The 72,089-nt window shown below is 43.4% G+C and overlaps 3 protein-coding genes and 1 non-coding gene across 7 annotated transcripts in view; 1 reads left to right on the plus strand and 3 right to left on the minus strand.

The window, feature by feature from the left end:
* Positions 1-5,140: 5,140 nt before the first annotated feature.
* LOC133351060 (anoctamin-7-like) lies at positions 5,141-40,855 on the minus strand. 4 transcript variants are annotated; one of them, XM_061565970.1, is made up of 25 exons: positions 40,792-40,855; positions 38,362-38,445; positions 38,088-38,208; positions 34,518-34,599; positions 33,327-33,505; positions 31,320-31,427; positions 30,531-30,667; positions 28,145-28,202; positions 26,519-26,629; positions 25,751-25,916; positions 24,314-24,404; positions 21,726-21,822; positions 21,208-21,348; positions 20,794-20,931; positions 19,510-19,608; positions 18,113-18,215; positions 17,099-17,210; positions 16,348-16,402; positions 15,528-15,625; positions 14,762-14,898; positions 12,257-12,462; positions 11,255-11,397; positions 9,835-9,925; positions 7,987-8,121; positions 5,141-5,953 (listed from the first exon to the last, which is right to left on the minus strand). In XM_061565970.1, the coding sequence occupies exons 3-25, from the start codon at positions 38,190-38,192 to the stop codon at positions 5,840-5,842; spliced, it is 2,706 nt and encodes a 901-aa protein (XP_061421954.1). In that variant the 5' UTR covers positions 38,193-38,208; positions 38,362-38,445; positions 40,792-40,855; the 3' UTR covers positions 5,141-5,839. The 4 variants fall into 4 exon arrangements, with proteins under 4 accessions (XP_061421954.1, XP_061421952.1, XP_061421953.1 ...); XM_061565968.1 differs by having other exon boundaries at positions 40,745-40,846; XM_061565969.1 differs by lacking the exon at positions 40,792-40,855 and adding an exon at positions 39,789-39,933.
* Positions 40,856-46,359: 5,504 nt separating this feature from the next.
* Positions 46,360-59,061, minus strand: PPP1R7 (protein phosphatase 1 regulatory subunit 7). Its single transcript, XM_061565924.1, has 10 exons — positions 59,015-59,061; positions 55,078-55,170; positions 53,112-53,167; positions 52,745-52,810; positions 52,314-52,444; positions 51,030-51,192; positions 48,799-48,915; positions 47,628-47,732; positions 47,343-47,429; positions 46,360-46,755 (listed from the first exon to the last, which is right to left on the minus strand). The coding sequence occupies exons 1-10, from the start codon at positions 59,034-59,036 to the stop codon at positions 46,579-46,581; spliced, it is 1,017 nt and encodes a 338-aa protein (XP_061421908.1). The 5' UTR covers positions 59,037-59,061; the 3' UTR covers positions 46,360-46,578.
* Positions 59,062-68,891: 9,830 nt separating this feature from the next.
* Positions 68,892-68,973, plus strand: TRNAS-GCU (transfer RNA serine (anticodon GCU)). Its single transcript has one exon. It is a non-coding gene; the product is annotated as a tRNA-Ser (tRNA).
* Positions 68,974-70,291: 1,318 nt separating this feature from the next.
* The window catches only part of LOC133351266 (olfactory receptor class A-like protein 4), a 3,604-nt gene continuing 1,806 nt past the window's right edge, over positions 70,292-72,089 (minus strand). The window contains exon 2 of the mRNA XM_061566368.1: positions 70,292-71,265. Coding sequence (XP_061422352.1) covers positions 70,292-71,227 — 936 coding nt within the window. The 5' untranslated portion in view covers positions 71,228-71,265. The remainder of the gene's footprint in view (positions 71,266-72,089) is intronic.

A 72,089-nucleotide genomic window follows, 5' to 3' on the forward strand; every position in this document is an offset into this window, starting at 1 on the left:
AGGAGGTCACGGGACGGACCCTGCAGGTGCCACGGGTTGACTGAGATGACTGGCCGATGCACCTCCTGTTGCCTCCACACTTTCGCATACATACAAGCATGCAAGTACTACTGCAAGTGTATTCGACGCAAAATAGTCAAGGTGCATTGCAGAATTTGGGCTTCCTGATGCCATGCGAGTCGTGGGGATTGACCATAACTTCACCACGCTGGTCTGTGCGCGTTGGTGAAGGTAGCGAGCAAAATAATAATTTTAAATTATAAAGTGCCCTTAAACAATCGTTCTCAGAGCGCTATGCATGAAAATGCGGAAATAGTTTAACATCAACCAAGAAAAGAAGGCGCGAGAAAGACGTTTGGAAATAACTGATGAGAAAAAGCCATGTTAAACACGTATGTGTTACTCTCCGCTTCTTTCAGTAAAGTCACGTAGAAAGAAAATAAATTTAATAGAATACGACGTTTCGATTGCAACACAAGCAACCATCATCAGCTACGAAGTTGCTTTCTCCGTGCTTGTTTGTAAGTCTATTGTCCAAGGTCATCCGCCCGCTATGGGTAGGAATTCCACACGACTCTATTTCATCATGGGACCTCCTTTGCTAGTACCAAAATAGACTAATAGGGTTTTTCCCCTTTTTTTCTGGCAACAAAAGGTGTCAGTTTTGTTGCCAGAAAAAAGGGGAAAACCCCTATTAGTAAACTCTCTCATTGTTCTCTATCCCCCCCTTCTATTTAGAAATCTTTGAAAGAACGTAATCAACCAATTGGGGTGTTGACCGTTGTGTTGGCCGATTCTCTGTGTTGTATTGCATTATATTTCTGAGTTTACTGTTTTTTTCTCATTAATTCGTACCTGATGATGGTTGCTTGTGTTGAAATCGATACGTCGTATTCTATTATTTTATTTCTCCGTGACTTTACCGAAAGAACCAAAGAGTAATTCCTGCAGTCACGAAAGCTTCGAATCTAGGGATGTGTTTTTAAATCGACATTTTAAGATTTGTGTCTTGGAAGTCCCGACATCGAAGGGCAATGAGTTTAAGGAGTTTTGCAAAGGCGCCGTCACCCCCAAATGTGTAGCCCAGACACCGCGGGACAGTGAGCAATGAACCATCTGACGATCCTAATGATCTTGATGGAATGTGGCTGGAGGTCACGAATTTAGGGAGGAGTAAGTCCATTTAAGGCCGAGACGCAGAAAGCATAGAAGTGCAGTACAACAATGGATTTTGTTGAACTGCCCTCAGCTGACCGGCCACATAGGACAGCCCCCGCATCCGTCGCCCATCCGAGCACTATCCAGGCTAAACCACTGCTTAGCTGCTAAGATCGGCACGTACGCCTGGTGATTTGGTGGTCATGCACAGTTTCTCCAAGTGTGTCAATGAATGCAACGTACTCACAAATTGTGTTCGCCACGTTTATTTCATTGCACACTTCATGACAAAGAAAAAGGCAACACAATCCGTAACCTCTCGTTGTTTTTGCAGCACGTTTGTTGCAGGCGACGATTGCTTTGTTCGGCGGGGGAGGGGGCGGTGGAGAGGATAAGTCAGTGAGGGTGCATCCATTGCGAGCAAAGCAATTCATCGGGTGGTCAAATTCACAAGACCAAAATCGCAACATTATGAGACAATACGTGACCATTACAGCAGTGGTTTGTCTTGGCATTTCTATGTAAGGCGACGCCACATGTTGCTTGGGTCTTGAATAAAAAAAAGTTTTTAATAACAAAACAACAGAATCAAGCAGGATCTATGTCTATGATAAGCCACTTCGTTGAGCTGTCATGCGTGGTCAGGACGCTTCTGGAAAACAATAGTTCAATGGCCTTTACCTGGTTAAATAGAAACGTTTGTCTCTTTATTTTTTCAGTGATTTGTCTACCTTTCCTATACTTTGCACTCCTGTCGAATTTTGGTATTGTCTGCTGATGTAACGTTCTGACATCTGTGAAAGAGCTTCAGAGCGCATCGGATCTCTCCAGGATAAATAAAGATTCTGATTCTGTGAAATGGCTCCGGAACCTTGAATAACAGTGGGAGAAAACGGTAACTTGGCGGTGCAGTGTAAAGCTGGCAGAAAAGCAAAGATGCAAGCCTCATTACTTTGCATTTCTAAACTTGCGATTTCACTTACTCCCATAAATGTTGCTTGTCTTTTAACAAGTGGCACATCGCTGTGATTTGGTGGAAATGATAAAGGTGATTGTAATGTAAACGTGCACATAAAGATAGAACAGGGCTGCTTTTGTTTCATAGTCCAGGTCTTTCGACCGAACAACTGTGGCATACCCACCTATACTGCTGGGTGGTCTGCACCGGCAGGCTTTGAGAAACCTAAACTCTTTGGTTCTTTCGGTAAAGTCACGTAGATGAAAAATAAAAATAATAATAAAATGAAAATAACTAAATTAAATTAATTACATTAATTTAGTTATTTTCATTTGATATTTTTTGATAATATATTTCATTTAGTTATTTTCATTTCATTTAAAAAAAATGAAAATAACTAAATTAATTTAATTTAGTTATTTTTATTTTATTATTTTTATTATGATTTTTATTTTTCACCTACGTGACTTTACCGAAAGAACCAAAGAGTATGGATCCTTGCAGTCACGAAAACTTCAAATCTAGAATTTGAGAAACCTGTCCATCGGTTCCAATACCACGATAGGAGATCGAAGCGGTGGCCTCTGGATTGCACGGCCAGTGTGCTAACTATTACACCGATGTGGCAGCATCTCTTGTACCCTAGTAGTAGTGACACGTGCTGGATGGGGTGGTATTGTGCCTGCAATCCAGCGCTCTGAACGTACGCTCGGTGAATCTGGCAGATTTCGTCCTGTTATGTGACACGGCCAAAAGGCTTCTTCTCACAGTGCTTATATTGAAATCATGAGCAGTGGCACAATATAGGCACGTTAAGGCATGTGCCCAGGGATGAGGACCACTCAGGATAAATCTATCACCAAATGAACAATGTTGTAAACAGCACGTAATCAGACTTGCCCCTCGCTATAACAAGTGTAATTTGGAAAGAGTTGGATATTGTCAACGAATGCGTACTTTTGCACATACAGCCCATTTTTGTCAACCCGCTGTTGGATGAGGGCCTCCGCACAGTGTGGGCATGGTCAATATTCACTCGCATGCTTTGTGCTGGGGTTGCAATGAAAGGCATCGCTGTAAGATACGCCAAGTAGAACATTATATTGTACTATGTGTGTATACAGTACTGTACATTAATGTGTGGACACATTGAGTCCAGTTCATGTGTATATGCCAATTCAATTAAAAAAAATCAACCATTTGGGTGAATTTCATCCCAAGCTGTCGCCTGCAATTGTTGAAGCGGTAGCGATTCATATTTACAGGCACTCCTGTGTATGTCATGTGCTGTACATACTCGCGGTGGATTGAACGGCACTTTTTTACTGCTCAGCTGAATGCTAAACACCGATTACAATACTTATCCAAGTACAATGTGAATCCCAATTGGAAGCCGAATTGTGTTGAAATGTAAATTTTTCTTAAATAAACTGGCAGATCTCCCTGTGTCTGTCACATCCAACTCCCTGTATCCCTCTCATCTCTTTTTCTCTTCCTGTCGTTTCCCTCTCTTCATTTACCCCCATCTCTATATTTCTGTCTCCCGCCACCTGTCGAGATCTCCGTCTTTCCGGATGCCCGTCTTTGTCTCTCAATCTCCCTCCGTGTCCTCTCTCTCACTATGTGCTTATCGTCTTGTCATTACTCCTATCCCGTGACCTCTACTCCCGTCCCATCCGACCCCAAATAAGACCACGGTCACATGACCATGGCAGCCCGTCATACATGAAACTCATTTTTGGTTTTGAATTTTTGTTCTCGACTCAATTCGGCTGGATAATAGTAATACTTCTAAAATCTGCCAGTATTTTGTCATATTCGAAGAAAATATTCGGCGAGCCTCCAGGATATATACATATACACCGTGAAATACATATACACCACAGGATCCATTATAATGACTATTTTTAAAAGCATTAGTGTCAATGCATTGATCACTACAATTACCAGGATGCAACTCTCATACTATTTGGCTTGTGTGATACACATTGTACTCATTATAAAGTCCTATGTTCATTCTCATTCACTTGCAATTGGCTAGGACATTCCGCTCATCTTGCTTAAACATAGTGCAAGTCGGACCTGTAACGGTGAATCAAAACGAACACAATTCAAGGGATTAACGGTGGGTTTGTTGGCCATCGCTACTGCATACTTTAACCAACGCCGGCAACGCATACTGGCACTGGTGCTGAAAACAAAACTGTTGACCCATAAATAAATATTTCGAAGAGGTAAAGAGGTTGCAAAAAATCCCAGCAAAGAAGGAATGAAAGTGACTATGGAGAACGCTCACTGCTAGGATTCCTTGTTGTGGCAGCAGGGAAGGAAAGAGATGGGAAGAGAGAGAAAAACCACAATCAGTAAATAATGAAACGAAACGTTTTTTTTTCTAACAATGACCACAGTTTTCAGGTTGTACCGTTTCGCTCCACGTGCTGGAAGATTCTTCAGGTACGGAATGAAGGGGAGGAGCTCCAATCACGTGGAACTGACAGCATTTTTTACATCCAGTGTTTTGCTATACGTGCTAACTGCTTCAACCTAAAATGCATCAATGAACTATATAACACAAGATTAGAAATCCATAAGAGAGGTTTTTGGGTTAGATCGCGTAAATATATAAATGTGTCGTTAAAACCCGCCACCACCCGACACAGCCAACTAGTAAGGGTTGTCACGTAAACAGAACGTGCCAATTCGTTACTAGTACAGCACACCGGTGTGTTGGAGAGCCAAGCCACAACATTTACAAACCGAGTACGTTTCGCCAGTAGTTGTAATTACTGGCGAAACGTCGTACTCGACGAATTGTCACGTTCTGTTTATGTGACAACCCTTACTAGATGGCTGTGTCGGGTGGTGGCGGGTTTTAACGACACATTTATATATTTACGCGATCTAACCCAAAAACCTCTATTATGAATGATATTGGTCGCGAAAGCCTACGTGTTAGACAACAGTAGAAAATCTATGTAATTCATGACACATTGACAGATATAATGATCTGAAACATGCATGTGATTTGAAGCAACTTAGAATTGCTGCTTGCAATTAAAAATGTTTATTTGTGCAAATGACTAGTTCAAGCATTTTTTGCACTTATTTAATAACATAAGCATAAAAGTATGAAAATTCTACAAATGCAAGTTCTTTGACTGCTACATATCATAAACGCAACGTCTCCTATTGAAGTGTCTTTCTACCATATTAAAATACACTTAAGAACAGGAATATATATATTTTAAATAACATGAAATAATTTAGGACACCAGTTTAGCTGCTTCTCTGCCTTGTTCTTTTCTACATGCTAATTAATATATTCATTTTGTAGTTTAAATACCACAAAAAATCCTAAACACTGCCCAATATTATACTGTACTGCCTATGTGAAAATGTACATTTGCGTGTACAGCCTTTTAATTAATCCACTGCTGGATGATGGCCTCCCCACACCGTACAGGTCACACTTGACCACGTTGATCAGCATGGGGTTGGTATATAGTGCACAAACATTGGATCATAGTACAGCACAACAACTGATTTTACTACACTGCCCTCTGCTGCCCACCACATCGCCCCAGATCCGATAACAATCTGTTACGCATGGTGGTCACCCATAAAAGCAGAAACCAGGTTCAAACCCCACTTAGCGTCCGAGTTCCTTCTGAGATCTGGTACATTTCGGGCCATTCAGTCAGGACAACAAGGCTTTTTTTTAATTCACTTGTTCATATTAAAGATTCCGCCCACACTACTCAGTTTCGCTTCGAATCTCCGCCTGCTCGTGTCCCTGGGCTCTCCGTGCCTCCTCTCTGGCTGCATGTCAACCATCAGCTGACCACGAACAAAAGCACACACAACTTCAGCACACACAACTTGAGCGCACGACATTCCACACACGCCACCTACGCTCGCGAGGGCCTAAAAACAATCAACGGCAATGGTGACCGCGATCCAACACATTGGGAGAGATAATTTTAAATGTTCTAATGCTTTAAGATGATGACAGTGCAGGCTTGCAATTGTCTGTTTTAGAGGTGTTTTGTGAAAAGCAAGGCACGCCCGATGCAGTGATGGACAGGTTCGGGCGGTGATATAAAAGGTTATGTGCGACAGCAACATACATACACCTTGATGTGGTTCTTTCGGTAAAGTCACGTAGTAAACCTACCGAAAGAACCAAAGAGTATGGATTCCTGCAGTCACGAAAGCTTTAAATCAAGATTATTATACTCATTGTGCACAGTGGTGAAGGATGCTGGCTTGCATATGTATAATCAACATATGTGAAGTATGTCTCTCCATATACATTACAATTTATATTTTGTTTATCGGCCTACGAGCCTTCTGAACCAATATATTCCAGCAGAATTGGTTTTGAGTGGGCAAACTCTGAACTAGTTTCGACCTTCGCAGTCTCATGGGCAGAGTTATAAATGTTAAATAACTGCAACTGTTAAATAGGATTGCACGTAGTAATCATCGGCCCCCTACTGGCAGATTAATGCCCAATTGCAGGCCAGGTGCCGAGTCACCCTTCAGGGGACAGCTGCCGCTGGGGGTGCCCTTCCAAATGTGTTGTTGAGATGAGATGCAATGCAAGTCGGTTGCCGTGTGTAAAACGCTCTGACATGACCTGGCCTAAATGATGGCGCAGTATCAAAAACAAATAATTCCTGTAATAATTATTATTTTTGTCTTAGAACATTTTTGGGGAATGCTCAACATGAAGAAACCTTTGCAGCAGATAAATAGGCCGAACTGGAGAAATAACATGTTGGGGAGACTGGTCATTATTTACGTAGTTTATTGTTATTCGGTGAATGCGATGCCAATTGGCACTTGACGGATTACGTTTTCGATGTTAAAACACGAGGCGTTGACATGAGTTTGGTTTTCAAGAACCGTGGTAGCATAACTGGCTGAACGAAGTGATTAAGTTGTGCAAAAATTCAGTTGTCTGACAAGACTGGGAATTCTGATTTAAAAATCACACACACACCTGACCACGTTACAAATGTAGCATGTCCTCAGCCTCTCTAGATATCATTTACGATACATTTTCTCTTTAGTTGTGACAAATGTCGTCATAGCCATTCCGCGTTTGGTGTTTTAACACTCATTTGTTGCTGTGCAAGCATACATAGGAATTTACTTTCGTGCAGCTTTTAAAATAGCTGACGTATGTAGAAGTGTACGGCACAAAACTGTCATCATTGTTACAATCGTGCAAAACTTCAAACGTCATGGCCTTGCATGGACGAAGAACACAGCAATCACGCGTGATGCAACATGTAAGCAAAGCATGACCACTACCACCCCATACATCGTAGTACAAACCTCACATACTGCTCAATGCTTTGAACATTTTGAAGACCGATTCACGCATGGGGAAATATTCTGTTTTCGTCCATTGATCAGTGACAATGAGACAACGTCACTATCGCCAACAACAATGGGGTACTAATTTTAACACATAGGTTTTTCTCAGCCAACGTTACGATTCTTAATTAATATTTTACTAACTGCTAGATTTGGTTGCGAGAATTGTCTTTCAGCTGAACAATAATAATCGGCGCGGTGTTCAATGCCTCACCAGCACAAATGTCTCACAAATGTCTCACCAACACAAATCCTGGTCAGATTGTAACTTGGCCTGACCCGAAACTATATTATGAACCAAGGTAGGGGGGAAGGGGGGGGGGATCGCTAAGGCAATATATTTCAGCCATTCTTGTCAAGATGAAAATACACAACAATTGACCTTTCCCTACAAAAAATGTCTACACCCAATGTAAGTTTGCACATGCGCGCACACACACACACAGGGACATCGGTGAGACACGCACACGGAGACTTCAACTGACCTTTTCCAGTGTTTTCTGGTCTTCGGACAGAGCTTGCTTTGCCAGGAACTCTTCCCGTTTAATTTTTACCTTTAGATCAGGAGCCACATCCATAATGAGCCAATCTATTGCTCGAGCCACAAGAAACACCAGGTGCTGCCGAGAGAAAACATAGCCACTGGGTGAGCTCACGGAGTAAACTTCGGAGTTCTCGCATGTTTCACTTTAAAGCAAGGTCATCCTCAGGCACACGGCTATTCACTCATCACTCTGAAGGAACGTGTTGGTAATTTGCCGTGAGGTTTACGGTGGGTTCTTTTCACGATGGCACACCTGGTATGCGGCATACGTCACAGTAATATTGGATATTACACTCTATAGAAAGGAACTGTCAGTGTGCACAGTTTAAATGATTTATATGTGTACTTATGATGTTAAACCGAGTGGGATATTCATTGTATAAATGCAGTACTGTATAGATTACAGATTTAAAATGTTCATAAACAAGTCATTACGTGTTTGCTATGTGTGTGTGTTAATTGATACCATAGACAAGGTTGCAATGGAGATGTTCCATCCCAAAGGATATTGCAGGTGAAATATTTGAATAAATATGACATCAATAAAATTAGACCACATGAACGTGCTTCGCTTAATTCACACAACGACGAGTTACAGAACCCACGTGACAATATTCATGATTGCGAATCCTTCTGTAAGAATGATGTATGACAGCATTCACGGCCAAGGCTGTCGATGATAGGCCGTCAATGCAATCCTTACTCTGTCCACCACACTGCAATGTTCGGTGATAAAGAGACGTGCGAAAGATTTACAACTGAAGAATGTCTACGTCTCCAGTGAGATACACGGATAGGTTTTTGTTTTGGTGGTGGGAGACTGTCAGGGCAGATGTTGGAGGGTCACGTGTCAGCTGGGGGATCTTGCAGAGGGTGGAACATGTTGGCGAGGTGTTTTTGCATGAACGGCTTTGGCCATAGAATTCAGAAGCATTATTAAGACTATATAACTCATTCGGGAATGGATTCACTTGAATTTACCCTCTATATTTGGCCTATACAATAGCTGGTTATATTATACTTCATATTGCAAAATTAATTACTTAAAACTAATTACCTACTATGATCACCCAGAAATGTCTGTCCGTCCTGCGCGTGACGTCATTGCACATGAGGCCCATCCCCCCACGTGACGTCACTCCACACGAGCCCCCCCCATTAATATTCACGAGTGGGTGGATTTTTACACTAACGCAGAGGAAGGTCGAGCCGAATGAGAGACTCACATTACCATTAGGCATTCATTACCAGCATAAATACTGCCTCCAAGCCAATCTGTGTAGTTGTTGACAGGAAACATTATCATTAATAACAAGAATACAAACTCGAACATCAACACTCTGGTTGTGTATGTTTGAAGCTGTCAAACACCCTGGGTTGGGGCCAGAACAGTCCCGGGCCATTTCAGAAAGCCTGCTGGGATTTTGACCCAGTTTAACAATTTTATGGCCCTCGCGCTCAATTTGTGAAAACAGGCCAATGGGTGAGGGCAACCTGAGCAGTGGGCGAGGTCGGCAGGGAAGTAATGGGTGGGGACAGTGTCAGAGAGTTGAGGGGGGCACTGCTGAGGGGGGCACTGCTGTGTCGGACTGGCGGAGGTCATCACCTGTCCCGGTTGAGCCTCCCCCGTTATTCGGTAGCTCTATAATAAGCTTGAAGGCTTTTGAGGATATTTTGCATCGGGAAAGACTAGTCCCTTACCATAGGAATACGTAATTTATGTAACACTTCATGAAGAGCAAGCACAAAGATAATTGGAAGTTAAGTGTGTGCTGACAAACTCCGGTACCTCAAAGATAATCACAAAGCTCAAACGCACAGCCAGGAGCTTCCAGTAAAAGAGCGTCAGGTTCCCATCTTGATCTCGGAAGTCTTTGTATCTGTAGATTTACAAGTGACAAATGTGCAGTCATTTGCAGTTTAGCCTAGACTGTTGCTACGGCTACAGTTAAAATGTGACATTTCAGGTTTTCGTTGCTTTAAAACCAATATAGACCCGCAGGTGCGTGGAGCTTTAAAAAAGTATGCTATGCGACCACGGTTGGAAACAGCCCTGGACCATGACCTTGCAGAAATGCTTTTAAAATCGCTTAAATAGGCATCTTTATACATGCCGTTTAATTGTCCTGCGTAGAGTGTGTTCATTGCAGAGGTGGGACAAAGTCATTGTTATGCAAGTCCAAGTCGAGTCTGAAGTCATCAAATTCATGACTCGAGTCTGACTCGAGTCCAAGTCACATGACTCGAGTCCACACCTCTGGTTCATTGCATGCCAACAATACATTTATAATTCCTAGAGCCAGAATAATTCAAAGATGCCATCTTTGTGCCATCGATGGTGACCTGGCCAAACCATCAGATTACGGGCGGCTAGAATCCAGTTTCAAAACCAGGATCTCGACCATGTCAGCTCAGTAATGTTCACTCGTATAGATAAGCAAGTGTAGTTTTTGCTGCCCCCATAGTCTGTAAATCACTTCGCCTTTCCACAGCCATCCATGCTGTCGAATTGCTTGCCCCTGTTCAAGTCCAGGGCCTCAAGACCTTTCTATTCTCATCTGCTTATGACGGACTGCCTCTCTACAAAATAAATGTCCGCTGTTTCTTTACAGCATCTTGACATGTGGTTGCTTTACGAAGTAGTAAGTAATTTACATTCCTTTCTTAATCAACTACTACACGCTGGTTTAGGCAGTGCAGATTGATAAAAGGTTGGCCCAGGACCAATATCGGATATCACTCGCCAATGATGTTAGCCGTGGCTGAGAATCAAAATCAAGTCACCGCTTTAAGCTTCTATTTAGATACTATATCAATTCCGATTGTATAATTATTGTATTGTTAATGTTGTAGCTTGGCTCTCCAACACACTGGGTGTGCTGTACTAGTAACGAATTGGCATGTTCTGTTTACGTGACAAACCTTACTAATGAGCTGTCGGGTGGTGGCGGGTTTAACGATACATTTCTATATTTACGCGATCCAACCCAAAAGAAAACCTGTATTATGGATGATATTGGTCGCGAAAGCCTATGTGTTAAACAAAATTCAAAGCAGGCATTCAAGTCAACCACAATACATGAGAGACATCCCCCAGTGTCTAACTACTGCAGCCTCTCTCTATTGTAATATGCCAAAAGAGAAATAAATTGTGCACGCTGCACGAGTGGTAACATTGCTGCTCACTGTGTGACAGCAGGAGGCAGTACCTGCACATGGTGTGATTGGCGGCCACGTATTCACGGGGAGCGTAGGCCAACGTGAAATCGACGTAACCGTCCAGTGACGACTTGTAGGTGTATCGGTAGAGTAGGCGGGGAAGGAAGTCAGAGGTGAACGCTATCAAAAAGGCCTGGAACGCAACACCGATTTAGCGCCGTTAAAACACAATTGGCTGGCACTCAAGCGCAACAAAAATTGCTGTCAATTGGTGACATAACTGTTTTCTAAGAGAAATGTGTATATCAATCAGATCTCACTTGTTTTAAAGCATATCAAAGAAAGCAATTCACACATGTCAATATATAACCTTCGTGACAAACAGCAGAAAAGCATGCTTTAATTATTGTAGTTTGAACATGTGCAGCCTATTTGTCAATTCACTGCTAGACAAGGGCCTCCACACGTCGTGCTAGTGTCAGGGGGTACTTTGACCGTAATTCACCACACTGGTCAAAGTGTGTTAGTGAAGACAGGGAGCATTGAAGTATAGTACATACAGCACAGCAGCCTCTCACAAATTGCTGTGCATTGTGGTCCCCCAGCGAAGCACTATCCACGCTAAATCCTGTTCAGCTTCCCAGATCCGCGGAGATCGGATGCATTGCCGGTGATTAGGTCATGGGCTTTATCAGGAAGCTTCCTCGGGAAACTTCCAGCACGTGCAGTGAAAAGTCGGACATTGTGCCAAAGAACATGTGGTACAACCAGACAACATATCAGAGAGCCAAACAGCACAACCACAAAAATACCTGGGCATAAGTCAAACTGCTCATCTGTATGTTCATTCAGTTCTGTTTAAACCAGGGGTGAACATTTTCCTTAACCGAGGGCCGAATCATCATCAGCCATGCTAGACGAAAGCCATCTTCGGGAAGCTTCCTCGGGAAGCACGTGGAGTGAAACGTCAGACATCGTGCCGAACAATTCGCGGTACGACCGGAAATCAAAGCACAGCGAACGATGTGCGACGGGAAAGGAACGACACTGACGTTGGAGATGATGGAGATGTGGGCGAGGCCAGAGAGGATGTCGAACCAGACGCCGATGCCCCTGACGCGCTCCACCACCGAGCGCCGGTACCGACACACAAACTTGCGCGCGTCCAGACGGATCTCCACCCAGTTGTTGATGAGCGCGAAGAGCGGAGCCAGCGGAAACGCCATGACGAAGATGGTGATGAACCCAAACTGCATCACTGTGGTCGAGAAGGTTGAGTTAGGAGCAGGGATCGGCAACTTGCGGCTCCGCAGCCGCGTGCGGCGTTTTAAAAACTGCTTTGTGACGTTATTTATTAACGACCTGAAAATACAAAGATCCCCCATATAGCCATAACAGACTGTTGGGGCAAGTGCAGTTAGCAATTATGAAGGCAGGCATGGTATAACACGAGGGGGTGGGTGGCCAGCACCACGCCTGACCACCTTTGTCTTCCCAGCAGTGATGTTTAAACACTACACCAGCTACTTATCTGAGGCTGAGTCGACGTAGGGGAGGCCCAGGACTGGTATAAATATTCGTTATTGGCATTGGTCATGAGCGGGAATCGAACTCGCGTCGCTGGGTTCATAGCACGGCATGCTAACCGCTACAACACTACCATTCCCCATTAAGGATCACCGTTTCGTATTCACATGCATTACAGCTGTTAAAATATTGGTTTCTGACCCCTGTGTAAGGGGGTTGGGGAAAACTGAACACTCGGAAATGTTTTGTGGTGTGAGGCATCCAAGGTACGTAAACACGTTCAGGATCTTTGCAAGCCATCTGGCTAGTATGAGAGGTTCGTTCATGAGGCTATTCACATATACAAACACAGACAATTTCAACCGAGAAGATGGATTCTGGCTTGGCAATCATTGGAAGGATTTGATAAACCATTTCGGGTCTTAATTGATTGTATTCACGCTTACGGTGACTTTCAGACCGCATTCCATTTTCTGCTCCCCCCTCCTCTTTTCCGAACATAGATGGACTCGTCCATCTGGCCAACTGCCAAATCGCTGTCTGTGGTGCTGACGTTAAGTAAAAACCGCCACTTTTTAAATCCTTTATATTAAGTTCGCATGCTTGCTTGCGTGTTTGCTTGCTTACGACCGTGCAAATCTTTCGGTCGTGTTTTAACCCACTTCCCGTGATCCAATCGAGCTGACATTTTCCACACAGAATCGTTGTGCCAGACAAAAAAAAATTCCCAAAATTTAACACTTTTTAGGCAAAAAAAAATTATTTTACATATATTCAAATAGAACTCATTCTTGGCTTTGGCTGAACGTCACAGTATAAGAGCCCAGAGCGTAACCCCTCCACAGGCCGTGGCGGAGTAGCGCAGTTGGTAGCGCCCTCGCTTCCCATGCCAAAGGTCGCGGGATCGATCCCCGCGTCCTCCACAGGCGAATATATTTTTAAATCCTTTATATTAAGTTCGCTGACACGCATATAAAGGATTTATAGTGAAAAACTTTGTTTTTACGGGTTATACTTGTTAAATCCTTTATATTAAGTTTGCTTGCTTGCTTAGGACCGTGCAAATCTTTCGGTCGTTTTTTAACCCACTTCCCGTGATCCAATCGAGCTGACATTTTCCACGCAGATTCGTTGTGCGTGACAATTAATGTTCGTGAAAATTTTTTTCCAAAATTTTACACTTTTTAGGACAAAAATATTATATTTAATTACCAATTGCTTAATGGTGCAATGCAATCATCTGACCCATAGGTGGCAGCCACCTCAAGCCAGAGGAGAGGACTCTAGCCGCCACGCATATAAAGGATTTATAGTGAAAAACTTTGTTTTTACTGGTTATACTTATTTCAAATTTTCTTGCTGTGGATTTCACACCTGAGGACGGCTGCTTGCGTTGTGGCCGAAACGTGAGAATTATTTTATTATGTTTTATTTTCATTATTTTATTATTTCCCTTCTACGTGACTTTACCGAAAGAACCAAGAAGATATTCCTTTATTACACGCTTTTATTTAACTCACTTCGTCTGTTGTATCTTCAAAAAAGATATATTGTAACTCAATTTTTACACACTTTCCAATGTCCTATCGACTGCAAACTTCGTATAGCTATGTCATACTGATGACAATACTATATTTTATCATAAAATATATATATTTTTTAAACAATCTTTTAAACGGCTCTAATTGTCCACGCCCAACTGATGTAGCCTGTAAATCACCACGGTCCCTTACGTCACAGCAAGCCTCGGGGAGCCACGCCCAGGGGCGGGGGATGTGGAAGGAGGGGAGGGGCGATGGAAGAAGTGGGCAGGGGCAGCTCGGACAGTACATTTCATTAAAACGTGTTTAAAAAAAAGTATTTTTAAATATTTTATTACTTGTGAATATGATTCCGGCTATGTCTCTCTCTACAAATGTAATATGTCCACTGTTTTTGCGGGATATCTTGGCATGTGATCGCATACAGATGCAATATAAAGTAACACTGGTAATTCTATTTGCAATGCAATAACCGTCCATCTGCCTCACCCATTTCCAGGTACTCGTCGAAAAGGCCAGTGTTATGCAGGAGCTCATAGTCGTCCTCCCAGATGTTGAGCTCCTGTACCAGACGCTTGCCTCGGATCTCATCCAGCTTCTTTCGCTGCCTCCACTGCTGGATTATCCTGCAGTGCATATCAGAGGGAAGCATGATCATCTTCTGACAACCACGTGTTGTTTCCGACTAAAAGCCAAAGCAGTAAGTGGTACCACTGTGAAAGGTGGATGTGAAATGGTAGGAAATTGGCAGTAAGAGTGAATGAATGTGAAAATAATAATTAAGGGTGTAGAGCCGTGCTTAGCATGCTGGCGAGTTCTATTCATGGATGCCATCTTTTGGATGATATTTAAACCAAAGGCACTGATCACCCAATGCACACTAAAATAATCCACGGATATTTGTTTTACATTCACAGAGCTCCCTCTAGTGGAGTTCCCTTCTGCTAGCAGTGGTGTGAGCAAGCGATTGCAGGGCTGCACACGTGGATAAAATCAGTGGCAAGTGATATCTGAACCAGTCCTGGGCCCCCTTCTCTACGGCTGCTAGACATTTCCACGTGATAAGCCACTTCGTTGAGCTATCATTTGTGGCCAGGTCACTTCAGAAAAATACCTTTATAGTTCAGAGGGACTTACCTGGTAAAATAAAAAAATAGTTTAGTTTAGTTTTCACCAACCGGCATTGACCAGCGTGGCATATTGACTGATTAACATTTCGTTTTGAGTGTTGGTTAAAGTGCACATTGGAACTCACGGGACGATAAGCTCCTGCAGGTTGTTAAGGATCTGCTTCCCCACCATGATGATGAACAGCTGTTGAGCCAGCTCGATCAGGCAGCCACCTTGGGGACACTGAACACAGCATCGCCTCACTATGACTCTTCAAAACATTTATGAGTTTCGATATATTATCGTGGCTAAATGATTTACCTTGACGTTGATCAGTGGCAATGTTTACTATATATACCAAACATTTCACCATGATGTTCACGGGTCTGAACATTTATTACAGGCGCTAAAATGCCTCACCATGAAGTTAATGTGATGTAATTTTTTAAATCACAGTCATTATTCAGAGTTAACGTTCTGCTGGGTTGTACAGAAGTAGAGTTTCTAATTAACGGTTGCAGAAGTGGCTCAGAGGTCAGAGTGCAGAGCTGGCACCGCTCAGATCCTGGATTCAGTGGGTTGATGGTATCAGCCCAGTCACTAATGGCAGCACAACATAATTATCATGGCACATTTGGTTTTGCCTGAATTTTGCTGAATTTCAGATCCCAGAATTAAATGTCAGTTTAACTGTCATGTGATGAACATTACTGTCAGTGGCAGAGAAGGTGGAAAAGTGCTGCTCCCCACTATATGGAAGAAAGGTCACTTGAAGGAAACTCAGAGGCAGATCTGTAATATATGCTTCCGTGAGCTGTTCTCGAATACAATGGGCTACACTGCTCTGCAAGAGATCTAAACTGTTTCGCGACATGTCTGTTCATATATGTTATCAATCGATGAATCAAGGTCACTTAATTAACAAGGTGATAGTGCAGAGAGTGGGGGACCAATGTCTGACTTGCGTTTTCATTTCGAGTTCCAAAAAGGGATCCGTAGTTTCCTGGATACCCATTGAACCTGGAAAACAAAACGCGCACCACGACAACAACTAGATGAATCAGTATCCATCACAAATGCAATGCGAATCTTAACTTTGGAGCTTTCGTGACTGCAGGAATTATTCTTTGGTTCTTTCGGTAAAGTCACGTATAAAGAAAAAAAAAATGTGAATGCCAGAATCGTTAAACGTTGGAACTATGCTCATGGATGCCATCTTTTGGATGATATTTAAACCAAGGACCCTGATCACCCAATGCACACTAAAATAATCCACGGATATTTGTTTTACATTCACATAACTCCCTCGAGTGGAGTTCCCTTCTGCTAGCAGTGGTGTGAGCAAGCGAATGCAGGGCTGCACATTTACCGAGATCTAATCTCATAATGTATGTATGTTGAACTTCTTTCGCAACGTACGTAGCCAACCGTGCTAACGGAGGTGCGGGAAATAGGAACAGTTTGGTGCTAGCTATCATAGAGCAGGGCCGTAGCGCTACACTTATATGCGGTGAGTACAGAGCAATGTCTTAAAAAAACAGCGGCGCTATGCCTCTCCAAATAAAATTAACGCGAACCGCTTGTGCGTTCCGAGATTCAGGAGGTGAATGGGACTCACCCTGCAATTTGCAGGACATCTTGGAACGTGAAAGGGTTAAATCTGCCTATGCCCAAAGGGTCACGGATTGGACGCAGAAGTTGTAGCACGGCACTTACTTGCCCTTGAAGAAGCCCACGTACACGGGCGAGGAGTAGAAATTGACCAGCTGGAAGATGAACACCTTGACGGTTAAAGCGTTCTCGTGCTCCGACTGTGTCCGGTGCATTTCTGATCAAAACACAAAAAACAAAGTTTAATTGGATTCCGTTTAACCGATTGGTTTTTAATTTAGTCGTAACTTTTTTGCCACTCTACTGCCCCCCTCCTGTGAAGGTATCCCTGGATTGCGTGAAAAGTTGAGATCGTGGTCTGGGATGTTGAGACCTAAATGGGCGAATTTCTCTGTTGTGGTAACTTCTTTGTTATTTGTGCCTTTTGTTTTGGTGCCATTTCTTTATTAGTTTTTTTCATTTGCTTGGTAGTTAGCTATATATAGGAGTTGAACCTTTTACATAATGAATGGACAACATTGTGGGATGCAATTAGCATGAATGACGATAGCAATCGTCGTCTGCAACAAACGTGCTGAAAAAACGAGAGGTTACGGATTGTGTTGCCTTTTTCTTTGTCATGAAGTGTGTAATGAAATAAACGTGGCGAACACAATTTGCGAGTACGTTGCATTCATTGACACGCTTGGAGAAACTGCATGACCACCAAATCACAAGGCGTACGCGCCGATCTTAGCAGCTAAGCAGTGGTTTAGCCTGGATAGTGCTCTGATGGGCAACCAGCATGCACACCGGCTTGCCATGGACGGCTGCGGGGGCTGTCCTACGTGGCCAGTCAGCTGAGGGTAGTACAACAAAATCCATTGTTGTCATGTACCTCTCTGCTCCATTATCTATGCTCCTCACATTCACTAACCCGTACTGACCTGTGTGGTGAAGTATGGTCAAATAACCCCCACTTTCTGCAAGGCATGGGGATGCCCTCATCCAGCAGCAGATTAACACATGGCTGTACGTGTATATGTACATACTCTTCGTATGCAATATATCAAATATGCAGTGTATGGATGAGGTCGGCAATTGCGGCTCGATACATTGTGGATTATACCAAACGCATACCCCATCTGGTGAGATAGTCTGCCATAGTCGTGTACAAGCGCGACATGATCACGATCAGCACGAGGAACATCAAGGTGCCAGTCATGTTCGCGATATTCGTCGCCTGAAAACATCAGAAACCACGATTACTTTCCCAAACCGCACCAAAATAGGCTATTAATCACGCACCTCTATTGTTATGCCAATCAATTAACTGTAGTTTACCAATAATACGTGTACTGGGTGGACTGTGACTGTGTGGATTTAATAAACTTCCAATGTTGTTTTAACCAACGCTCCGGACAATATAATCAAACTGGTAAACTATGATTTCTAGTCCATTCTACGAACCATTACACAATAGTTTAACACGTAGGGCTTTTCGCGACCAATATCATCCACAATACAGGTTTTTTGGATACCCATTGTCATTTATATGCATTCATTAATCCCACCACCCCGCCCCCCTCATCGCTCAAGAAGTGCTCACAAGTGATGCCTCACATCTACCCCTCTATTTAAGAAACAAAACATGAGAATTTCTCCACAAATCTGGCTGTCACCTGATGAAGCTAGTTGTAATTACTGGCAAAACGTCGTACTCAGATTGTAAATTTCGTGACATTGTTCTTCAACACACCGGTGATGCTGTACTAGTAACGAATTGGCACATTCTGCTTACGTGACAAATCTTACTAATTGGCTGTGTCTCGGGTGGTGGCGGGTTTAATGGCACATTTATATTTTTACTCAATCTAACCCGAAAAACCTAAAATTATGCATTACACAATAGCAGAAATAACAAAATAATAGCCAACATAAAAACAAATACTTTATCCATGTTGGGCTATGAATTTGCATTAAATAGATCCACCACATTGGTTGTAAACAATATTTACTTAATGTTAGTAAAATCTGACTGATCAAAATCAAATTGGCCAAATGTCCCAATTCAGGAACCGACAGAAAAATCATATTGTTTGGGTCTTTCGGTAAAGTCACGTAGATAGGTTCAAAGAAAATAACAAAATAACAAAAAACCACGATGTTTCAATCGCAACACAAGCGGTCGTTTTTTTTCTGATGACGACCGCTTGTGTTGCGATTTTAACGTCGTAGTTTTTTTATATTTTGTTATTTTCTTTGAACCTATCTACGTGACTTTACCGAAAGACCCAAAGAGAATATGAATTCCTGCAGTCACGAAAGCTTTTAGTCAAGAAAAATAATGTTGAGACTCAGTGAGATGTTCCTGGGTAATTAAATAACACTGTTATACATCAAAACACCACACTTACTGTTGAATGACCCTGTGCCTGACAAGGAATCAAGCTCCACTGTTTGTAAAACTACCCAAGTGCCAGCTCTGTAGGAGGGAGCTACAATTGAGCTGTGGTATTGTGGGAGAACGTAATTACCTGCGTCGCGAGGAACCAATTGCCAGTCTTGAAGATTGAAATGCTTAGAAGGGCTTCGTACAGTATCACAGTGACCAGGAATATTAGAACCACAGAGATCTACAAAAACACAACATATTGACATAAAACGTCACAAATATTTGGCCAAAACTTAACACGGTAAATATCGGCAGGATTTAAAGCATGAAGCGGACTCACATTTATGTCATCATCAACATCATTACTACATGCTAAGTGCAGCCATTCCACCCACATCTAAACATTGCCACGATTCATGCGGTTGTCAACATATTGCAGCTTTATTATTTTACAAATTCTGATGTACAGGTAGTCCTCTACTTACGATGGAGATGCGTTACGACGATCCCATCGTAAGTCGAAAATATCGTAAGTCGAAGATGGGCTAGCCGACCAAGGATTCTTAAAGAATGGTGATAATTTATCACCAGTCTGCATCACACAAGGCGGGATATGCGTACATCCCGGCAGCGTCCCAACGTACAGCATCGTACCTCGTACGCTGCTGCGTTTGCCTACCACGCAAAATTTAAAATATTTAACAATTGTCGTATCGCTATCGCCATCGTAAGATCGAAATATCTTAAGTCGGACCATCGTAACTCGGGGACTATCTGTATTTGTTATACCCTCAGAGGTCAATAATTCATATCGGATTTCTGATTTTCTCGTGTGTAGTTGTGCAAGGGCAATACTATCGGTGATTATGTGATTACAACTGCCATCTGGTAGAAAAATCTGGAAAAAATATTGCACGTGTCAGAGGTGCCATGTCACTAATCACAATGCAATGACGATGTTTATAAATTATCAAGTTTCGTTATAATTAAAAAATATTAGTACATTTGGAATTCACACCGAGCTTACACTGCAAGGTTAGCATAAAGGCACTGTTTCACATACATAGCCTGCAGTAGTTTCATAGTAGGGGAAAATAGTACTATGTGAAAGCCCAATTGAGTAATTTGAAAGTTATTTTTCAACTTTGTAAAAATGGGATCGTGACGTCAGCACACAAAGGCTTACACTCTTCGAATGACGTCACGGGATCTTTTACGTCCACTGTGGAGCAGACGACGCATATTTTACAGTTACAGCATCTTAAGTATCAACCAGGGCAGCCTGCTATAATGGAACTACAATAACACCCTCAAAACCAGGTGAACATTCAAAGTCACAAGAACACTATGAAGGAAATAATAATCTGAAAAAGGTCACGACGATTCGTAGCTGCTCAAATAGCTCAAACGTACGAACGGCATTTACCATCAGGAAGAGGACGATTGATCCGGTGACAGTCCTTGGAGTGCGATCGTTTTCGGAGAAGTACGGTTCCTTTTCTCCCGTGATGGGATTCTCCCGAATGAGGGGGGCTAGGGCAGCATACTCTGGCCGGGGCCGCTCCTGCAAGAAACAGCACAAGCGAGAAGCAACGCGAGTGACCATCACTCTACACACACACACTTTAGGGAGGATGTACACCGAGGGTTTCATGTCATATTGCCTACGTCTGCATTAGGGCTCCCGCTTCGAAACAGCCTGCAAACTGCAAGCAGCTTAGTAGCACTAATTGGGTGCTAGGGATACATATATTTGATTTGGCGATCATGTGTTTATATTTTAGAGAGCTCAGTCACTTCTGATACTGCACGGGGCCTCTTGCAGTGACAAAACACTCGCCTCTTCGTGCACCAGTGTGCATCCCCAGTGGTACGTGAGGCAGGAGCTCTTCCTCTTCCAGTATTCCAAGAAGCTCACAGACCAGAGGGAGATGAAGATGCTGTAGAAAATCGTTCCTGGGTAGTCGAATATGTGGCCCATCTGCGGAAGGGACGACACGGAGCACTGCATTATCATCAGCGGCATTTTAATATTACGATTTGTCACGGACTTTGTGGACACTTGCTGGCTAAAAGATTGCATTCACATTTTACGCACTTTAATAATATTGTTGATATATAAATTAAACAAATAACTTTTGGTAATATCAATTGTTTTGCAAAAGTGTGCCAATTAATCAGATATGACAGTTTGCAATACAACTTTTCATACAGAACTCTGAAAATAAACACTACTGGCTCAATAGCCCACTTTTAGACTGCGACATACAACAATAACAACTCAATATGGTAGCATTTTGAATTTCTTGGAAGGATAAAAGTAAAATGCGTTCACTCGTTCAATGACAAAATGGTCACCTTAGCCATGTTGCAGGTGTTTGACAGGTTCCACACTTTGCAGGTGTCACAGAGAGGGCACATCTGGTAATGGCTGCCATTTTCACAGATTTCTTTTCTGTGGGAAACAAAAAAAAATGGCATAATTGGATATATATACGAGGTGTTATTTGCATGATGGAATTTATTCAATTTGCCAATCAATATATCCACAAAGGCTATATAATCGAGTGAATGGCCATATACATAAAACAAAATACACATCTAAAATATGTGTGCATGTTGATACATTCAATTATTCACCTTATTTACACGATATTTAAGATAAAATATAATCGAAAAAAGTGTATACTTGACCATCGTTTAAAGTGTGAATCACAACTGGTCCTAATTTATAAAAATGTATTTGATAGGAGTACAATTCAAGACATATACAGTATCCTTTCACAATTGAGTCTACATTGACCTTAAAAAAGGGTATATTGTCATGAAAATAACATCAAAAAAAGTCATGATGCTTATTACCAGTGAAATTAAGTGGCATTGCACCCCCATGTGTTGATAGATGGAAACTCACGACATGCCTTGGCAAAGCATCGTCCTACGAAGCATGTGTGCCTTGAGCCAGATGTCATCAGTTAGCTTGCGTTTTAGAAAAATTGGGTTTCCTAAAGCTCTCCAAAGAACCACAGTTGTGCCGAATTAAATATATCATATACAGGTAATCCTCTACTTACGATGAAGATGCGTTACGACGACCCCATCGTAAGTCGAAATATCGAAGATGGCCTAGCCTACCCAGGAGTCTTAAAGAATGGTGATAATTTAGAAAAACAGAGCAATTTACAGTACCGTACTGTATAAACTATATACTGTATGTACTTATCAATTACAATACTGTATTGCACAGTAAAATGTAAAGTAAAAAACAAGGTAAATTCTTAGCCTACCTATGTGAACTGCAATTTAATAGAATTTTTTTCAGGAAACAATCCTATCTGCTTTAAACATTTTTAACATGCATTGAACGTATCGTATCGTGGTAACCCTAAAATGAAATCGCTTAAGCTACGTATCATACATGCATTGAACGTATCGTAACGTATCATATTGTACTGTACGCTGCTGCATTTGCCTGCCGCACAAAATTTAAAATATTTAACAATTTTGTCGTATCGCTATCGCCATCATAAGATCGAAATACTGTAAGTCGGACCATCGTAACTCGGGGACTATCTGTACAGCCAGTCTTGAAACACAATGTGATGATATGGCAAGTGGACAAGTTATATGTGTCATTTGTCTCATAATTTACAATGGTCTGTCAATCCACTGCTGGATGAAGGCATCCTCACACCACATTCATTATATTACGCTAGTCAGATTACACTCCGCACCAGGGACGTGCGGTCAGGGGAGGCAGGGGAGGCAGAGCCTCACCTGTCATACTCCAATGAAAATAGCTGTTACAAAAAGTAAAAAAAAAGAATAATCAAATCAAATAAATATTAAGATTGTTCCACTGATCTGTGTTATAAATGTCATTTCTGTACGATTCCAATAATTTTTATAGTAAAATATCGCAAAATTTGCGGAGCTCCGCTGCAAATACAGGAAGAGACGAGAGGTGAGGCAGCGACGAGCTCAGCCTCCCCTTTGATTGCGCAACCCCTCAGTAACTGGATGGAGCGCGGGCAATAAGCGCGTGCCTGTTACTATCACAGTATGTCACCAATGTAATGTTTGTAGACCTTCATTTCATGTCCTCGCCTTCCATACTCCAGGTAACTTATTTCACGTATGTGTATAAAGATATTTAGACTCGCTGGTCTCGTCATGAAACTGCAATGAAAAAGCACCAGGGGAGGCAGCTATCACATCTGCCTCGCTGAGGGGGACGTCTTTAACACGCCCCCCTCAGTGAGGACACGCCCCCCTCAGCGAGGCCACGCCCCCATGAGGCCACGCCCCCTCAATGAGGACACGCCCCCTCCCCGAGGCCACGCCCCCTCAGCGAGGACACGCCCCCTCAGCGAGGACACGCCCCCCTCAGTGAGGACACGCCCCCCTCAGTGAGGACACGCCCCCCTCAGTGAGGACACGCCCCCCTCAGTGAGGACACGCCCCCCTCAGTGAGGACACGCCCCCCTCAGTGAGGACACGCCCCCCTCAGTGAGGACACGCCCCCCTCAGTGAGGACACGCCCCCTCAGTGAGGACACGCCCCTCAGTGAGGACACGCCCCCCTCAGTGAGGACACGCCCCCCTCAGTGAGGACACGCCCCCCTCAGTGAGGACACGCCCCCCTCAGTGAGGACACGCCCCCTCAGTGAGGACACGCCCCTCAGTGAGGACACGCCCCTCAGTGAGGACACGCCCCCTCAGTGAGGACACGCCCCCTCAGCGAGGACACGCCCCTCAGTGTGTGAATCTGGCTCTTGACACGAGCCAGTGCCTCCCCAGCCATTGACCTCACCGCACGTCACTGCTCAGCACTGATGTTAGCCGTGGCTGGGAATCAAACTCGGTTACCTGGGTTCATGGCGCAGTGTGCTACCCACCGTTCCACTGCTCTGCCCAGCGATCTTTGACGAAATGAAAAAGACTTACATTGTGCTGTCATTGTGAAGCGTCAACCATCCCACGAAAAACACAACTAGTCCCACCAAGGCAGGTGGGAGAAGCCAGCAGGTGTAGAATCCTAGTACAAATAAATGACAAATCAAATCGTGAGTGCATTTGGTATTTGCAACATTCTTGTAGCACGGGGCTATCACGAGGGTGCCATGTTTGGCACAATCAGTAAAAATGTCCGCGTTGGCACAGCAAAGCGCACTTCATGCTTCTGCATGGGCTTTCGTTATGGTACTGTATGGCTCTGATTTGTTTATTGGTTGTACTTCCAGTCGTTTGGCCCAATGTTCGATAATTTGCTAAATGTGCTGGGCACATTCTAAATAACCTCTTCCTGCAGAAGCTCCCAGCAGATGAAGCAGCATGTCAAGAGATCGGGCCGAACAACACGTGGTAAAATCAGTGTGCCTCCTTGTGAATTGGAAAGAAGTCAAAGGGTTCCTTCTTTATGCGTGCTATATTAAAACTGGCTTTCATGACAAGGTGCGTCCTTTAAAGTGTAATGGTTGCTTAAAATTGCATTCCAGTTGTCTCTCGCAATGAGCAGTGTGTCAAGCAAAAGAACAGCCCCCTGAAGAAGACAGCCTATAAACTATTTCTGAATTTACTTCATTTTGGTAGGCGCCTTATTCAAACCAGGCGGTAAACCTTTTTTGCCCATGGTAAACAAATATTCTTTATCCTCAAATGAAGTGGCGAAAAAATCTCAGAATGCGAGTTATTGCATAGCCACTTGGCTGCAACTACCAACTTAAAATACCACCCAACTCAGTTTAACCATTAGTTGCTGCCTGGATTCAAATCGAGGATCTCATGTTCGGTTGGCTTGGTGCTTTGACTAGGAAGGCGATATCACATGGGAAGATGATATCACAGGAATACTTCTGCAATCCTATTAAATGTTTTTTTTATCCACTACTAAGCTACCTCGCTAGATCACAAATGGAAATACTCAGGGAACAACCAGGACAGTGACATGACCAAATGGTAGCGCGCGTTCCGCTGGTTGCAGAAGTTCGCGATTCAAGCCCAGTGGTTGCCCTGGTTATTACTGCGGGGTTATCAACTATAAAATACACGCCGCCGGCTTCACAGTGGACGTTAAAAATCCTGTCACGTTATTTAAACAGAGGCCGTGTGTGCTAGCATCATGGTGCAAATTTGATCAATTACTATCAAGTGAATCCAATTAATCAATTTGGATAGGCCAGACAGCAACATCTCCCCATATTTGGCAGACTCATGCCCACCTGCAGGCCGGTGCTGCATTCACCTTGCATCATACGGGGATTAGCTGCCACGGAAGTCTCCTGGCTAGAATGCGGTAAGGACACTGGAATGGTTGCGATGAGATGTTGAGGCACTTAAGCAAGGGCCCTGTGCATGCAAATCGTGATACCTAAGACACCTTACCGAGCCAGGCGAAGTAGAAGGCGATTTTCTCCCCGAAGTATTCGCGGATGTGGTCCAGGGGCTGGTACTTGAACCAACAGCCCCAGCGGGCCCAGTATTTGTAGAGCACCTGGCGGCGAGTCATCTGTTCCGGGGCCAAGCCCAGGTACGTCCCATCGTAGCTTCCCTATGCAGCAAAACACAATAATAATAATCACGTCATATATCTATACGGCAAACCACTGCTCAGTCTCGAGACTCTCTTTAAGAAAGTCTTCCGTAGAGATGCATGTGAATTCCATTTGTAGGAACGTTTAATAAGCGGAAAGAAACTAGGGTAACCCGAGCATTAGCGCATGATCGAGAAAAGCCTCTGGAAGGTGGTATCACAGAAATACTTATGTTATTCCTTCAAATGTTTATATGGTAATTTGAAGGGACTTCAAATGCACCTTGCTATAGAGATGTTCATCCCATTACAGCTGCAAATAGCATAATTAACTGAAAAAAGTGTAAGTTTGCATGTATATGTGAGTGTATAGTGGCATATAGTAGGGATACCGCACACATGTTCACGGAACCTGACATTTGACCAAATGTAGTGAATGACCTCTTTAACATCTTCTTTGATTAAAAATAAAGTACTTTGTTAGTCGGATAACTTGAAATGATAGTAATTCTCCATGAAGACTCAATAATATTAAGACCAGTGCCATAATATCACAAGTAGGCATACTTGTAAACAATGGGTTTATCTGGGGTTGATGCAGTGAGTAAACCGCGTCGAACCTCGTGCAAAGGGAAGGCCGCAGAGAAGATATGGTCCCTCAACATCCGATCAAGGCCGACCTCGGCCTTCTTCCGCTTCCCATATGGCGTTGTGTTTAAGATCTCTTTGACCTGCCAACAGAGCGCACCATAACTGGACATGCAGCAACACTCAGCAGTTGTATACAGAACAAGGCAGCCCAAGTCTCAAGTGTTGTACCACATAGTAGTCTACTCTGGAGCTACCAGATTTCTGGGAGGCTCAACTGGGAACAAGGTGAGCTGACAGCTTCTGCCTCAGTGAGCTCCGCCTACTTTTACATAACCACACCCACTCAATCACTAGAACCGGCCGCACGGCAAGTGGATTGGCTTCCTCTGATGTTGGCGCTGCCTACCACTCATAGGCCCTGACGACTATTCAGGTAGCTCCGCCGCTTGCCCGTATCAGGAGTCGAGCATGAGGCCATAAAAATGTTAAACCAGAGAAAAATCCCAAGTTTCACAAATTCTTTATAACACTGAGAAGGGCATTCTGAAATCAGGATTGTCGTAGCCAAACCAGGTTGTTGGTAGATTTTACTGTACGTGGGCCTCACTAGAGGCAGGGGATTTTGAAACGGCAGGTGCGGACAAAGGGGCGATTGTTCATAAAATCTTCTCTGACTTTCATGTTTAATCCAAGTGCAGTGCACAGCACTTAAAACGCCTCTAACTTTACGAGCAGCCAACCCACTTTACAAAAATACTTGGTCTGCTGGAACAGATGCATAATGTATTGAATTACACTGTGTAACAACTTTTTATTTATTTTTTGTTCCTGGGTAGTAAGTGTTATTTCCTACTTGCTTATGCCTCAAAAGCACAGAAAATGGCTATTATTCCCCACAAACTTTGCTTTTTGACCAGGACAGTGATATTTTGAAATGTACCTATTTTCAATGAGAAAACGGGCGAATGTGTTTTTTTTCATTCACATAAAGTCAGAAAAAAACATGAATCAAAATTAATATGTATTTATACTAAATACAAAAATTACTACAAAAGATTTACAAGTGAGTCGATGGAAACATCACAACCAGTTAATGACTTAAACTGTTTGATGACGTCCTTCCAATGTGTTGGTGAGCATAAGGCAGATTTGAAACACGGGAGGACCAACACTTCAGCCATGGCTGATGATTGTTTTAATACGGTGGGCTCACACGAAATTGATTTCTCTAAGACGAAGGTACTTTGCAAGCCCACTGGCTATCAACAAAGATTCGTTCATGAAGCCATCCATATATACAGACACAATTCCAACCGAGAGGATGGGTACAAACTCAGCAATCATTGGAAGGACGTCACCAACCAGTTTAATAAGTCATAACTGGCTGTGATGTTTCCATCTTGTCACCTGCCGATGTTAGTTTTATTTTACTAAAGATGGGACAAGCAATTCCAGTCCCTGGTGTCGCCCCTGTGTTTCATTGTATACTCTCTATACTGTAGAAAAAACATATTTAACAACACCTTTCAGGATGTGATATAAACATCAGAATGTTGTATTTTCCAGATGTGCATGGAACACATCAACCAATGTATTCTTCAGTGTGGTCAATGTGAAGTCCATTAGCAATTACAGAACACTTGCTTAACACTTACGATGACATGCCGCTGGGTATTGGAGAAGAATGTTTCTGGGCGGTCACTGCCAAGGAACCTAAATCAAACAAATGTGTGTTATAAACATGAATTAGCATGGTTGGTTACGTACGCTGTGAAAGAAGTTCAAAATACATACATGCATGTGGCCATCACAAAACAAATCATATTATTAAATTAACCAAATTAATGTTAAGTCACTTCGACAAATGTCATGTAGCAGGGGGTAAAGTGCTCAGAGCACATTGTTTGCAGCCGCAGGGCTGGTCGGATAAAATATCTATATCCCTCCAGGGTTGGTAGAGAATCAGTTTGTGGGAATGGTTGTCATACAAGGCAATTCATGCCAGCCACAGGAATATGGAATTTACACAACTGGCTCACTGCTGTAAACAGATGAAAATTGGTCTGTGATCTTTGGAGCAGGAAACCATTTTGCAGAATTCATATTGGAGGTTTTTTGGGTTAGATCGCGTAAATATATAATTGTGTCGTTAAAACCCGCCACCACCCGACACAGTAAGGGTTGTCATGTAAACAGAACGTGGCCAGTTCGTCACTAGTACAGCACACCGGTGTGTTGGAGAGCCAAGCCACAACATTTACAATCCGAGTATGACGTTTCGCCAGTAATTACAACTAGCTTCATCAGGCAACAGCCAGATTTGTGGAGAAGTCTTACTGTTTCGTTCCTTATATAGAGGCGTAGATGTGTTGACCACGCAGCTGCGCTCTTGCACAATGTTGTGGGGGGGGGGATTACTGAGGCAAGGTACATTATGCGTGTGCATTATGCGAGCCCTTTGAACTTGTCTTCCCTGTCTATTGTGTTTATTAAAATAGCACTACCAACGGTAATCCATATTGAAGTACACTGCCCTTTGTAGGCATGCATTTAAATAATGTATTATTTGAGGATTCGCTTCCACACAGCACTAAGGCGGTAGCTATCCGAACGGTAAAAGTTATTTTGATTTCTTTCAATTTCGATAGATTATCTAATTAGTCTTGGCCAGTAGTAGCTAAATTTCGATTTAAAGCTTTCGTGACTGCAGGGATTCATCTTCTTGGTTCTTTCAGTAAAGTCACGTAGAAGGGAAGTAATAAAATAATAAAAATAAAACATAATAAAATAAAATAATTCTCACGACGTTTCGGCTACAACGCAAGCAGCCGACTTCACCTGAAGACCTGAAGACGGCTGCTTGCGTTGTAGCCGAAACGTCGTGAGAATTATTTTATTTTATAATGTTTTATTTTTATTATTTTATTACTTCCCTTCTACGTGACTTTAACGAAAGAACCAAGAAGATCAGTAGTAGCTAGTTTTGCACGAAACTTCAACATTATCAAAATCAATTGAGAGTCCTTGTTGGCACGCGCTTTTTGCTACTGCTGACAGTTGTATTTGGGAGAATTTAATATTTCTCTGATGTTATTCTAGCCTCGTGCTGATCATTCGTCCTGTTTGCTCAACATAACATTTACCACACGTGCAGTTAATCCTGTACACACCTTCTGTTGATAGCTTCGGTAATACATGTTTTGTACCAGATATGTTTTTTTGTTATGTACCGTGCCAAATCTGACTCGGATGGTTTGTTTTTCCAAACATCTGACTAGTTTATCAGTTACTCCCGCAATGTACGATATTTCGATCGTTTTAATTACTTGGGCAGTTTCAATGCTCTTGTTATTTGATTTGGTTTTGCTATTCAATGCCCTGTTGATGTGTGCATCACTGTAACCGCTCATTTGCAACGCTTCTTTAACATGTTAAATTTCACTTCTCAGACTGTCACCATCTGACACTTTCTTAACTCGATGAATGAGCGTCTTGATAAGAGCAGATTTCTGTGCGGGGTGATGGTGTGACTCTGCATTCAGATAGGCGTCAGTATGCGTTTTCTTTCGGTAAACACTCTGTGTTATATTACAATTTCTACCCCGTCCGAGCAGAATATCCAGAAATGGTAGAGTTCTGTCAGCTTCCACTTCCATGGTGAACTGGATGGATGGGTTTTGCAAGTTGAGATGATTTAGAAATGCGTTCAGTGTATATTTGCCGTGTGGCCAGACCACAAATGTACCAATGTGTCATCCACATATCTCTGATAGCGAATTTGTACACGGAAGATTTTGAAATAAAAGCAATAGCTTTAAGCACACTAAAACCATCTGTTTGGTTTAGATATGTGGATGACACATTGGTGGTCTTCCAACCATCACTAGCAATTCATTGTTGATCAGTGTTTTAATACGTCCCATGCAAACCAGATATGCCTACCGCTTTGCACAGTTTTTTTAGATGCATTTAGGCACTATATAAACCCCAGTTGTAATGTACACAACATATGCACGTTACAGTAATGGAAGAGTTGGCTACCGATCGAGTTTGGACTTGCGGAAGAAGCAGCTGTAGTATTCTTGGGGCTCCCGCGGAAGATCTGCATGCATTATGTTTGGGAGACGCAGGAACTTTAACAGCCTCTCCGAAAAGTGCGTCTTGGTCATTGGATGGATCTGCAAGTACATGAAAAAATTAGGCTACAGTTAACTTCCAATTGTTTGTGTCTGTGTATTTGTGTGTCTATCCGTGTCCAGATCGACTCGGCCTTACAGGAGTTGTTGTCCTTCCCCTGCACCTCCGATTCGCACGGTTGGCTAAGTATGTTGCGAAAGGAATTCAACATATATCTACAGGCATCTTCTCCGCATTGCGGATTTTACCCTTCTTGTGAATTTTTTTTTTTTTACGAATCTATTGGTTTAGTCTAAGCTATTTCTCACTCGTCGTATGTTAGTGCTTCGGTGCCCACGTGACTACCAACACGTCGGGCAAGTAAACCAATAACTTTAGGAAACAATAAACAGATGACAAGTTCGATATCTTCTTATGATCTTGTTACTGTTTGTGATCAAATCTGATTGTTGGCATTAGCCAAGCTAGTGTGGAAGTGAGGACTCCACATATATGGCTTCATGTAGTAGACTATGCAGCAGAGGATTGGCGACTACACTGTGCTGATGAGTCCGAATGCTGCTGTTATTTCGGTGACCTAAAACGAGAGGACCACAATGCACTTTTTCTGAAAATGCTGATGGTGTTTTGCACAGGCTCAATGGCTGTGTGCTTTGTTTGAGGCTATGTATGTTGCCAGAGAGGGATGCTTACTTGCAGTGGCATTCTGAGGTTGATCTCCTCTGCGTAGCGTTGCAGCACTTCCCACGGTGCATGAAGCTTCAGATAATGGATGTTAATCTTCTCCCCTTGCATGATGTCCTGCAATGTATTATATATTGCACACATGCAGAGGCTGATGGATGGTTTACTTTTGTCACATACTGTACTTAATTTACTGTATATCTCCCTTGAAATACAGCATGCCCGTTAAGGTACCATGCATGATTACATAATGATATACATTTCGATTTAAAGCTTTCGTGACTGCAGGGATTCATCTTCTTGGTTCTTTCGGTAAAGTCACGTAGAAGGGAAGTAATAAAATAATAAAACATAATTAAATAATTCTCACGACGTTTCGGCTACAACGCAAGCAGCCGTCTTCAGGTGAAGAATGAGACACCTGAAGACGGCTGCTTGCGTTGTAGCCGAAACGTCGTGAGAATTATTTTATTTTATTATGTTTTATTTTTATTATTTTATTACTTCCCTTCTATGTGACTTTACATAATATAATTAAATAGCAGCTTAAACTGTGGTTGTGTGAATGATAAAGTAACTTGACACGCTAAGTTTTCGACAACCAATATTCTCATTTCAGCATATATTTTTGGGTTAGGCCACAAAGCGATATTGCTAAACGACAAATACGTGGCCTAATCCAAAAAAATGTATGGATCATGAAAGATAAAACTGTTTTCCAAAAATAATAAAAATATGAGTGATCTTCAGCAGAATGTGACAATGACAGGCGGGATGTTGCCCAACACCTGGGAGTATCTCCCAAGTCTCGATATGATGTTTGTCGCTAGCGCCACTGCAGACGTGTGGAGGGGCGAGACTTTGATGATAAAATATTTATGCGATAGAGTGCGTGTGTGCGTATGGTTTTAAAGACCTTCCTCAAACTGTGCCATGCCCTATCTCAAAGACGTTGGCGATTATGGCCATCCATGAAGTACTAGCCATGATATGACTCAAGCATTTTGCATTAAATACTTCCAGTTCAATCAAATTGTTCCATTCGCTTATGTACCTAATTCACAGTCTTCCCCAGCTTCTTGAACCTGTAATTCTCCCAGCCAAAACATATTGTCTCGTTTGCTCATGACATGTCCATGACATCTAACTTGATTTTCTCTAATTATTCTTATTTTATTTTGTACCTGCTATCCGTAAGCCGTGTATGTTACTTGTCTTGTCTGTCCATGACGTTGTTAAGATCCGTCTTAAAAATCGCATGTCTGTTGCTTATAGTTTACCAATTTTAATTATATATGTAGATACCCAGAATAATTTTTGCATTTCTCTTAAAAGTATTAACTTGCCTTTTAAACTTAAGTTTGAAGATAACCATTTTTATAGTACTGTATAAAATAAATATAATTTGTAATGTGGTGAACACGTGCGAGAAATCAACTACAAGGGCTGACTGCATTCCAATTTGCAATAATGTATGATGTACAAGGGTTTTTTATTTCAACCTCTACCACCAGATGAAGCTAACACGAGTATACTATCATAATCAATACACAGCAATGCGTACATTGCTCCAGTAATTGCTTACGACAGTCGTGCGAGAAATTTTACATTTTCCTCACTTGATACAGTAAATTTAGCTGTGACGGTCCCACCTGATGACAGAGACTTGTGTTGCCTCCGAAACGTCGTGATTTATTATTTTATTTCTATGATCAAATTTTTTTTTTACCTACTGTACTTATATGTTCCACTATCTATGCTCCCCACAGTCACCAACCCGCACCGCCCAGCGTGGCGAATAATGGTCAAGTAATCCGTACAATCAGCATGGCATGGCGAGGCCTTCATCCAGCAGTGAATTTCCAAAGGGCTACACATGTTACATTATGAGTAACTGCACGGACACAATGCATTATGTGAGCCACAGTTTCCAATCCAGTGTGCATCCCGTCTGGTAGCAGTCACACGAGTCAAGTCTAGTAACATTCCAGTTCGCCGGATGCTGACAGAGGATACCTCCTCTATTAGCAGTCCGATTTTGCTCAGGTTCGTGAGGAAGATCTTGCGGAGGCTGTCGTGCTCGTCGATGGATTGTGGAGGCACGGTCTCCTCGTTTTCCATCTCCTGATACGTGTTCTTGGTCTTCAGGAGCTTCTTGTTGCCTTCCAAGACATCCTCCCAAACCAACATGAAATCTGAGAGGCACGAAAGTCAAATTTCTGGGCTTTATTTTGAGCATTTTTCAACATTTTATTTTGTTATCATCATTATACTCTTATATAAGCGCACAACTTTATCTGTGATGAACGCTGCACTCTGTCGTTTTCATGCAAGGGGCACTGCAAATCTACGTGCCCCCTTCATGAACGACGGAGGCGCAGGGACAGACGTTCGATCACGTTGGAATCGATATGCAGATGGCGGTCTTCTCGCACGGCCAGCAGCTCTACGTCGCCTTATCTCGATCCCGCAATCCCAAACAGGTGAAAGTCCGCATCGAACCGAACCCCCAGCAAGGCCATCTACTTAACGACGAGAGAAAATTCACACGAAATGTTGTTTTCAATTAAGTCTTCCAGATGTAAAATTATATAGGTTTTTAATGAAGAAATAAAGTTATCTAATTCAAAGCATAATACAATTCAAAGATGTTTTATTTTAAAACTTCAAAACGGAGCATCGAGTGCTTGCGTGAATGCGTCGTTCGTGTGCAATTTTTTTTTACTTTCCTGGCCGAAGGCCGCAAATGGTTGTGAGGAGCGCCACAGGCACCCCCGAACACATTATTTTATTGTGAACAGAAGAGGTAGCACTTTATAGATACTGTTTGTAGCTTGATATGCATTTTCCAGAATTGCAGTAGAAATATGACAATTTCTTATATTAGCTTTTGAGCTGATTTTACGTTTATAAAAATTGCAGTGAACATTTAAATTTACAAGGCTTGCAATGGCAATATGCCTCATTCAATACACCCTTGGGCATGGGTTGATTATAGATAATTAGTTGCTTCGTTAATTCCCTGTAGACATGTCCAATTCTAATAAATTGAAAGAATTTAACTTTTTAACCCATGCAAACTGGATGAGTGGCAATTGTGTGAACACGTTAGACTGTCTTCCTGCTGTCAAAATTCAAGAACACTATTTGCATTGAGATTTCCCCCTGCTACACTATATGCATCAACTGTTAAATGCAATTACTCACCGATTCTTGTTTTGCCATCTCGAAAAAAACAGCCCGTTCCAAGTGAGCCCGGAGTTGGGGGATTGGAAGGTGTCCGGTCCTCCTGAGACACACAAATCACATCGCACCAGCCACGCTAATTTAAAGTGTACATGTACAGCTCTTTGTCAATTCACTGCAGCATAAAGGCCCACCCACACCGAGTAGGTCGTGGATGGTATTTTACCGTACTGCACCACGCTGGTCAGTGCGGTTTGGTGAAAGAGGAGAGCATATAAGTGGAAAGCATAGAAGAGTACAACAATTGATCATGCTGTATTGCCCACCACATAATTACGCAGCCTATAACAACCTAATATGCATGATGGACACGTGTCCGAACACTATTGAGGCTTACACCGGCTTAGCTTTTGAGATATGAGATCGGGTGAATCATGGGTCATTTGGTAATCTGTAAAGTCGATCATAGTATTGTGATTACAGTAAACCGACTGCACATATTAACAAGTTCTGAATTGTGCCAAGAAGCTGATAGCATAACTGGGTTCACTATTGGTTAAAACACAAAATATATTGCCATTGTGGTGTAGAAAAGTCACGATGGTAAACTGAACATCAAAAATGCATAGCTCAAACTATACATGACCAATGTTTGGAGGCAGTCAGTCAACATATAATTCAAAACATTTAAATATCGTGCTGAAGAGTGAAATCGAGGATATTTTAACAGACATTGATTGCAGTTGCATTTCATTAATAGCAAACCCAGAATGGGAAAAATCAGTTGTAGAGTATATTATTTGATATTTAACAGTCAATGAACAGATAATAGTCTCGTGTATGATGGTCTCATATTGAGGGTATATGCGACACTGCAACCATCGCCTTGCTGGGTGTGGTTCTGCCTATGGCAGACCATGCCATGACAATGACAAAGTGGAATATTACCTCTAAATGATTACCCAATATAATTCAACGCAGCGGACATCACGAGTCTGATGAATGGTCGGTGTATAATTGTGAAAAGTACAATTACTTTTGTCTAGCCAGCATATTTTCTCGGTGAAATTAAATGCATAACCTGCAGCACACCTAATAAAGAGTAGAGAATAGTGCATTTTATATATTGCAGAATAGATTACACTACTTTATACACTACAGTATACTCTATACCCTGCAGCGCAATCTAGTAAATAACATTATACATAAACACGGTACTACAACAAATAATGCAGTAATATGGTCTACAATATTTAGATACAATAATAATGTACAATCCTTTGTCAATCCACTGCTGGATGACGGCCTCCCCCCACATCACGCATATCATGGGAATTGTTTGTCTATGCTTCAACATAGTGGTCACACATTAAGATAGATTACAGCCTATAAAGGTCAAATTAAAATTTTAAAAATAAGGATGGGTGATGACTGTATATGGGCCATTTTACACAGCACAAGCATTCCTGGAATATGTTAATCGAACATATCATCTTAACATCTATAGCATAGTTTTGTTGATACGCGATCATATTTCACAAACGTTCCGAACTTAACTAGATGGTGCAGTGGTTAACTCACCGGGCTATGAAACTGGTAAGCTAAGTTTGATTCTTGGCCATGGTTAACATCAGTGGCAAGTGATATCTGAATTGGCCCTGGGCCTCTCCTTCACCAACCCGCTCTGACCAGCAAAGTTAAGACTGGTCAATTATCCCCCAATGACTTAATCAATCAGTGGATTTACAAAGGGCTGTAACCATGTCTTCAATTAAGATGATCTCTTTGAGATAGATATTCATGCAGTTAAGAAGCAAATAGGATTTACGATCCAAATGCTGTAGGAGGATAATAATAATAAGGCTTTTAATTATTTTAGTGCCGCTAAGGGTCTTAAAAAGAAAAAACAGATTAATTAAGCATATAAAACTCTGACTGAATAAGTTACTTCATGAATTGTTGCACTGCAATAACTACATATTTTGCTGCAGTGTTGTTAATTTAGTTTTTATAATGGAATTAAAATTTTGCAAAGTACAAAAACCAACAGGTTATTAGAGTACTACATTCATTAATATACATAAATCTCTAATTTCTGCAAAATATGAACGGAAAAATACACCACACTATATCCATCTGCTATATTGGTGATTTAGCGTAACAAAAAATGTGAATATAAGCGACTGGAGTCGGTTATAAAAAAAATACAAAATGCATCCAAGTCTTCAAACATACACAACACATTTCAACTCACAGTTACAGCTCTGTAGCCCATACATGCATCCTTTGTTTAAATAAAATAAAAACCTTACCGATTAAATTTACAGACTGGAAATTATTTACCTAACCTACAACGGACACCTTACTACAGTTCACAAAGAGCGTTACCTGGAAGAGACGGGCAATGTGGAAATTGGAGGAAAACGATGTCCTCATTGTGGATCCTGGTCTCGGCAGCTACGCGTGGCTATTTCTGTGCTACTGAGACTGCTAGGGAGCTGAGATGATGATGAGCATGAGACGAGAAGCCACCGCTGCCCGACTGCGAAAGAGAATTCGGCTGTGCACCACGCCTGGTTTCATCTGCTGCTGGTATGCGGATCTCGGGACAGCCCACCACTGTGCAATGCAGGAATCGAAAGTGGCACACGCTGCTTTAAATTTTGGCTGGCTTGCTGGCCATGTGCCACGGCACAAGCCTTGACGCATACAGTGCTAAGGCGGAGTGTGCTGCAATGCAAGGGCGTTGCCTTTACATTTGCAGAAGGCTGCATGCACCACGGGGGCTTGCGTTGCTGGTGTGCATGTCGCACGTGCACCCACTTCTCACACAAATTACATGGTCGTCAGCCAGGTATGGTGGTTGGTGACACACGCCTTGATGCATTTAGGTTTGCATGTCGTGGAATTTTTTGTATGATGGGGGAATTAATTGGCGTGCACGTGGGTTGTAGTCGAGCCAGGAAATGTATCGTTTATTTAAACCGGGAGATCTGTAGCAAAAAGAGTTGCAAAGCTCGTCAGATTCCTCCAGGATAAATATTCTGATTCTGAAATGAAGGACTGTTGGGAGACTTGAATCATTGCCACTAATGCAAAGGTAATCTGAGTTAGTATATCAAGTCATTCATAATAAATACTATGTAAAATTGTATATATTTATGTTACAGTTAGTTGTATTTATGTTACTGGTAATGAATCAATTCACGGCGTTGTTGTGGTGTCATGGCAAGGTTAACGAATGCTGTGCCCAGAAACAGGTTTAAGAATATATGCTTGCAATGCTTATATTCAGCACTTGTGGGAAATTGCAATTAAAGATTTAAATGCGAATGCGGTGAGTGGCTCGCGATCAGACGGTTGCGAGCTCATATCCCATCATCCTTCTGGGATCGATAAAACAATCACCACAGTGGATGTTCTATGGATATACTTTGCCCCCGCCATAGGAATGTGGAATACCCACCACTGCCTCGAGGCTGTGCACGGAAGATGAGCACTGCCGCAATGCTCACATGAGCAGGAAATAGATTTTCACATTTTTTTATTCTTGGAGAAAATACTATAATTAATGCACTTTCTCACACCCACCAGGAGCCGTGCACCCTCGTGCTCTGAATGCAGCAGGTCTTCTTCATCATTTGGACTGCTTCCACTCCACATTTCTATGGCCTGGTCCTCCGAGCAATGGGCCATGGCTTACAACACAATCCTGCGAATAATGGACACATGAAACTGCACACACACACACACTGCGACCAATGACCCGAGTTACTTCTCGCTGTCACAATTCTCAAATGTTGCTTGCTGTTTACTGCGGGCAATGCCAGAGCAGTAAAATAATAGGATAATTTTGTTATAGTACCGTGTTGTGCGGAGTTTGGTTCAGTCACTCTTGTGTGTGTCCCCATATGAGCATCTTTGGGAAAGCCTGGTGTCCTGTTTCGATCTGCATATGGGACAAAAACGTAAATACGTTATGTAGCAACAGTGCCTGCTAATCCATTTCACATTGACAGCTTAAAACTTACATTTTCAACACTGAACTGTAAGAAGAACTTTTGAAAACAGACAAATAGGGATGCAATTGCATAAGTGGGGAGAGATGTGAGGGAAGAGGCAGACAGAGAAGGGATGAGTGACCTGCAGAGTGTGTGGTGGTTGAGCAATGCGTCAATCTGATGGAAATAAGAGGATCTGTCTGTATATACTCTTTGGTTCTTTCCGTAAAATCACGTAGGTAGAAAAATCAAATAAATCACGATCTTTCGATCGAAACGTCGTGATTTATTTGATTTTTTTTTATGGATTCCTGCATTCACGAAAGCTTCAAATCAAGATTGATCTGTCTGGATGTTTCCACAATGTGTTTTTTTTGCCCGTGAATTGCACAAATGTAGAGACCATCCTGCAAGTGCTGCCCGCTTGTAGATGAGAGGGCCACGTGACCACGCTGGTCAGTGCTGCTTGTTGAGAAGGCGGGGAGCATAGACGTGGAAGCGTAGTGCAGCACAACACTATAGATTTGCTACACTGCACACAACATAGCTATCGCATTACTGTGGTATAAATTATATTGCACAATTTAGTAGCGTGTCACGTACAGTATACTGATGTTTGTACACGCAGACTTTTTTTTAAAACTAATAACACTTCAAATACCGTTCATCATTACAGAACTGTACTATGTACTGTATGCAGTTGTGTGCTTGTATACGTCTATATAAACAAAAAGCATCCTAACTACGTACCGGATGTAATGTTAAAGTTAAAGTACTGTACACGTATCTAAAATAAGATAAAAACTGGCGTATTTTACGTACAATGGTTTGACACGCAAGACTCGATGGATTATAATTAACGTTGAAGACAAAGTCAGTCTGTCCGTGGCATTATTTAACTCGTGATAAGTGGACAATTTAATATCTCATCTTAATCACAATTACATAACAACTGGCCGACAATTTGACTGTGCCAACCCAAATTCAAAACCCGACTACGAACTCTATCATCGTCAGCTAACGATTTGCTGGCGTCTTTAATGAAGTTAAACTTGTCCAACGTCGTTAACCACAACAATAACAATATAAGGCACAATAACACAATGAGTGGAAACACACCGCGAAATCCACCAGCTATTTCTCTCGTATCTCCCGTGACAAGATCTAAGTATTATTGGTTATGTCGGTAAAGTAACGTAGAAGGGAAATAATAAAATAATAGAAATATAAAACAATAAAATGTAAAAACATTGAAAACTTTTCTCTAATTTTCTTGCTGTGGATTTCACACCTGATGATGATGATTGCTTGTGTTGCAGTCGAAACTTCGTGAGAATGTTTTTGTTTATTATTTATATTCTTTGATTATATTAATTATATTATTTTATTACTTTATTACTTCCCTTTTACGTGACTTTACCGAAAGAACCAAGAATATGAATCCCTGCAGTCACGAAAGCTTTAAATCAAAATTTAAGATCTAATTTATTCGTGAGCTTCATTAACGAGATAACCACTTTAAAGTTACGGTCAGAAACGTTTCTAGTTTATTACTAACGTAGTTATATTGTACACCTACAAAGTGTACGGCTAATGTAGTTGTACACAATTACATGCCTGTCAATCCCTTATCAGTGCCCAACCTTATCACAGACCAATTCCTACCTTATCGATCATCCCGTGTCCCTTACAAATCTCAAAGTTTATCCTACAAAATCCCATCACAAGGGAGAAACACGCAGACACATTTATTAACAATTAAATCTGCCCCTATTAAAACATCTGTACGTCCTGATGGAGCTTATGACTCGATAAGAATACGAGGTTACACCGTGTGGATTGACAGGGCATGGCAATGCTTTACTAAAGTTCAACTTTGTCAATCCACTGCTGGATGAGATGAGGGCCTCATCCCCCACACTTCTTTTGACCATACTTCACCACGCTGGTCATGGGATGGGGCTCAAGATAGTCTCGCCACCGATGTAAGCCCGTTCGTGGAAGACGAACAAAACTTTTACCTCACGGATCACAAAAAACACAAAAATGTCACCACCGCCACTGCCGAATTCTAAATTGTTTGCGCTACGATTTCTATTTGTTATTAATTTACCGGTGGGATTTATTTTTTAAATTACAAATGCAATAAAATAAGCTCTGTTTACCGTCACTAAACACGTCGTGCTATTTAACATCAGCTTTCTGTCTAATTTTTAAGCACAACAACAACAGCAATAATTAACGCACATTTCAGGGAGGCTCAACCAGGACACGCGGTGAGTTTGGCAGCTCACAAAGATAAAGTTCCCCCCCACCGCCCGTGTAGCCTTCACACGCTGCTGGGGCAAGTGCCGTCAGCACCGATGAAGATCGTGGCACGGCACCACCCCCGGCCGCCTTTGTCTCTCCCAGTGGCGATGACCAGGTACACATTTGAGGCTGAGTCGACCGAGGGGAGGCCCAGGACCACAAATACAAAGACCCCCCGTATAGTCTCAACATCATGTTGGGGCAAGTGTCGTTAGCGAGCACCTATGAAGGCCAGCACCACGCCCGGCCGCCTTTGTCTCTCCCAGTGGCGATGGTTTTACACTGTACCAGGTATACATTTGAGGCTGAGTCGACCGAGGGGAGGCCCAGCACCGCGCCCCACTAAGCCACTGGGGCTGGTAAAGTCCCGTAGAAGGGAAATAATAAAATAATGAAAATACAACATTTTTATATTTATATTATTTTATTATTTCCCTTCTACGTGACTTTACCGAAAGAACCAAGAATATGGATACCTGCAGTCATGAAAGCTTTAAATCAAAATATAAACAATTGTGAATATTTTGCTGCTTTACAAAAAGGATTTACTTTGGTAGTGCTGCTTGTTGCTGGCCGCTGGACGTATTGGGCCCTACGTTCATTAACGTAGGGCCCAAAAGTGTTCATTAAACAACAAAACAATTACTAAAGTCAAATCCACTTCAGGCCATTCCAGCATCTGCCAAGTCTTTGGTGATGTACAACATTAATGGCTTAAGTTCCTGTAGTTCATTAAAAGAAAACGAGATACGGGAAAAGCATGTTATTGTTATTATTTTATTACATCACGAATAACATATACAGTGTACTGCAAATAATCAAAATCCGTTAAGGATGTGTAGTCTCACTGTACACGATTACAAAATACAATCAACAGCATTTACCATATCATTTGCAACACGATTGTCTCAAAATACAAATTAAGATGTCTACTTCCTGTGTAATTAAGACATTCATTGTACGATTTGACATCATAACAAGTGAACTTTATGGCGGGACGCCGGGGTTCCATAATCCCTCGGCTCTCACAAAAACTGCGTTGCGACATCAAATGAACTCATTACGATTTTGACTTCAGTTTATTCGGGACACCGGGGTCCCACCATGAGGTTCAATTGGCCATCTCCAGAACCAACAAGCCTCATCTGTTTCCCGTCTTCAAAACGTACAGGACGATACTGCAAGAGTTGTTGATACTGCTTAACTCACGTTATTAAAGCTCACATCCCGGCAAATCTTACTTCAACCTTGCAGCATTTCTTTTAGATCAAGGGGAGAGGGAATCTTTCTATAATCGAGGGCCCAAATAGGGCTTTCAGGTACATTTGAGGGGCCATCACCACGCATTAGTAATGCCAGAGGCAACCTCCAGAATTGACTTGACAGAAGAGACTTAGTGCACTCAAATTATCAACAGCCCTTGCCAGATTGAAAATAGTCCCCTCTCGTACCCAATGCATGCTACAAAGATACTTGAAGCGATAAATATATGTTTTGGCCTCTGGCCGTTTCGAAGCGGCCGATTGTGGACATGGGCCATATGAAATAAAGTCGTGGGCCATATGAAATAAAGTCGTGGGCCCTATGAAATGAACGTCCGGTCTATATCTTGCCTAGAAGCCATAGGCTCCCCAACTCCTGGTATATATTCATGGGTTGACATATTTAAATATACATTTGTGCTCATTTTGTTTGTAGACCTGCTAGGGGGTAGTACCACAACGGACCCACTGCTCTGACGTTTGCACCACACATGCACCCCAACACTGCAACATCATGTACGTTACGATTACAAGCACCACTATCATCGACATTTCACTACTGTCAGGGCCATATTGGTAAGTCACTGAGGAGGAGAGTTCAGGTGCTTGGAATTTGGCCCCAAAATACAAGTGAAACGAGCAGCCCACCTGTAATGTTAGGCCTATTCTGAAGATTAAATGACAAAGAAAGTCACCTCAAGACCTATGAATTATCTTCACTTTTGAGATAACATTGCAAGGTGGTATACTCGGTATCACGGAAAGCGTGTAAGATTGATACGAGCTGCTAAAGGTTTCAAACGAGATAAATATAACTGCTATATATGGTACATTATATTGTTTTAAACACTTTACAACCACAATATTTAAGAAAATAAATACGTGGAATTTCGAAAGACGACGCAATAAATCATCACGAAGTTTTGCTTAAGTCCTCTGATGAGCAGTGTTGCTTTTAACACATCCAATTCGTTTCATTTCTCTGTACAACAGCATTTTAAGGTTTATTTTTTTTGTAATTTCCCCATAATTGTATCCAGATTGTGGTCATGGCATCAAGAGACCATTTAATTATCCATTCGCATCTCTCGCAGGGACGTGTTCGACAATGTGACGTCCACGCAGAAGGCAGGACTTCCCACCAGCCCTGCCACATGGAAAACGTTGGAACTCCTTTGAGCTGGAATTTAGCCAAATTACATGTCATCAGCCCGTACGGACCAGTATGGTGAAGTATGTGCACACAACCCCCTTGACTAACATGGTGTGTGAAGGCGTTCATCTAGCAGCTGATTGACAAAGGCCTGTAATTATGTGGAAAAGCAACAAAATATCATCAGCTTTTCTTGGGTAATACTTTTGTTATATAAAGCAACATTCTCATTCTTGGTAGGAGAGCACATATACAGGTTAAACATCACAACTTAAATAAGTTACGACTGAAGACATCCAACATTCCATGTGATAAGAAAATTGCAACAGCATGTTATGGAATAAGAATTTGTAAAATGAAATGACAAAATACGACCTCTGCGATTAGATGAGATTATATCAACCACTTTCCCTAAAATCATGCAATCAAGTGACATTCAGCTGTGAACGATACACAGAATAAGGTCTGTTGAGAACCTTCAATATGTATTTGAAATTGCCGAATATTGCTTGCGATCAAGCCATAACCGAATTTACTATGACATGCTGTTCAAAATACTTAGCCCTGTAGCATCAGGGCAGGGTTGTAGGGAGCTGAGCTCCCTATCACTGCTGCAGGCTAAGGGCCCCCTTACTACGTGTAACGGAGAGCTTGTTTAACTTGTGTCGTGCCCAACCCCTAAACCCTGAGTTTTGCATGCCACCCCTTTAAACAAGGTCACGCCACAGAGTTGAATCAACGCGACAGCTCGTGACAATTGAACTTGATGGCAAATTGTTCCTGGCTGTGTTTTCCAGCCTCAAGGCACACTGCTGTTCAGCCACTGCAAACCACACGCAACGATCAACTGGGAGTGCATTCAAAGCGAGAATGGACAGGAAAAAATACCAACCACATCACCCACATGGTTATCTTAGGGATACAAATTAGTTGCCGAAACCAGTGACCCTCCAATCGCACTGGTTAGGTTCGTCAATTTAAAGCGATTGATTGCAAGATGCACAACTGGTATTCAACAAGACAGCTGGTTATAATTAAAACGAATAATCAAACACTTGATACATTTGCTTACGATGGTGCATTTTGTCAATGGACAAAAAAGCCCGTTAAATTGCTTGCATTTACTGACTAATGCGGAGTTCTGGGTGACTGTCGTGCGTTGAAATTTATTTAAATATTTCCTCATTTCAAAAAGCTGTGTCCCATGATCTGGTAACATTGATAAAGTTTGTCTCCAGGTACACGGAATCTAAAACGTCATACAATTGGCTAACATCTCATCACAATTACCCATTATTTATACAAAATTGTTATATATTAATAGCTAAATGTTTTACACACTCCAGGTCACCATAAACTCTGCCAGAATAGCCACTCCCATAATGTGTCTGAAAAGCTTTTGACTGAATCACAACGTAACAAGCAGTATAGTATATAAATAACTAAACAGTGACCTGCAGTTGCAAAGTAGCCCATTCGCTAAAAATGACATTTAAGGTTATTCATAATTTACTGCACAGCTCGTTTGGCTTGTGCTGTACTGTATAAATCTCAAAAGTATTTTCAAATTGCACCGATTTTAGTTGGGAACGATGGTTCAAATATTGAGCTCTTGAAGATTCTCCCTGCCCACATAGCGAAACAGGCATCGTGCCGGAAAAATGCGGCATGACCCGAATACACACACCGGAGAATTATAGGTTTGTAATCTTCAATACACGTGCAAAGCATCGGGTTAGTGAAGCCGAGGTTAAATGCAGGCAAGGAATGGCCTCCTTGCAGGTAATGTGTGAGCACTCAAATGTGACAATTACAATACAACTTGTAACATACGCATGCAGTAAATAAAAAAAACTAGCGCTGTTACTTCATCCCATGTATTTAATGAATGAGAACATAACGTCTCAAGAAATGTGAACTGCTGCTCCTCCACATCAAGGGTGTAGTGGAGGCACTTGGCAGTGAGCAACTAGGACACATTTTCGGTAATTTATTCATTTTCAAAGAGCTGGCATAAAGTAAAGACAGTTTAGCATATCCACGGCTCCACTATTTTTAGTGAGATACCTATGAAGCTATTTATGCAGCTGTCATGTTGCCAGGAATTCTAGTTTCTGGAATAATGAGAATGTGGGGCAAATATTCGAAACGATTTCGACAGTGCATGCTGAAACCACTTTTCTAAGCATCAGTAGCTTAAAATGCAGTTTCTGAATTGGGTTTCTGGATACTTGACATTTTACGATGAAACTGCACCTCTCAGGATGGTAAAGAAATGTTGTCAGATGCACGGTAAAAACAACGCATACACAAGCAATATACGAGGCAACATGGAAGACCCAAACGCTTTCAGACTTTTAAAAAACGACATTAACATACCCTGACACACTATGGAACGCAATTTAACAAATCATACCCCCACATCCAATTGCACACAAATCTCGCCTGTCATATTCACACCGTCCAGGCCAGACGACCTGGTCTCCCTAGAGTAAATTTCAAGCCAAAAAAGTGGCTTCATGCTCTCTTGAGGTTCTACTTAAGTACTGCTTCTACTACACTAAAGAGTTTCAACTTATATACAGTAGACCGTCACATATCCGACCATGACATAACCACCCGGACCAATTTGCTGCCAAAACCCTGTGCATGATGAAAGTGTGATTTTCTAGTTGTTCACAAAGCCAGCATTTGCATACGAAATAATGTATCCTTAATCCTGCGTACATTCGCTTACTTCTGAAGGACAGGTCAACGGTTTTCCCATGTTAAGAGTCGTTTAGCGCTGTATATTTGTCCAGTAACCTATTTGTGCATGGCGCAACTGTCACCTTCTGTCGACAGACGCTCACATATCCAACCTTTTAAAAAAAAATCTGCCCAAAACCAGTGACCCTGCTAATCAGATATGCGACATACTCTTAGGTTTTTTCGGTAAAGTCACGTAGGTAAAAAATAAAAATAATATAAATAAAATAATAAATCACGACGTTTCGGAGGCAACACAAGTCTCCGTCATCAGGTGGGACCGTCACAGCTACATTTACTTGATATAGTTACTTGATACAGTAAATTTAGCTGTGACGGTCCCACCAGACTTGTGTTGCCTCTGAAACGTCGTGATTTATTATTTTATTTCTATTTTTATTTTTTTACCTACGTGACTTTACCGAAAAAACCTAAGAGTATGAATCCTTGCAGTCACAAAAGCTTCAAATCTAGAACAGATATGCGACATTGTACTGTAGCTAACAAAACGCACCCAAATAATATTTGTTCTAACAAAGCTACGGAAAATTTAAATTCCCAAATCTTCAGTGTCGAGAAAAAGATCGTCGCCGGCACTCAGCCTTGCGCTAGAAGCGCACGTAGGTGGCGTCGATCTGCCGTACCCACGGCAGTGCCAGCATGATCTTGCGGCGGTATTGTGAGTCGCGCTGCAGCGGGTTGCGCTCCAGGTAGACGGTCTGTAGGCCCCGCGCGTTCTTCAGCTCGTCCACATCGTTCCAGTTGGAGATCTGGTTGTCGTTCATCTGCAAAGGGCAAGCAAGTTAAGGCATTACCGCGTTGCACGTTTAAAGAAATAAAAATCGTGCATATGCATAAAAAAATTACAATCGTGATCTTTGCCTTTCTAGGGCACATCTCACTTAAGCTTTTCCAAAGGAACCCCGATTGCAGTTGTCCCTATACGGCACAAGGTGAGCCTGCAAGTGAGCTTTAGTTTTAACAGTAGGGGGGCAAAGACTGACAAGTGTAATTCGCAATTAAGTAATTTGCAGGAATTATTTTTCAAAGTTGTAAATAGGGACCATGACAACAGAACACAATAGCCTATTCTTTTTAAATGATCTCACAGGCTCTTTAACATTCACTATAAAGCAGAGTGCACTTAGTATTTTATCGTTCGTACACCCGATGTATTAACCAGGGCGGCCCGCCCGATTCCAACCTCCAACTTCTTAAAATAGCGGCGAACGCGCCACCCCTGCCTCAAGTCGCCGGATTTCTTGGAACACTTTCTAACGTGTGTTTGTGCCTTGAATTAATCATGGGAGTACTCGTGCCAGCTCAGTGCACTAAGTGGGCTGCGGAGAAGGGACTGGGGAGCAATACTCACCCAGAACTCCTGCAGCTCTGTCAGGTGGCCCACATTCTCGATCCTTCGCACGCGATTGGCGGCGATGTCCAACGTCGTTAGTTTTTTCTGTACAAACACCAGCACGAAGGGCAAAGATAAACGGTGCGAAATGGACTGCAGTGGAGGCATCAACTAAAACATTCACTCAGCACCATGGAAAAACGCTTTCAAAGTAATCAGTGGAAGTACACATCTCAAAAAGAGTTTCAGACAACGTACTGTATATTATATAAAAAACAACAATTAAAAATGTACAACACTCACATTGTTCTCAAGGCCCTCGATGACCTCAATGCCGTTGTGGCTCAGGTAGAGCTCCTGCAAGTTCACAAGGCTGCTCAAGCCTTCTATCTTGGTGATCCGGTTACTCTGGGGTCACAGATAACACACAGAGACACAGAAGCATAAAGGTCACATGGAGCAAACTCAACGAAACTTTATTTTATTTTACCAAGAAAGGCCCACTGAGCTGTATCGCTCTTTTCAGAAGCGATCTGGCCACAAATGAAATTTTAACGAAGTGACTTATCATGTCAAAATATATAGCAGCCAAATACTCTAAACACAAGTTTCTAAATGTGGAGGGAAAAACCATAGGACCCGGACCACAGGGAGAACATGCAAACTCCAAATATGCAGGCGTCAGGGTCAAGATCAAACCCACGACCTCCTGTATACCAGGCGAGGTATTTAACATCTCGCCACCGTGGCACCCATAAGTAAGCGTTGACAACGGGACAACGGGTCAAAGGGCATATGTAGATGCTTAAAAGAGTCATAAGTGGTGGTTTGCTCAAACAAGCTTGAAACGGTGCTCCATATCCTGTTAACAGCTATGGTGAGTGGCATATGTAAATTCCACATTACTATGATGGGAGTGAGTCTATCCATGAGACGATGAGACCACTGCTCTCAACAAAAGGAAAGCAAGTAGTGTTAGAGACGCAAGCACAAGATTTATGATGGAAGAGTTCACTTATCGAACCAAGTTGGAATATTTTCTCAGATAATATTAAGGACTTCAGTTGATGGTGACATTTGCATACATGAGCAATGCATTCATATAAAGTTACTTGCTTATTTATTTCATATTAAACCGAGAAATGTAGCAGTTTTATTCTGTTCTTGGCCAAACATCCCAATGTTCAAATATAACATGCAAATTACTCAACTGGAATTACACATAGCAACATTGCCTCTTATCGCAAAAAGTTGTGCAGGACCCTCCTGTAAAATAGTCTGCAGATTGCGTGACGTTTTCCTGGGTAAACAAGAATAATACTATAAGAACGTATTTTTACACTGTGGTGAATACACAAATCATTACACTGACTTAAATCAGTGTTGGCATAGAGACATGCATGATGAGACATATAACAATCAACATGCAGCATCTTTAAATAAATGTTAAATATATTATTCTATGGTCTGATACCTGTATACTAAGCACGGTCAGGTTGGTGAGGCTGTCAAGGTTCTGCAGTTTGGTGATTTTGTTCTTCCCAATGAACAGCGAATCCAAGTTCTTTAGAGTCTCAATGTTTTCAATGACCTGCAGGGAGTAAAGGCAACAAAAACATCACACACCGGTTGCCAGTGTTAACACATTCACACGGAGGGAACTGGTAGGAACGTTGGGTTGCTCGGTCAATGGCCAGGGTCAACGGCGGCGTGGTGTATTCCGCAAATATGCCCGACTGTGAGGGCGGGCACAAGCCGGCGTGAGTAGGTTAAACGTTGAGTTTTATAAGGGCACCACGGGGTGACCAGCCCCTCCCCACCCAGCCCCACCCCTCCCACCCTCCACCTAGCCCCACCCTCCCCACCCAGCCCCTCCCCACCCTCCCCACCCTCCCCACCCAGCCCCTCCCCACCCTCCCCTCTCCACCCAGCCCCACCCTCCCCACCCAGCCCCTCCCCACCCTCCCCTCCCCACCCAGCCCCACCCCTCCCATTTTTGGATGCACGACTGACGGACACACACAATAATCCCGTGGGCTGGTGGAACCAGGTGGTTCCTATCAATATAATTTAAGTAGCATTCACATGAACCCAGCTAGTCTGTATGTATGCATGGAGAACTTCTTTAAAAGTGTACCTCCAATTTAAATGAATATTTGGCTGCTATACATGTCCACATGATAAGCCACTTCGTTGATCTATCATTTGTGGCCAGATCGCTTCTGAAAAAGAGCTATATAGCTCAGTGAGCCTGACATGGTGAAATTTTTTTTTAATTTAGTTTAATAGTTTTATCTGAATGTTTACGTGTGGTGTATGTAAATGAGGTCTGATATTACATGAACGTTTAACTAATGTGGTTCATTGTTCTCGGCACTGTTTGTCCAGCGAATGTGGCCACAGTGGAATGACAAACCCCTGTCAATTACTCTTTTATTATGACACGTTGTATATGGAAATGGGTTCACATCACCCATGCAACAAAAAATATACATTCTTAATTTTTTGAAGATGAAGCTGATTTTTTTTTGACAAATCATCGAAGCACCGAAGGGGTGGAGGGTTTGTGAATTGTCCCACCCCTGATAATTGGTTCTTTACCCTTCTATCTGGCAACAAAACTGACACCTTTTTGCAAGGAGTCATGTTTGCATAGACCGCAATACCTGCAGTCATAAATACAAACAAAAGACATAACTCTGATAATGTGCACTGTCCCTGAAGTTGATTGGTCCACACCCGAGACAGCTTTCCTTCGAGCCTAGTCTCATATGGGTCGGGGGGGGGGGGTGAAGTGCGCCTTTTGGCGTCATCTGGTCCAACCCATATGAGACTAGGCTCGAAGGAAAGCTGTCTCGGGTGTGGACCAATCAACTTCAGGGACAGTGCACATTATCAGAGTTATGTCTTTTGTTTGTATTTATGACTGCAGGTATTGCGGTCTATGCAAACATGACTCCTTGCAAAAAGGTGTCAGTTTTGTTGCCAGATAGAAGGGTAAAGAACCAATTATCATATTTTTACTGGCAAATGAGGTCCCCATAGTGTAGATGTCCCACCCCTATTTTGAACTGTCACAACTTTGAAGTCAGCTGAGTAAACAGCGCATGAGGGGCCATCCATTTCGTACGTACTCATGGAGGGGGGAGGGGGAGTTAACTCAAATGCGTAAGCTTGCGTATGAGGGGTCTACTGACAATGTTACGTACGTATAGGCAACGGGGGGGGGGGGGGGTGAAGCCTCCATAATAATAATTTGTCTACATTGGCCTTCAAATGAGTTAGATAGTCGGGCGGTGGACTATCTGTTTGCTTAAACATGTTAATATTATTCATCCTTGATCGTTTCTGCGTGGATAAAATATCGGCCGTTCTATAGGATTCGGGGGGGGGGAGGGGTGCGTCAAGCGTCCTTATGCAGGTGGGGAAGGGGTGTAAAAAGTACGCGTGCGTACAGGGAGGGAGGGGAGCGGTCAAGTTTTGACAGATTTTTACGTACGTACTAAATGGATGACCCCCAACCAAGTAATTGGGCTATAACCAACCACGCAGCTATACAAGCTGCTGAGAAATTGACAATGGCTATGGGGTGACGTGTTACAGGTTTTTGAGAAGAGAGCATTGGCCCGTGGGATATGAAGGGAACAGGTTCTGTATGCGTCACACCTGTGGACTTGAATGTGTTAAGGGGTGGCCAATTCATACCCGAATGCGGTTAGATGCCACCTCCAGCATGCGCAGCTCAGTCAGAGAGTTCAGGTTCTCGATTTTGGTGATCTTGTTGCTCACGAGGAAGAGCTTGCGAACTTTTCTCAACGTGTCCAGGCCCTCGATCTTGCGCAGCACGTTGAACGAAATGTCAAGCATCCTGATCGACGCGTCATCAAATGGGTAGATGTTTATAAAATGCAAACAAATTAACGATCAGCATACTTGCCGATTAGTCATACAACCTATAGAAATTACATACAAGACATGACTGAAGTATTCAATGGAATAGAGGCTGAAAAGATGGAATTAAGAGAAATATGAGCAAAGTCATGTACAAGTGCATTAAACCTTACAAAAAATTATGGAAAGGAGGCAAACATTTTCGTAATACTTCATTAAACTACTTCTATATGTAACACTCCTTACTATTCTGACCCCAAGCAAATTTTACACAAATACACATCACCATGCAAGATGTTAATATATTACATTTGTTAAAAGCAATTACAATAACCCACATTCATGGTATGTCTAAAAAAAACATTGGTAAGTTTCAAGTAGAATGGTTAGTTTTTAAGAGCTGCTATGAATGCACGTGTACTGGCACAGGCAATTTAAAACAGCTGCATTGCGCAACAGTTTTCGCAAGGGCCCGTGAATGATTCAAAGCATGGAGAGCGATTAAACAAGCACGGATTTTTAGCTGTCATCAGCCTAACCACATCTTTGAAGGAATAACATTTAAGAACACACAGGGGGGTACTGTTTACAAGACATGTTCACCTATGTGTGATTGGTAAGATTTCACGTAAGCTTTCATGACATATCATCCGATTCATCATTGGTTTCTTTTGTGGGTCGGATTGTGTAGGTATGTCAATTAGAGAAGCAGCTCTGGATCACCTGACAAAGCCTAACAAATCGAGTTGTCCGTGGGCAAACGTGACAAGAGATTCTGTTTTTCAGCAAATCAGTTAAGTTGAAAACCAAGCAAAATGTTGACAATTTGACAATAATCATCCAATCCTATAATACGTCTAGGTATGAGTCACTTTTACGCTACCGTGGGTGGCATCTTGAAATTGGGTCTCATAAAAATAGAAGTGTTCTGTGAAAAGGGATAACAAGTTTTAAAATATATATGTTGTACCATAGCACCACTGCTGTTATAGTTAAACAGCATGTGTGAATGCAGCCTTGGGCAGTGATGGCAACATTCAACATAAATAAGGTTGGAAAGATGACAGTGAATTAGACGGCACGAAAAAGAACACTCACTCTAGGTTCACCAGCGTGTCAAGATTCTCAATCTTCTTGAGGACATTGTCGTACAAGTCGAGCTCCCGCAGGGTCGTCAAGCTCTCCAGGTTATCAATCTGGGCTATCATGTTTTGTCGCAAGCACAGCACCTGTTCTGGCAAACATTAACACCCACACCAAGCACCGCACCGATAGCATCACTCTTCGGTTACATGACGGAGTTCACTGAACACCATCAAACCTTGTGCAGTGATTCTAATAAAAAAAAGCAAAAAAATACAAAACCATACAGCAAATCCATTTCACAAATATATTACAGCTTTATGTCAATCAACTGCTGGATGATTGGCCTCCTCGTATAACCCTTTTACTGGAACAAAGTGGTATGTTCAAGTTGACAGAATGCACAATTTGTTTGCTTAAAAGTTATTCTTCTTACTGGTACTGACCTGAACTTTCGTCAGGATTTCAAGTCGCTCTATCTTCCCAATACGACAGTGGTTCAAGTCCACCTCCTGCAAAAAAGTAAGGCATTAATTGCATTCGGATTAATCTTGATTTGAAGCTTTCGTGACTGCAGGAATCCATACTCTTTGGTTCTTTCGGAAAAGTCACGCAGGTAGGAAAAATAATTGATCACGACGTTTCGATCGCAATACAAGGAACCGTCATCAGGTGTGAAACAAACACAGCAGGACAGCTGACGTTGCAGTCCTCCTGCTGTGTTTGTTTATGCATTCGGTTTGTCTTTACATGACGCCACAACAGATGTAACGTGACATTCCATTTGTGTGTAGCACTGTGGTGGGACTGTACCTCATCATCAGGGTTGAGCTCTATGGTGGTGATATCCACTGCTACCTCATTCTGACCTGAAAAGCCATAACACGAACCATACGCACGCTTACACTGACAGACCGAACCAACTCGCATTTGTTAATTTCTTGCAGGGCTAAATTTAGAGGGGCAATTGATGTTATAGTATAAATACGAATATTAACGCTTTCCCATTCCGACGACGTACAAGTACGTCATCGTACAACCACTGTTGACTTCCCCACAATAGTGATACTTATTTTATCGACCCCCAGAAGACAATGGGATGAGTCAACCCCCTATGAGGAATTGCACTCGCAACCTTGTGATTGCGAGCCACTCGCTCGACCACTGAGCCACCTGGCCAATGTCCTGGGGATCAAGATACCTAATTCTGGCGCTGATCTTTATGCAATATGTAATGTGACCTTGTGGGTGAACTTTATATGTGCACATGCCATCAAAGACCAGCTGTATGTACTGATGTAGAAAGAGTCCTTGCATTTTTCAACATGTTCAGAACAATTCGCATTCAACAATTAACTGGGTTGCCAATTGGCAGTCTACCCAACAGCACCCAATTTAATGCCATACAATTGTTAATCAGTGTCAATTAAGATTCTATATTTGATTTATTTAAGCCAGTATTGCATATGGAAAACTTAATTAACAAAAAATAGCATTCTTTAACTACACACCCGCGGTCCATCTTTAAATCTCCAGCCAGTAATTACACACACAATGGAGGAACACATGAACCTGGGAACAAACCCAAATCAGCGACATCACGTTGACTTCAGGAAAGTGGTCCTTGAAAAAATACACATTACAAGCACAGATGATTGGTGGTAGACATCAAGACTGGCGGTTGGAATGACAGTCAATGGAGAGGACGGGGCCCAGAGGGCACCCACCAAAGAGATGGAGCAATGAGATCGGTTCGTGTGCAGGAGTGACACAAATTGCGGCATCACAAGACATTGGGTGGCCTTCATCCAACAGTGGATTAGAGAACAGCTAATGAATTATAGGCACAGGAGTCTGTTAAACTAAACACGTTCAAAGCATTATATGCCACATATCTGCTATTAAATCGTTTAAAAGCTTTGCTCGTGGGGCGATACAAAACTGAGTGAATGTGTATTTCTGTCGCGTAAACAAATACATCACTCGATCATTATATCACTTAAAAGCAGCATTTTATCACTTACAAGCTAATTTTTTCATGCATGTAGTCAAGCGCTAAACGTAAAACGAACTGGCTTTCGTTTGAAGACCGAATAACACATGGGTCTTTATGTGCAACGTGCAGTTATGTTAATGAATAAACACTGCCTCCATTGAACATGGAGAACCTGAGTGTTTCACACAAGCCTTGGCCGCTGTCGACACACAAACTGTGAACCTACATTACAGGACATTCAGCTTTGAATGGGAATGGGTTCCAAAGGTTGCAATGAAAATGTAAATGCGAGCCCCTCTGCACGTCTGATAAAATGTGCAGAACAAAGATATAAGGAAGTTAATATCAATGCTTTGTAGTGTAACCATAATCGCGCGGCGATGTTACTGGTGATGTTAAAGTGCCTGTTAATGCCGTGATTGCTGTTAAGTATGCGAATTGAGGTGTGCTGTTAATATTAATACTAGTAATGGTGTTAGTGCAGTGATTATATTATATATATTTTAAAAAACGATAATCAGCCATTTTGTCATTTTACTGCTGGATGAAGGCATCAAACCAATCGAGGGATTGTTTGACTACATTTCACCACGCTGGTCAATTTTTTGCGCGAGGGTGGGTTTGCCCAGCACCGGGTTTCAGATATCACTTGCCACTGATGTTAGGGGAATCGAACTGGGGCTGCCAGGTTTATCACACTGCCACAGTTCCGTCCCAATACGTAGCGATGAATTGTTAATGACGATTAAGTAAATTATGTAAGTGATGGAAGAGAACAAGCACCATGCTGCTGCTGCTGCTGCTGCTTCGGACTCAAAGCGGCACCTCCTGTCGCCTCCTCATCCGCAGACTCCTCCGACTCGGGCCGTCTGTCAACTGACGTAGGGGTGAGGAAATCACTCATCCGTCTCGTGCTCACGCCGGCAATAACAACACCACTGATAACAACAACAACAAGTACAGCATCACACTCATAACGACAAACATCACATCAAGCTCAAACACCACGAATAACAACAACAATCAGATGAATGTTTACTCACATCGGCACTAATATATACAACAACCACATCACAATCACGCCCGCCACTAGTAACACACCAAATATCAACACAGCAACAATACAAGCACATTAACCACATCCCATGAACATTACGGAGGAGTACATTCAGCAAGAACATTAAAATCAGCAACATTTATGTATGAAGAACTTAATTTTCACCGTACGTAGCCACCCAACCGTGCTAATTAGTGGTCGTCAGTCCAAGTGACAATTGACAGCGACATTAACACGACAGAAATCCAATGCAGACCAATATCTTCATTAACCACACATCATCCCGATTAATCCCACAATGTTCCTATGAACCCCCCCCCCCCCAGTAACCACATGAACAAAATAATCCTCATTAACCCCACTCTATCCCTACTGACCCACCAGTAACCACATTAACTGCAGTAACCACATGAACACATCATACTTATTAACCCCAGTGTCCCTACTGACCCACCAGTAACCACATTAACCCCAGTAACCACATCAGCCCCAGTAAACACATGAACACATCATCCTCATTAACCCCAGTGTCCTTACTGACCCACCAGTAACCACATGAACCCCAGTAACCACATGAACACATCATCCTTATTAGCCCCAGTGTCCCTACTGACCCATCAGTAACCACATTAACCGCAGTAACCACATTAACCGCAGTAACCACATGAACACATCATCCTTATTAACCCCAGTGTCCCTACTGACCCATCAGTAACCACATTAACCGCAGTAACCACATGAACACATCATCCTTATTAACCCCAGTGTCCCTACTGACCCATCAGTAACCACATTAACCGCAGTAACCACATGAACACATTATCCTTATTAACCCCACTGTATCCCTACTGACCCATCAGTAACCACATTAACCCCCGTAACCACATGAACACATCCTTATTAACCCCAGTGTCCCTACTGACCCATCAGTAACCGCATTAACCCCCGTAACCACATGAACACATCATCCTCATTATCCCCAGTGTCCCTACTGACCCACCAGTAACCACATTAACCCCTGTAACCACATGAACACATCATCCTTATTAACCCCAGTGTCCCTGACCCATCAGTAACCACATTAACCCCCGTAACCACATGAACACATCATCCTTATTAGCCCCACTGTCCCTGACCCATCAGTAACCACATTAACCCCAGTAAACACATGAACACATCATCCTTATTAACCCCAGTGTCCCTACTGACCCACCAGTAACCACATAAACTGCAGTAACCACATGAACACATCATCCTTAATAGTCCCACTGTGTCCCTACTGACCCACCAGTAACCACATTAACCCCCGTAACCACATGAACACATCATCCTCATTAACCCCACTGTGTCCCTACTGACCCACCAGTAACCACATTAACCCCCATTAACCACATGAACACATCATCCTTAGTAGCCCCACTGTGTCCCTACTGACCCACCAGTAACCACATGAACACATCATCCTTATTAACCCCAGTGTCCCTACTGACCCATCAGTAACCACATTAACCCCAGTAACCACATGAACACATCATCCTTATTAACCCCAGTGTCCCTGCTGACCCACCAGTAACCACATGAACCCCAGTAACCACATTAACCCCAGTAAACACATGAACACATCATCCTTATTAACCCAACTCTATCCCTACTGACCCACCAGTAACCACATTAACCCCCGTAACCACATGAACACATCATCCTTATTAACCCCAGTGTCCCTACTGACCCACCAGTAACCACATTAACTGCAGTAACCACATGAACACATCATCCTTATTAACCCCAGTGTCCCTACTGACCCACCAGTAACCACATGAACCCCAGTAACCACATTAACAGCATTAACCACATTAACACATCATCCTTAGTAGCCCCACTGTGCCCCTACTAACCGCTCAATATCCCCATTAACCACCTTCAAAATCTGTCATCTATACCGGAGGAATCCGAAGAGCGACAAAGCTCTTTGCCCGCAGACCTCCAGCAACCAACACTGCCTCGACCAAGCCCACGTTGAACGCCGTTCTCTTCACGGTAAGCACGTCAACATTAGCCCCGTTATCTCCGTTACCCCGTTATCTCCGTTACCCCGTTGCCTTAGTTACCCCGTCATCTCCGTTACCCCGTTACCTTCGTTACCCCGTCATCTTCGTTACCCCGTTGCCTTCGTTACCCCGTTACCTTCGTTACCCCGTCATCTCCGTTACCCCGCTACCTTCGTTACCCCGTCATCTCCGTTACCCCGTTACCTTCGTTACCCCGTCATCTCCGTTACCCCGTTATCTCCGTTACCCCGTTGCCTTCGTTACCCCGTCATCTCCGTTACCCCGTTGCCTTCGTTACCCCGTCATCTCCGTTACCCCGTTACCTTCGTTACCCCGTCATCTTCGTTACCCCGTTGCCTTCGTTACCCCTTTACCTTCGTTACCCCGTCATCTCCGTTACCCCGCTACCTTCGTTACCCCGTCATCTCCGTTACCCCGTTACCTTCGTTACCCCGTCATCTCCGTTACCCCGTTACCTTCGTTACCCCGTCATCTCCGTTACCCCGTTATCTCCGTTACCCCGTTGCCTTCGTTACCCCGTCATCTCCGTTACCCCGTCATCTCCGTTACCCCGTTGCCTTCGTTACCCCGTCATCTCCGTTACCCCGTTACCTTCGTTACCCCGTCATCTCCGTTACCCCGCTACCTTCGTTACCCCGTCATCTCCGTTACCCCGTCATCTCCGTTACCCCGTTACCTTCGTTACCCCGTCATCTCAGTTACCCCGTCATCTCCGTTACCCCGTCATCTCCGTTACCCCGTTACCTTCGTTACCCCGTCATCTTCGTTACCCCGTTGCCTTCGTTACCCCGTTACCTTCGTTACCCCGTCATCTCCGTTACCCCGCTACCTTCGTTACCCCGTCATCTCCGTTACCCCGTTACCTTCGTTACCCCGTCATCTCCGTTACCCCGTCATCTCCGTTACCCCGTTGCCTTCGTTACCCCGTCATCTCCGTTACCCCGTTGCCTTCGTTACCCCGTCATCTCCGTTACCCCGTTGCCTTCGTTACCCCGTCATCTCCGTTACCCCGCTACCTTCGTTACCCCGTCATCTCCGTTACCCCGTCATCTCCGTTACCCCATCATCTCCGTTACCCCGCTACCTTCGTTACCCCGTCATCTCCGTTACCCCGTCATCTCCGTTACCCCGTCACCTTCGTTACCCCGTCATCTCCGTTACCCCGTCATCTCAGTTACCCCGTTACCTTCGTTACCCCGTCATCTCCGTTACCCCGTCATCTCAGTTACCCCGTTACCTTCGTTACCCCGTCATCTCCGTTACCCCGTTACCTTCGTTACCCCGTCATCTTCGTTACCCCGTTACCTTCGTTACCCCGTTATCTCCGTTACCCCGTCATCTTCGTTACCCCGTTGCCTTCGTTACCCCGTTACCTCCGTTACCCCGTCATCTTCGTTACCCCGTCATCTCCGTTACCCCGTTATCTCCGTTACCCCGTCATCTTCGTTACCCCGTTATCTCCGTTACCCCGTCATCTCCGTTACCCCGTTATCTCCGTTACCCCGTCATCTCAGTTACCCCGTTATCTCCGTTACCCCGTTACCTCCGTTACCCCGTTGCCTTCGTTACCCCCCAAAATCGCCAGCGGCCTCACCTTCCATGCTGTGCTCCGCCATGCTGCCCGGGCGTGTGACGTCACCTGCGCAGGGATCTACGGAGAGTCGCGCGGCTGAGCCGCTTCGCGAAACGCGATTTCATTAAACCCCCCACCTGCCCCCCCGAACACTCAGAAAAAACCCCCAACAATGACGTCACGCACCTAGGGGGGGGGGGGGGGCTGAGACATTTATGACGATGTGTGACGAGGGGGGGGGGGTTGAGAAATGTGACGTCACGTGAACATGCGCAACTTTCAATAAATATAGACAACACGTTCTACTTAATTAATTAGACTTTTTAATAAATGTTTTCTCCTACAACATCAGAGTGCAGCGCCACATTAAATACGCACTACAATGACAATAGTTTAAAGCGCATTTGAAGCATGTTTTATTTTTTTTTTTGGGGGGGGGGCAGAGCTTTGTGACGTCATATTTGAGGGGGGCTCTGACTTTTTGTGACGCCGTGTGACGAGGGGGGGGGGGGGTCAAAAATCGTCCAAAATCGCGTGACGTCATTTATGGACGGCCCCTTACTACTTACGAGCTCACGAATTATTTATGTAAATTTTTTTGTAAAAATAATCTCAGAAGCAACCCTGGTCATCACAAATGACAGCTCGACGAATTCGGCGTATCAGTGTGGACATTGAGAGCATCCCAAACCCTCCTCTTTAGGGGCCGTCCATAAATGACGTCACGGGACTTTGGACGATTTTTTACCCCCCCACCCCCCATCGTAACACGGCGTCACAAAAAGTCAGACCCCCCCCCTCAAATATGACGTCACAAAGCTCTGCCCCCCACCCCCCCAAAAATATAAAACATGCTTCAAATCGCTTTAAACTATTGTCATTGTAGTGCGTATTTAATGTGGCGCTGCACTCTGATGTTGTAGGAGAAAACATTTATTAAAAAGTCTATTTAATTAAGTAGAACGCGTTGTCTATATTTATTGAAAGTTGCGAATTTTGATGTGACGTCACATTTCTCCCCCCCCCCCCACCTCGTCACACATCGTCACAAATGTCTCACCCCCCCCCCCCCCCAGGTGCGTGACGTCATTTATGGACGGCCCCTTAAAAGCCGTGATGATGTCCATTCTGGAGGAGAAAAATCCACGTGGAGAGGTGACAGCGAGAGAGAGACAGAGAGAGAGAGAGACACGCAAACTCCAAAATATACAGCTGGCGTCAGGGTCTGGATAAAATCCACGATTCCTCCTTGCACACCAGGCGAGGTTGTAAACATCTCACGGCCACAGCGGGTGCCGCGGTGAGATTTATCATTGGCGCCCTTCACTATAAAACCGTCACGGAGAGCTTCACATTTCGAGATGAAGCAGTAGTCCAGTGCTCGTGCCTTTTGCCCCCACCAATCGCAGAAATTTAATTTACCGCAATAGAAACAAGTATAAGCCGTAAAAACAAAGTTTTTCACTATAAATCCTTTATATGCGTGGCGGCTAGAGTCCTCTCGTCCTCTGGCTTGAGATGGCTGCCACCTATGGGTCAGATGATGGCATGGCAGCATTAAGCAATTGGTAATTAAATATAATATTTTTGTCCTAAAAAGTGTAACATTTAGGAAATATTTTTTCACGAACATTAATTGTCACGCACAACGAGTCTGTGTGGAAAATGTCAGCTCGATTGGATCACGGGAAGTGAGTTAAAAAACGACCGAAAGATTTGCACGGTCGTAAGCAAGCAAGCACGCAAGCAAGCAAGCGAGTGAACTTAATATAAAGGATTTAAAAAAGCCTTGAATCCCGTGGTTTTATTCCGTATTGCATTGCGTCGCCCGTGCCACCGTCGTCATGCAGCAGGTGGCAGTGATGCCATGTGTGCGGCGAATTCACCCTCAAAGCTCAATGCACGAAGACACTATACCTGAACGTCATGGACAGGCCTGGCCAGTGCCGGTTCAAACTCGTAGCATGCTACGGGACCCGCAATTTCAAGGGCCCCGCGCTAAATTCTTTCAAGCTATCAATTCCGGTTCAGTGATTCTGCACTTGCTCTATTACTATAGTACTATACCGCCTTCAATTTTTATGAACGACTGGGTGTTTAAGGTGAGCGATTTGTCGTATTACCTGGCAAATAAAAAAATACAATTACTTTACTATGCAAGTTAAAAATGTGTGTTTTAATATGTATGTGTATTTTAAATTTAGGGCCCCTTTATAACATATGCTACAGGCCCCGCACTAGCCTAATCCGGCACGGCCTGACACGTTAGCAACGATAGAGTTGGTGATTGCAGAGGTAGGGGTAGGAGTATGAATGGGAGTAGAGTTACAATAATAATTAGTGGGATTGGAGTTATGCCCGTGTATGTGTTTCAAACGTACATCGAACTGGCCTATGACCAAGTCTCCCGGAATGCGCCCAATCCAATAACATGTCAGAAGCTAAGCAGGTGTGAGCCTGGATGGAGTTTGGATGGAGCCTGGATGGGCGATCACCATGCACGAGAGGTGTTGCTAAAGGCTGCTGCTAAAAGGGCGCCGCGGTGGCGAGATGTTGGCACCTTCGCCTGGTATTGAAGGAGGTCGCGGGTTCGATCCCAACCCTGACACCTGTTGTGAAAGTTGGAGTTTGCATGTCTCGCTCCCTGTGGTCGTGTAGATTTTTCTCCGGGTCCGCCGATTTTCTCCCTCCACATTAATAAACGTACGTTTAGAGTATTTGGCTGCTGTAAATTTCCACTATATAGCTCAATGGGCCGAACCTGGTAAAATACAAAAATAACATGATTTTATTGAATTGATACGCCTATGCTAAATTCATATCACTCTAAACAATTTCCACCGACCACTCTGGCCCAGATTATTTGTCAGAAATACTTGCAGCCATCATATGATGTCACTCGGTGCTTGTGTGAACTCTTAAGTGTAACATGCAAATGTTCACTGCCTGATCACAGCAAGAAGATCCTGGATTCAGTTCGTATGGTCTCCTCCTGTTCTGCATGGGTTTCTTTCAGGCTTTCCAGTTTCCTCCCATGGCCAATGAAAATAAGCTTCTTCCCAAAAAAATTGGCACTTGCCAAACATCTAATTGCTGAACAAATATCGACTGGGATCACACATACCTACATTGATGAAAAAAAGGGGTTACCCTTTCTGGCATAAAAATATTTTCCAAAATTGCAAAAGCTTGTCCGTATTCTCCTGAAACAGAGCCTTGAGACTCAGAGAGGCTTTCCTGGGTAAACAAGCATAATAATTATAAAGTCCTAAGCTATAGTAATCCCTGGCTTATGACTTGCACAATAGACTTTGGGGATTTTGGCCCCTTTGGGTCCTACGAAGTGGTTGCCTTTAATTAATACCGCACTGAGCACTCGATGGCGGAAATAGCCCGTGCCGCATGAGCGAGCAGTCAACCTCACGCCGCGATCAAATCACTGATTTGCGAAAACTCTTGCTGCAATCGCCTTCATGCCCAGCTCATTATCGTGGCCGCTCTGGGACTTGACGGAGTTGACGTGGGCAACGCGGGGGCTGGTGGATACACTGTCATTATCATAGATGCTGGCCAAGCTATGCATTTGTTGCAGAGACGTGGTAACAAAGGATTTCGATTTAAAGCTTTCGTGACTGCATGACTGTTACACTTACTATAACATTTTATCTACATAATTACACCTTTCCATACTTACAACGTGTAAACTTATTAGTATTTTTGTATTTTAAGATTGTTTAATACGGCTAATTAACATTTTACATTCGCATTTTATAAGGTCTACTTATTCATAATTTTAAAGATTTTAGCCCTTTGGTATTACTTATACTTTGTAACGTTAGTATAGTTAGAGTGTATACCTTTTATATAAGTTAAGATTCCTACTTGTTCAATGTATGCACCGTCCCTCCATAGTGAATTCCTTGTTTGTGCAAACTTACATGGCGATTAAAACCGTTTCTGATTCTGATTCTCATCTTCTTGGTTCTTTCGGTAAAGTCACGTAGAATGGAAATAATAAAATAATAAAAATAAAACATAATAAAATAATTCTCACGACGTTTCGGCCACAACGCAAGCAGCCGTCTGTCGAGGAGACAAGTCCCAGAGAGGTCTGTCGAGGAGACAGAGTCAAACTCTGTCTCCTCGACAGACCTGTTCTCCACCTGAGGACGGCTGCTTTCGTTGTGGCCGAAACGTCGTGAGAATTATTTTATTATGTTTTACTTTAATTAATTTATTATTTCCATTCTACGTGACTTTACCAAAAGCACCAAGAAGAGAGAAGAGAGTGTTTGAAAGGGCAGAAACAAGAATGCTAAGGTAGATGTTGGGATCATCTCTAAGGTCGAGGAGGAGGAGGAATAAATACGTTGTAGCTTTAGAGGGAGGATGGACTCTGTATATGGTTCGAACACCAAGGTGCTGAGAAGAGACAAAGAAGATTCGAGGGCCTATGTAGATCAGGGGGAAAGTAGATGCTGCCAGTGTAGGGAGACCGAGGGTGAGACGGGAGGATGCGGTGGAGTCACATATGAGGATAGTGCGATGTGACGACAGAAGTGGCACACGATATGACCCCAATATACAGAGAGAAAGAAAATCGGAGTAGCCGACCACATGATATAATAATGGAACTTTTTGAGTGGTGGTGTAGTGATGAGCGCACTGTGCTATGATACCGTACGATTTGCGTTAGATTCCCAGTCCTGGGCCTCGCCCTTTAGCAACCCGCGCAGACGATGTGGGGAGGCCATCATCCAGCAGTGGATTGACAAAATGGCTAATGATGTACATGCACACATTCTTGAATGCTTAGGTCATTGAATGTTCCACCAAAACCCAGACGCTTCCCAGCCACTTTTGCCGATGACGATAGCACGGCGAATTAGCGTGGTGGTGTGTTATGAGAGCAGATATCGAAAAAAGATTCGGCTTACACAAGCTGGGACGTGAAAGATGAATTATTGTGTATTATGTGTGTCTGACATGTTTTTATTCCTTGAACAAAATGTGTTTTTGACAACTGACATTGTACGGGGTAACCCATGAACGTATTCACTCGTATCACCTCAAAACAACCGTCACATTACATTTCTGTTTTCTTTGCATTTTTTTTATTTATCCAAACTAAGGCATTCGCACGGGGACACCTGGAGACAGTTCACCCCGATAAAACAAATATTGCAAGTGCACACACGTACACATGCTGCTTGTGTGCACAGTCCATGATCAGTTTGGCTGAGTTTTCATTTTACTGCGTTAACAAAAGGGGTCAAGAGAGAGTAGAACGACAGTCATCATGCACACGCACACCGAGAGACACAGACACGTGTACAAACATCTCTCCAATGACAATGCGGGCAAATACATTCGCCATTCACCGAAGTCAACGTCAAACCGTTGATGGTCATGAAATTTGAAATAAAAATTCAGCTTGTGCAATTTCCAATTTTACCTATATGAGGTTTTTCGCGGTTGTGCTGTGCAACTCCCCGATGTGTTTTTGAGTTGTATCACGCATTGTTTGGCGCATTGTCTTGAGTTTCACTCCACGTGCTTCTTCAGCAGAACCACATTGGGGGTGGTTATCAATAGACCAATTCACCTTGAATGCACCCGGTATCGTCGGATCTCGGAAGCTAAGATGTGTTGAGGCTGATTCACACTTGGATGGGCAACTACCAGGGCTCGCGACTATATTGTTGGCGCCAGGCTGCGAGGTGACCACGAGTTGAGGGATGATGAGTTTTATTCCTACATGGAGGTTTTTTCCGGGCACTGCAATTTTGTCCCACGTGCCAAACACTCAAGGGACCTTGAAATGCACGCACCGGAGATGAGAAAAAAATTGGCTAATTTTTAATCATCCAAATTAAGTGAAAACCCAAATGTTAAATGATGGGAGTTTTTTGTTGTTGCAGTCATTGATGACTGAACAGAGATGATCAATTCTATAACTGAGAGCCTGGTTTAATTACGAATGTTTGAAACATGAATTTCAACCCAGTTTCTCAGCGTAAATGCTTCGCGCTGTGGCTCTTGATTTGTCCTGCGGTGCCCTCTTGCTGAATTTGGACTATGTGCACACATTTAACCTTCCTGCTTAAACAACCATCCATTACCCTTGTAAGCCGGCACTCACACAAAAAAGCAAACTGAGCATTTCCATTTTTGCACAGTGGAGCTGATTCATCTGACCTAAAATTATAACAACCTCAACCACCGCTTACTATCGTGTGGCTGTTGTAATATCGCAGAACTTGTGCCAGGCTAGGTGCACTTTGAGACTACGCACACTTTAAGAATTGGTGTTATGGGTCATCAGTTTCTCAGACGTTATTTCCTCGATTCCTACCACGTGATGTAGTCGTTACTTGATGCACTCACCTGATGATGCATAAACCATCACCACCAGCAACATCACCACCACCAGCACAACCATCACCACACGCACCACCACCAGCATCATCGTGAATACAACCATCACCACGAGGAGCATCGCCATCAGCAGCACCATCAACACCACCAGCACCACCACCGGCAAAATTCACCTGGATGGCCAATTTATCAAACAGGGAAACCTTTCCGAGGCAGCGGAAAAGCTCAAAGTACATCCGACACTAATAAAGTCCTTGGGGCTTTGTGTTGAGATGCTGAGAGCTCTTGAACGGCGGGCGGGGGACAAAGAGGGGCGGGGTGGGGGGGGGCACAGAGAGAGGGGGCGGACAGAAGAGGAGGGAAGGGCTGGGATGGGATCCCTCATTAATTAACAATTCACGCCACACGTGGCACCTTCGGCATCATGGTCATCCTCTCGGTGCCAATTACAGCACCCGTTGCAACACAAATCATTACTGGGGATTATGGTTATCGTATACTGTAGATAATTGCACCGTGTTGAAAGTGTTGAAACTAATTAAAGATAGAGTGTAAACGTGTATGACGCATGGGTTGTAAATATGGACGCGAGCAAACATGGATGAGTAGCTGGAACGTGCGCAGTGAAACGTGGAGAGGAGCACACTTGTATGAATGTTGAACTTCTTTCGCACCGTACGTAGCCAACTGAGCAGTGGCGGCTCCTGCAAAATCTCTCAGGGGGGGCAAATGTCTGGATGATTGATAAGGATAAGGTCCACCCATGCAATGGATAAATTAACAGCTTAAGCATGTAAATGCAACTTCACTTCTTTAATATTAATGAAAAATAAAGTGACTCTTACAATACATCTTGTTTGTTTCTATACTCACTTTTAATACAATCCACTCAAGTTTCATTTATTAAAGATTCCACTAGGTGGCGACAAATTATATTGTTGGATGAAACGTGCTTACGTATGATGACGTAAGCACGTTAGGGCGAGCCCTCCCGGAAGCCATAGAGAATGCATTGGAGCGCCCCCCGATCGAAAAAAACATCTTTGAATGTAAGTCTATGGGGCCACTCGGGGCGATTCTCAGCCGGAGTGAAATCGCCCAAAAAGAGGCGGTACTCCACAGAACGTGACATGACGCTGATTGGACTATATCCAGAGGCAGTGACGCCTAGCGTGACTCTGTGGTTGAATGACATTGGTGGTGCGTCGCCCAATCGCCCTAATGAAGAAACCGCCCCTGCAACTGAGCGGCAATTGCGGGACACGTGGAGCAGAGGAGACACCCAACATGAAGACTTCATGATGATTGCTAGGGGTTTTGGGCAGGACACATCGCTTGAATAGATAATGGTTGAGACTGAAGCATGCGTGGCAGTCAAAGGGGTGATTGCGACCACTGCACAGATGGAGCAATGGCATCAGCTAGAGATGGATCGTTACATCGGGAGCCCGCTAAATGGTGGCAATGCAATGGATTGACAAGAGGCGGGACATTGTTAATATTACATTGCGTTGTGTGCCGTGCCGGCCTTCATAGCCCAATATTCTCTTCAAGGCTACACGTGGGGAGCTTTGTGTGCGTGTCCAGAATGTACATCACAGAAAACTTCACTCATCGCGTCTACAATGTAAGAGTCAACATTTGGGGTCACGTGTGTGCTGTGGCCGCAACGGCAAGGGCAAAGGTGCAGCCCTGCAATCGCTTGCTGATGCCACCGCTGGAGGAAGGGGCGTCCACTCGAGCTAATTCTCGGGAGCGTAGAAGAGTAGGCCAAATACTGTGGCGTGTGGTGGGGTAAAGTGTGGGTGCTCCCGCTTTTTTTTAGGACATCCAGAGCAGAGCTGTACGCACGTACGTTGAACTTCTTTCGCACCGTACGCAGCCAAACCCTGCTAACCGCAGCTCCCTCTATTTGGAGGGTGAAATAAAGTGACACTGGAGAGCTCCAGACGTCTCGAACAAGAGGCGTGACTCCACAACGCTCGACCTTCCAATCGCCTGCCGTTTGCACCGCTGCGGTGGACAGTCACCGGGGGGTGATGGGGGGAAGAATTGAGAAACTTGCGCCGTCGCTATCAGCTGCCGCGCCTGGAGATCGAACCCGTTGATCTCCGGATTGCAAGTCCCGTGCGCAAAACCATTACAACATAGCAGCATCCCTACTATAGCCACACGCCACATTATATATAATGAATAGAGAGACGTAAAATAACAAACTGCGTGGTTACGTAACCAAAGATTAAACTTTATTCAACAAAACAAAGTGCAACGTCTGAACGTGTTCATTTTCTTTTATGTTCACAAAATATTTGACTTCACATTCATTCATGTACACGGATCCTCGTTGCATTGCGTATGCAGCAGTAGCGTATAGTGTAACATATACCGCGTGAATGAAATCAGGCAGGCAGGAGTGTAGTCATACATTGCATGGAAAACGCCCTCTGCCCAGTCTGTCGCACTGTGTTTTGTGTCGTATTATTAAACAGTGAGACCGCATAGAACGTCCCTCCGTGTCCTTCACAATGTGAACAAAGGCATTACGAAAACATCGCTGGGTTTGACCACTGTGCAAACAGCTCTACGCTTTCACGCAACCACTTTCAGAATGTTTTCCAGTGCGCGGGCTGCGTATTTGCTATTTGCAACGTTGCATTGACGCCGTAAAACGAGTTCAATTATTGCCACTTCCGTCCATGACAATGTGAGATTAATGATACAACATTACAGTTGCTTTCCTCTGTCGGTGAGCCCAAAAAAATATGAAGTTTTTATTCTCAAGGGATGGCTTTCCCCAAGAAAATACCAATTCTTTAATTCTAGATTTGAAGCTTTCGTGACTGCAAGGATTCATACTCTTAGTTCTTTCGGTAAAGTCACGTAGGTAAAAAATGAAATTAAAATTAATAAAAAATTAAATAATAAAATCACGACGTTTCGGAGGCAACACAAGTCTCCGTCATCAGGTGGGACCGTCACAGCCAGATTTGCTGCATCAAGTGATGCAGCAAATCTGGCTGTGACGGTCCCATCAAGTGATGCAGCAAATCTGGCTGTGACGGTCCCACCTGATGAAGGAGACTTGTGTTGCTTCCGAAACGTCGTGATTTTATTATTTTATTTTTTATTAATTTTAATTTCATTTTTTACCTACGTCACTTTACCGAAAGAACTAAGAGTACCAATTCTATATTTATTCACAATTCGTCATTTGTATTGTTTTTAAATCCTTTATATTAAGTTCACTTGCTTGCTTGCTTACGACCGTGCAAATTTTTCGGTCGTTTTTTAACCCATTTCCCGTGATACAATCGAGCTGACATTTTGCACACAGACTCGTTGTGCGTGACAATGTATTTTCATGAAAAAAATTCCAACATTTTACACTTTTTAGGAAAAAATAATGGTATGACTGTGTGTGTGTGGAGCGGGGGGGGGGGGGGGGGTCTGTTTGTATGTATGTGCGTGCAAGTCTTTATCCTGGTTCTGGTTGTATGTGCTTGCGTGTGTGAGTGCGTGAGACGAGGTGGCCGAGTGGTTAAGGCGATGGACTGCTAATCCATTGTGCTCTGCACGCGTGGGTTCGAATCCCGCCTTCGTCGCGATTTTTCTTTTAATCCTTTATATTAAGTTCACTTGCTTGCGTGCTTACGACCGTGCAAATCTTTCGGTCGTTTTTTATCCCACTTCCCGTGATCCAATCGAGCTGACATTTTGCACACAGACTCGTTGTGCGAGACAATTAATGTTCGTGTAAAATTTTTTCCAAATTTTTTTTCCAAAATTTTACACTGTTTAGGGAAAACCAATTAAATATTTAATTACCAATTGCTTAATACTGGCAGACAATCATCTGACCCATAGGTGGCAGCCATCTCAAGCCAGATGACGAGAGGACTCTAGCCGCCACGCATATAAAGGATTTAGAGTGAAAAACTTAGTTTTTACTGGTTATACTTATTTAATCCTTTATATTAAGTTCACTTGCTTGCGTGCTTACGACCGTGCAAATCTTTCGGTCGTTTTTTATCCCACTTCCAGTGGTCCAATCGAGCTGACATTTTGCACACAGACTCGTTGTGCGTGACAATTTATTTTCGTAAAAATTTTTTTCCACTTTTTAGGGATTTTTTTATATATTTAATTACCAATTGCTTAATGGTGGCAGGCAATCATCTGACCCATAGGTGGCAGCCATCTCAAGCCAGAGGACGAGAGGACTCTAGCCGCCACGCATGCAAAGGATTTATAGTGAAAAACTTTGTTTTTACGGGTTAAATTTTTATATATAATGCCTATGCCAAATCACCCATATTGCACCAGACTTTATCATATCTGAGGGTGTGTTATGAGGAAGGGCCATTGCTCAAAACGTCGTCTATTATATATATTTTGTACATTTGAAGCCACAGTATTATTGACGAATGTGCTGCATTTTCATTAATATTTTCGGGTTGTGAGGTAGCTATGGGATAGTACGGCAGCAATAGATTTTTGAAACTATCTCTGGGGAGCTCTGGGTGTTAGCCTTTTAAATGTGTGGGTTTTCTCCGGGTTTTTAGTGTTTTTTTTCTTCCCACAAGCCAGTCACTCATGAATAGAATAGCCAAAGCATCTCTATGTAGCAGGGCCATCCTGAAAAAAGTATAAAGATTGAGTGAGTTTTCTTGGATACGTATATATGCGATTAATTATTCATATAAGATATGACTTAGCACTTTGTCAATCTACTGCTGGATGAAGGCCCTCCCCGTTATTTCTACAGCATTACCCTCTTCCGAGACGTCTTGTCCGTGTGGAAGAGTAGACCTAAATATTCTCTAGGGGGGCTCTGGATAGCTTCCTCTAGCTGAGGCCTTTCCACCGGGCAGTGGCGTGCAGACATTGCAGGGACGCGCCCAGCCGTGCCCCGTCTCACAATCACTTACAGATCAATAGCAAAAATTGCTTGATTCGCGAGCGTAGCTTGCCGTGCCCCACCACGAGAATCAACGGGCCCAGGCTGATGTTGATGGCGGTGGAGAACCTGGCGAGCGAGATGAGCCAATCCAGGTCCTCGTCTTGCCGGTAGTTGTAGTAGTTGATCGCAAACACGTGGATGCCCCAACAGACCACGAATATGGTCACGACCACCATGATCACCTTGGCCGCCTTCACCTCGGTGGAGACGCGCGACGGCATGAGGCTGGCCACGTGCAGTTGCCGCCGGTGCCGGTGGAGGATGAGCAGCGTCTTGATGTTCACCGTCACCATGAGCACGATGGGCACGATCTCGTTGATGATCATCGACGCGGTGGTGTAGGCGAGGCCCTCGCGTGCGCTGGCGAAGCGGAGCACGCAACCGAGCAGCGGGCGAACGGTCCCGCTCACGAGCATGAGCCGCTCGGTGAAGTTGCCCGCGCTGTTGCCGGAGAAGACCACAGCGGGCAGGCTGAAGAGCACGTTGGCAGCCCACACGCAGAGCAGCGTGAGCGCCGCTTTGCGCAGGGCGGACGTCTTGCCCTTGACGCTCGTGTGACGCCTGCTCACCATCAGGTAGTGGAACATGCTCAGAGTCAGCGTGGTCCACACACTCACGGAGCGCGTCACCACCCAGACGCCCATGCACAGCTTGCAGCCGATGTCGCTCAGCGACATGCGCACGCCCGCGTCCCAGAAGAGGAGCGGCCCGTTGCGCACCACGCTGATGAGGAGGTTGACGAACGCCAGGTTGACGAGGATTGCGTCGGAGGGCGGCAGGCACTCGTAGGCGCACGCCGTGTTGGCGATCACCACCATGATCAGTGCGTTCACCACCACGCCGAATGCCGTGATCACGCTGTGGATGGCGACGAGGAGCATTGCCTCGGTGTTCATCGTGGATGCCGCCGTGTCATCTGGTCCCTCACCGTTGCCTGCACGGGAGGATGGAGAGGAGGAGGAGGAGGTCAGAGTAGGAGGAGCAGGAGGACAGAGAGGAGGACGAGGAGGAGAAGGTGTAACAGAGTACCAAGAGGAAGAGGTTGGAGGATGATGACATGTAAGAGGTGGAGGACGAGGAGGAGGAGGACACATGACCGAGTCGCACACTGTTTACATGTGCTCACCCCATGGCAATGTGTTAGTCCACTGCTGGATGAGGGCCTCCTCACAGCGTGCGGACCATAGGGGCTATTTGAGCATACTTCACCATGCTGGACTGATGTGAAAAAGAGCCTCATAACTCATCGGATTTCTCCAGGATATAAATAAAGATTGTGATTCTGGCCAGTGCAGCTTGAAGGCGGGGAGCTTAGTCAATGTAAGTATGCATGTTGAGCTTCTTTCGCACCGTACGTAGCACGGTAAATCGATAGATTTTGCTGGACTGCCCTCTGCTGGCAACATAACCCCCGCAAGCAGCAGCAGCAGCTCATAATAGCTACTTTATACACGATGGCCGCCCATCCAAGTACTTTCCAGGCTCATACCTCGATTTAAAGCTTTCGTGACTGCAGGGATTCATCTTCTTGGTTCTTTCGGTAAAGTCACGTAGAAGGGAAATAATAAAATAATAAAAATGAAACATAATAAAATAATTCTCACGACGTTTCGGCCACAACGCAAGCAGCCGTCCTCAGGTGAAGAACAGGCCTGTCGGAAAGACAGCGTCTGAATGAATTCTTTTTTTATTATGTTTTATTTTTATTATTTTATTATTTCCCTTCTACGTGACATTACTGAAAGAACCAAGAAGAAG

The sequence above is a fragment of the Lethenteron reissneri genome, chromosome 36 (genome assembly GCF_015708825.2).
Source record: "Lethenteron reissneri isolate LAM-NWPU_2019-01 chromosome 36, ASM1570882v1, whole genome shotgun sequence".
In the NCBI taxonomy this organism is placed as follows: Eukaryota; Metazoa; Chordata; class Hyperoartia; order Petromyzontiformes; family Petromyzontidae; genus Lethenteron; species Lethenteron reissneri.

Coding starts and splice junctions, on each gene's coding strand:
- PPP1R7 (XM_061565924.1), bottom strand. CDS start 59,036: ATGGCGGAGCACAGCATGGAAG. Junction 52,811..53,111: donor AGCTCAACCCTGATGATGAG/GTACAGTCCCAC, acceptor ACTTTTTTGCAG/GAGGTGGACTTGAACCACTG. Junction 51,193..52,313: donor GACACGCTGGTGAACCTAGA/GTGAGTGTTCTT, acceptor CGCGTCGATCAG/GATGCTTGACATTTCGTTCA.
- LOC133351060 (XM_061565970.1), bottom strand. CDS start 38,192: ATGGCCCATTGCTCGGAGGACCAGGCCATAGAAATGTGGAGTGGAAGC. Junction 30,668..31,319: donor ACCTCAGAATGCCACTGCAA/GTAAGCATCCCT, acceptor ATGTACTTGCAG/ATCCATCCAATGACCAAGAC. Junction 21,823..24,313: donor CTTCACAATGACAGCACAAT/GTAAGTCTTTTT, acceptor TGTTTCCCACAG/AAAAGAAATCTGTGAAAATG.